General features: G+C 41.4%; 1 protein-coding gene across 1 annotated transcript; it reads left to right on the top strand.

Moving 5' to 3' along the window:
* Window positions 1-21,283: 21,283 nt before the first annotated feature.
* LOC122690012 (cytochrome b-245 heavy chain) lies at window positions 21,284-55,221 on the top strand. The gene is made up of 13 exons (XM_043896920.1): window positions 21,284-21,437; window positions 23,610-23,705; window positions 25,078-25,188; window positions 32,586-32,670; window positions 33,836-33,981; window positions 36,394-36,584; window positions 39,358-39,487; window positions 41,912-42,004; window positions 44,677-44,930; window positions 46,225-46,387; window positions 48,281-48,427; window positions 51,114-51,238; window positions 52,675-55,221. The coding sequence occupies exons 1-13, from the start codon at window positions 21,393-21,395 to the stop codon at window positions 52,799-52,801; spliced, it is 1,713 nt and encodes a 570-aa protein (XP_043752855.1). The 5' UTR covers window positions 21,284-21,392; the 3' UTR covers window positions 52,802-55,221.
* The last annotated feature ends 4,284 nt before the right edge of the window (window positions 55,222-59,505 follow it).

Here is a 59,505-nt window from a genome sequence, read left to right as displayed (position 1 = left end):
ATTAAAAAGAGAGGTAATCATTACATAACATCAGGCAAATGGTTACCCCAGAGACAAGGGGGTTTGATGATGATCGGGAAGGGACACCAGGCAGGGAAACCAGAGGCCTGACTGTGTTGTTTCTTAACCCTGCTGGTGCTTACCTTGGAATCCACTTTAACATTATTCATTAAATTCTATGTTTATGTTATATGCATTTCTAGGTACTCATCTTTCATAGTTTAAAACAAGATCGTAAAAGTATAGAGATGAAATTTTACCTTTCAATCTACATGTTTATTAGTTTCTAGTTTTATGACTTTCTGGAAAACATCTTGACAGTGAAAGGAAGTAATTATGAAGTAAAGTATGCTGGGGCCTGTTCATTCTAGACCAGCACTGGACAATAGACATTTCAGTGATGATGAGAGTGCTGTGCTTCTATGCTATCCAGTGCCGAATCTACTAGCACATGTGGCTGTTGAGCACTTGAGACAAGGCTAGTGTAACTGAGAAATTTCAAATTGTATTTAAATTTAAATAATGAAATCTAAAAAGCTACATGTGACTAGTAGCTACCATATTGTACAATACTGGTCCAGACCCACTTGCTTGGTGTAATCAAATGTAATAATGCTTTTCAGATCAACCTAAATTTGAATCCTACCTCTGTTCCTACCACCATAAGAATTTAGGTGGAATACTTGGTTTTTCTAATCCTTACAACACTCATCTGTAGAATGGGGATAAAAAGAAACACATCTTAATCTTGATATGAGGACTGTATTAAATTCATGAATGCAGACCACCTATCACAGACCCTGCCAGGGGTTGATGTCAAGAAAGGTTGATTTCCTTCCCATACCTGTGTGGCCATCTTAAAATCAAGTGATCTTCAAGTAAGGCCTGGATGAGTCAATTCAGATGACTTAGTGCTGTCTACACTGCATTTTTATCATCCGTTCCAGGGATCTATCTACAAGGCAGCAGCACCATCATTTGCAGATTGTTAGTCCCTGACCAGGGATGGAACCTGGGCCCTTGGCAGTGAAAATGTGGAGTCCTAACCACTGGACCACCAGGGAGCGACTGAGCTCACACACAAACATAGTTGATTTACAATGTTGTGTTAGTTTCTTGTGTATAACAAAGTTATTTAGTTGTATATGTTGTTGTTTAGTCGCTAAGTCATGTCTGACTCTTTTGCGACCCCATGGACTATAGCCCACCAGTCTCCTCTGTCCATGGGATTTTCCAGGCAAGCATACTGGAGTGAGTTGCCATTTCCTTCTCCAGGGGATCTTCCCGGCCCAGGGATTGAACCCGTGTCTCCTGCATCTTCTGCACTGGAAGGCGGATTCCTTAGTGCTGACCCACCAGGGAAGCTCATATAAATATATAATATAAACATATATATTCTTTTTCATGCTATCTTCCATTATGTTTTACTACAGGATATTGAATATACCAATAGTTTCCTGTGCTGTATAGTAGGACCTTGTTGTTCCTCTGTTTTATACATAATAGTGTATATCTGCTAATCCCAAGTTCTAATTTATCCATCCCTCACGCCCTTTCCCCTTTGGCAACCACAAGTCTATTCTCTATGTCTGTGAGTCTGTTTGTTTTGCAGATAAGTTCATTTGTGTCATATTTTAGATTCCATATATAAGTGATAGCATATATTTGTCTTTCTCTTTCTTACTTCTCTTAGTATGTGTAATCTCTAGGTCCATCCATGTTACTGCAAATGGCATTGTTTTATTCTTTTTAATGGTTGAGTAATATTCAATTGTATATATGTACCACATCTTCTTTATCCATTCATCAGTGGACGTTAGGTTGTTTCCATGTCTTGGCTATTGTAGACAGTGCTACTGTGAGGGTAGGGCTGCATGTATCTTTTGGAATTAGAACTTTGTCTGGGTATATGGCCAGGAATGGAATTGCATCACACCAGCCAGATATTTTTTATCAGCTACATCAACTCAGTTGCTGTAGTTTACATTAAGATGTGCTCTGAGTCAAAGTTGATTGCACACTTCTGTGTGAGCCAATAATGTGAGGCAAGTCTTTGAAAGGGTAGCATATTCGGTTTAGGATTACACCATAGATATACTTATATCTCCAAAACAGTGGAAGTCAGGATCCCCCTTCCCTCTTGACCAGTCTGACCACACCTAGAACATTTTCCTCTTCTTTGGACCACATTTTGAAAGGGAGGTAACTCACACATCATGCAGTCACCACACGTCGAGCACTGTGCTATATGCATCATGTACCTTCATCTTCCCACCAACCCAATGAGGTATTAATGCCTCTCTTCCATTATACAAATAAGGAAACTGAGACTAAGAGAGGCTAAGTGGATTGCCAAAAATCATATATCTGGTAATAGGAAGGTCAGAATTTAAACAAATTCTATGTAATTTCAATAAACCCCTTTGTAATGAGCAGAGGGCCTTCCTTCTGGTAACTCCTCTGGATCCAGAACCTTGCCTCACTCTTCCTTTGCCTTCTCATCCAGAAACCTTGCCCCCTCCATTTCAGCCACCCACGCCCCCAGGCCCCAATCTGGAGCCCATCACCTCTCAGAAGTGCATCATGTTTAAAATCTCCATTGCAGACATGGCCCCTCAGAACAACACCTCCTCTCTGTCCCTCATTCATTTGCTCCCAGACAACGGTCCTTCAGCCTCATCTGGACCTTTGGTTTCTTCCCTACTCTTTGGCTCTGTTTCCCTCTAGTGTTCCCATCCTGGTGCTATGCCTGTCTTAGATGCCACCATCTGTCACCTGCATGTTCTCTTGCACGTGTCCTGAGCCCCCTCACACTGTCCTCCTGTGCCCTCTGCCAGCACAACCCAGGCCCAGTCGCTTGCACTGCCTGCTTCCACTACACGTGCACATGGATTGGTAAGGAGAGCCAGGACCATTACCCACTGTTCAGACCGCTATCGGCTTATGATCTCCAACCTCACTGGGCTCTTAGGTCTCTGCAATCATTTTGGCATCTGCAGTCAAGCCCCACTTTGGAACAGCAGACACGGAACCTGAAAATTTTCATCATCATCCTGAAACATCCATCTACCACTGCATTTTCAACAGAAGACCTTCTCTGCTCTTTCACAAAAGAAAATGGAAACCACGAAGAGGAAGTCCTGGGCCTCCTGCCCCCAGCCCTGCAGACGCTCCTGCCTGTGCGCTCCTGTCCCTCCTCCTACAAAGGAGGCCCCTCCCAACCAAAGCTGCTCCCATCTCCCTCCTGAGCTGTGCCCAGAAACCTGGCGCCATCAAAGAGCCTCCGTGTAGCTCCTCCCTGTGTCCTGCCTGGCTCCTTCTCCACCGAGTGTACAGGCTCCTATTTGAAAGCAAAATGGAACCAGATCCGTGTGGTGTCCACATGTCTTCTCCATTCCAGCCACAGCTCTCTTCCCCTCACAGGCGGTATTTTGAGGTGGTGCCACTCCGCACCCCGACCTGTTAATATCTAGGGCCCTCCTTGCTGTCCGCTGAGACCACGTCTGAGGTCACTCACGGCATCCTCACTGCTGAATCTGGGTCCCTTGTCAGTCTGCATCACACTTATACCCTCGCATCAGATGCCAGGTACCTGGGACTCGGTGTTTGCGAGACCCCTGTTGCAGGGGCAGCCTCAGCCTCTCCTCTCTGCCTGCCTTTCTTCGTCTGCATCTCAGTCTCCTCCTCTTCTGCTCTTCTCAGAACCCAGGTCTCCAAGGAGCCCACGTCATGGGACCCCCTCCTTCTCTCTCACTGCTGCCCTCTCCTGTGACCTTTCGTAGCTTCCTGCCCTACCTTCCGCTGACGACGCCCACACCTGTGTCTCCCGGCAGACAGCGGTCCTGAGCTCCACACTTGCTCATCTGACTGAGCAGCCAGCGCCCCACTCCGAGATCTCGTCTCTTCTCCCCCGCACTTACACTCAGTCCTGTGGGAAACCGGATTCCTTACCTTCTCCATGAGTGGAGAAGTGTTCTTCCTCCCGCTTTTCTCCAGGGGATGGCGGCACCCCGGGGTCAGCCTCTACTCCTTCCTGTCCCTCAGCCTCCTACAGTTCACCCCGCAGGTGGCAAATCCTGGCGGTGTGACTTCCAAGTCCTCCCGCTGCTCGTCCATGCTGTCCTGTCTAGTCTGGTCTCACTCACATCACCCCACCTCTCACAGTGGTGGAGTGATGTCTGGCTGCTGTACTGATGGAGAAGATTCAATTCTGCGTGAAAGACAAGAAAACGCCACCAGTTAGGTGTAGATAAGTGTCTCAGCAGCTCAGGCTGCATTAACCACATACCATAGGCCAGGGGTTTAGTCGGCAGAAATTGGTTTTCTCATAGCTCTGCAGACTGGCCATGCCAGGGCAGCCGAGTTCTTGTCAGGCCTGTCTTCTGGTTTGTAGACAGCCATCTTTCTGCTGTGTCCTCACCTGGCCTTTCCTCTGTGTGTTTGTATCGAGAAAGACAGATCTCTCTCTCTCTCTCACTCTTCTTATAACGAGACCAGTCCTATCAGACTAGACACCCCACCTTTATGATCTTATTTAACCTTCATTTTCTCCTAAAAGCCCTGTCTCCTCATACGCTCCCATTGGGAGTTAGAGCTTCAGCATATGAATGAGGAGGGAGGGGATGTAATTCACTCCATAGCAGTAAATTATTAACCTGAAAAACATGAGATAAGTAAAGTGAGTAGTGCATATTTGTGTAAATATAGATAAAACAGGATGGAAGGACAAATACACACTACTATGTATAAAATAGATAACTAATGAGAACCTGCTGTATAGCACAGGGAACTCCACTCCATGCTCTGTGGTGGAAGGAAATGGGAAGGAAATCCAGAAAAGAAGGGATATATGTATACATATAACTGATTCACTCTGCTGTACGGCAGAAACTAACAGCATTATAAAGCAACTATACTCCAACAAAATAATAAAAATAAATAAACCTGCCAAATACACACATGCAGACATGCACGCACAACAAAAAGGATAGAAGGAGGAAGGAAACACTATTACTCTGGGTTTATAAGATAAATAAACATAAGGTCCATGTTCAGTTCAGTTCAGTTCAGTCGCTCAGTTGTGTCCGACTCTTTGCGACCCCATGAATCGCAGCATGTCAGGCCTCCCTGTCCATCACCAACTCCCGGAGTCTACCCAAACTCATGTCCATCGAGTCGATGATGCCATCCAACCATCTCATCCTCTGTCGTCCCCTTCTCCTCCTGCCCCCAATCCCTCCCAGCATTAGGGTCTTTTCCAATGAGTCAACTCTTCACATGAGGTGGCCAAAGTATTGGAGTTTCAGCTTCAACATCAGTCCTTCCAATGAACACCCAGGACTGATCTCCTTTAGGATGGACTGGTTGGATCTCCTTGCAGTCCAAGGGACTCTCAAGAGTCTTCTCCAGCACCACAGTTCAAAAGCATCAATTCTTTGGCGCTCAGCTTTCTTCACCATCCAACTCACATCCATACATGACCACTGGAAGAACCATAGCCTTGACTAGACGGACCTTTGTTGGCAAAGTAATTGTCTCTGCTTTTAAATATGCTATCTAGGAGAAGGAAATGGCAACCCACTCCAGTATTCTTGCCTGGAACAGTCCATGGACAGGGGAGCCTGGCGGGCTGCAGTCCATGGGGTTACATGACTGAGCATGTGTGCACGAGGGTGGAGGGAGATGGGTTGGTAGCAATAAAGTGGGAGAACTAAAAAAAATATATATGCTATCTAGGTTGGCCATAACTTTCCTTCAAGGAGTAAGCGTCTTTTGATTTCATGGCTGCAATCACAATCTGCAGTGATTTTGGAGCCCCAAAAAATAAAGTCTGACACTGTTTTCACTGTTTCCCCATCTATTTCCCATGAAGTGATGGGACCAGATGCCATGATCTTAGTTGAGTCAGACTATTTTTATATCAGGATTATGCAACAATACACACAGAATCTTAACTCAGTCACCCATTGGTGACACTGATCCTGGCCCCTCCCTAAGAAATACGAATAAACCCTTTAGCTGTCCAGCAGACTTATTGACAGGTGACAGCTGTGGCCAGGTGTGCTTGTCTCTGCATTTCTCAGAGAAGGTATGTGTCCTTGGTCCCAGGCCCCTTATGTCTGTGGACCCCTGGCTCCAATCTCAACGCTGGTGCTTGTAAGCGCACCACTGGCAGGGAAGGCTGATGCAGCAGGGACAGAGAGAGACCAGATGTGTGCCTACTGTGTGTCCCAGGATTCAGGAAGCACAGTACTTCTGCTTGTTTTCCCCCTGTATTCAGTGTCCTCATCTCTTTTCACTTGCTATTTGCTGTGTGTTCTAAAGTTTACTGATGAATTCTGTGATTCAAGCTTTTTCATATGGTCAGCAGGTCTTTCTTTGCTGTGCCTTCTTATATAACTTGCCTGGTGGTGTACTTGGAGGCCACCCTGACATCATGATGGATAGAATCGAACGTGACAGGGAAGACGCTTTAATGGCCTCAACTCTTCACCCCTCCCTATATGCACAGCCTTTGTCATGTGACTTTTCAGCTCCCCCCATCAAGGGATGGCATGTATTTCCTCCCCTTTGAAACTGAGCTCAGCCATGTGCTGTGCTTTGCTCCATGGGATGTTAGCAGAGGCTTGAAACAGAGCCTATCTGTTTGGGCTTGCTCTCCTGCACCACTTCCATCCATATAAGAAGGATGTGTCCAGGTTTGCCCACTGTTCCTAGGAGGAGGATGAAAAACACAGGGTGTGGAACCATGGCCAGCCAAGCCCATTCTAGATCAGCTGACTCCTAACTTGCCCAGCCTAGATTAGTCATCTATCAGTTCAGTTCAGTTCAGTTCAGTCGCTCAGTCATGTCCGACATTTTGCAGCCCCATGAACTGCAGCACGCCAGGCCTCCCTGTCCATCACCAACTCCCAGAACCTACCCAGACTCATGTCCATTGAGTTGGTGATGCCATCCAACTATCTCATCTTCTGTTGTCCCCTTCTCCTCCTGCCCTCAATCTTTCCCAGCATCAGGGTCTTTTCAAATGAGTCAGTTCTTTGCATCAGGTGGCCAAACTATTGGAGTTTCAGCTTCAACATCAGTCCTTCCAATGAATATTCAGTACTGATTTCCTTTAGGATGGACTGGTTGGATGTCCCTGCAGTCCAAGGGACTCTCAAGAGTCTTCTCCAACTGATCCACAAATTCACTGAAATAATGTTGCATGTTATTTTAAGCCACTGGGTTTGGGGCGTTTTATTAAACAGTAGTAGCCAATTTATTATATTCATCTAGACAAATTCTGTGGCCTCCTCACTTTTATTCCTGCCTACAGTGGTCCCTTCCAGTCCATTTCCTCCTAAGGTCATAGTACTCTTATAACACATAAATCTGCTCATCTTACCCATCTTCTTTAACCATTCAATGAATCTTTTCTCTACCTTTAGGATAAATTACAAACTCCTGAATAATCTGGCCCCTACTTGTTTATCTAGCCAGCCTCATTTCTTGGCATGACCTGCCTCTCTCTCTAAACTTTAAATACACTGAACTCTTCGCAGGTGCCTGACCAAGTCATTCTCTCTTGCCTCCAGGCCTTGGAACATGTTGTTTTCTCTACAGGGAGCATGTGTGAATTTCCTAGGACTGCCTGAACAGAGTACCACGAAGTGAGTGGCTTAAAACCGCGAAAATTTATTGTCTCCTGGTTCTGGAAGTGAGAATTCCTAAATCAAGTTACCAGCAGATTCATGTGCCCTCTGAAACCAGGAGGGGAGACTCCTTCCTCACCCCTTCTTAGTCCTTGGTAGTTGCCAGCCACTCTTGGCATCCCTAGGCTGGCAGTGGCTGCAATTCAATTTCTGCCTCCGTCATCACATAATTTTCTTCCCTTGTGTCTTCACCTCCTTTTCTTTTTTAAAAATTTGTATTGTTTATGAATAATGAAGTCCTGGGTCTTCATTACTCTGTATGGTCTTCTCTAGTTATGACACACGTGCTTAGTTACAGCATGTGGGATCTAGTTCCCTGACCAGAGTTCGAACCCGGGCTCCCTGCATTGGGAGTGTGGAGTCTTAGCCATTGGACCACCAGGGAAGTCCCACATCCTTTTCTTACAAAGACACTAGTTGTATTGAATTGAGGACCCATTCTACCCCAGGATGATCATATCTTTTTATTCCCCCATGTTTATTGGGATATAATTGACAATGATGTATAAGTTTAAGATTAGTTATCTTCAATAAGGTTAGTTATCACCTCTGTCACCACACATAATTAACATTTAATTATTGTAATGAGAATGTTGGAGATCTACTCTTAACAACTTTCCAGTATATGATACAGTGTTGCTAGTTATAGTCTCCATGCTGTACATTAGATCCTCAGAACTGATTCATATAACTGGGCATTTGTACCCTTTGACCACCAACTCATACTGATCTAAGGTGGCATCATCTTGCAGCAGCTTGAAGCAGGTCTTGGGTTTTCAACCACAGATTGAGGTTGGGTTGCGGTGCTGAGAGCCCCGAATCCTAGCTACTAGACCAGTGGTCAGTGACAAGGCCCTGGCCCTTCGGTTGTGCAGAAAAGGATTCCCACAAAGATGGAAAGTAGGGAAACAAGTGAAGTATTTATGGGAGGGGGTGGGAATAGAGTACAGTGCGTGTGGTTAAACACACAGGCAGGCTCAGAGAGAGTCGCTGAGTCGCACCCTTGTGGCAGTTTAAATCTCTTTTATGGGCATTTCTTCCGGGTTTCCTTTGACCAATCATCTTGCTTTGTCTGGTCCTGAGTCTGTATTTGGTTTGTCTCAGGGTCCTCCCGTGTGTGTGTGTGTGTGTGTGTGTGTGCGCGTGCCCACATCTCTCAGCCAAGATGGATTCCAGCAAAGAGGCTTATGGGTAGTTGATTCATTTACTTTGAGGTGACAACACCCTCTCCCTTTTGACCTCCAAGGAGCCTTTCTGTGTATATGTAGTCAGGGAGGTCTCCTTGACTTCAAGAATGAGAAATATGTTGTCTTTTATCTCTTATCTTGGCAGGGTCCAGAATCCTCCATCATCCTGCTTTTAAGGAGTTTCTGCTGTTATGGAATTTCTGTGCACAGAGGAGAAATTATTCAGCCTGGGGCCCATCTATCTCCTACCTCAATACATATAGCTCACATCTTCTTTATCCATTCACCTGAGTCATACTTTCTTGTTTCTTTGCATGCCTGTAATATTTTGTTGAAAACTGGACATTTTGAATCTTATCCTGTACTAATTTAGATTATTTGCCTCACTTCCAGGATTTGTTGTTGCTTGCCTTGGGTTTTAGTTGTTTGTTTACTGACTTCTCTAAACTACTTTCGTGAAGACTGAATTCTTTACAATGAATGCTATATGAGGTCTCTGTTCCATCAGCTCAGTGGTCAGCTAGTCATTGAACAGAGATTTCCTTAAATGCCTTGAGTCAAATTTTTAAAAATAGAAAGAAAAATATACTCTCCAGGTCCTTGAAGAATGGCTCCCTCTTGGGATAATCCTTTATAGTCAGTCATACCATTTACAATTCTGCCTAAACTTTCACTTCCTACTTACTTGGAGCATAAAGATCAGCTTTATGTAGAAGTGTATGGTTTTCTCAGGTCTTTTTTGAGCGTGCATCCTTCCCTGGACATGAGTGTGGCCTTCTAGTTTCCCCAGTCTACAAGGCAGCTTGTCAAAACTTTTATTCCCCAAAGAATGTCCTACCCAGCTTTTCCTGCCAGGCTGTCAGTGTTTCTGTCATTTGCCCCAGTGGTTATGTTTTGCCCCAGGTCACAGTGGCTTTCATTTCAATGCTTTTGAGGGAGGATCTTTGCATGGCCCCTCCTCCACTCTGAGAGAGTTCTGATTTAGAGGAAACAAAATCAAGCACTTGTGCCAGTCTTTCATGGAACCCCTAGACCAATCAAAACAGACAAATGCTGTTCCTTGGGATTAAGGTCTGCCCTGGTCCCTCTACAACCAGGTACCCACAATGGGAATGCAGGCTGCTGTCTTCAAAGTCACTGCCATCCTGCAGAGGGGGAAGGGACTAAGGTAAATTAAAATGCCACAAAGCTCTCCTACTGTGTTCTCATGGCCTTTCTCTTAGTTAAGTATTCACTTGTTGCTGTAAACATTTCATTATCGTCCAGTGTTCTGATGAGGTTTCTGCTGACAGTTTTTCCCCAGGTTTTTCAATGATTCTGGGCATGGACAACCTCCTGGATTTCCTTCTTCTGCCTTCTACTCAGGCTGCTAAAAGAAAATACCACAGACTGTGTGGCTTCAATAAGTGAAATTTTTTTTGCACAGTTCAGGGGCTAGAAGTCTTAAGGTGCCATCAGGGTTGGTTTCTGGTGATGCTTCTCTTGCTGCTTCCTCACTGTATCCTGCATGGACTCTTCTCTTGCACACAGAGGAGAAGAAAGAGCTCTCTGGTGTCAGTCTTCTTATGAGGATACCAGTCCAATCAGATTAGGGCCCCATCCTGTGGTCTCATGTAACCTTAATTACCTCCTAAAGTCCCTGAGTCCAAATACAGTCACAATAGGGGTTAGGGATATAAAAGATAAGCTTTATTTTTTATTTATTTTTAAAAATTTTATTATTGGGTTATGGTGCCTTACAATGTTGTGTTAATTTCTGCTGTATAACACCATGAATCAGCTGTTTGTATAACAATTCCCTCCTTCTTAAGCCTCCCTCCCACCCCACCCCCCCCCACAGATTTTAGAGGGACCCAATTCAGTCCATAAAACCACCATTGTCACTGACATCATCCTTGACTTCATTATTATTACAGTTTTTTTCAAATAAAAGGAAAATTTTTTCCTGTAATGTTTTATCTTCCATGCTCCTGGAAGATATTTTTGTTTTTTGGCCATGCTGAGTTTTCATCGCTGTGCACTAGCTTTTCTCCAGTTGCAGTCAGCAGGGCTACTCTTCATTGCGGTGTGTGGGCTTCTCATTGCGGTGGCTTCTCTTGCTGAGGAGCACAGGCTCTAGGTACATGGGCTCAGTAGTTGTGGCACACAGGCTTAGTTACTGCACGGGCAGGTGGACTCTTCCTGGACCAGGGATCGAACCCCTGTCCCTTGCTTTAGCACATGAATTCCTAACCACTAGACCACTAAGGAAGTCCTGGAAGCTTGTATTTTACAGTCTACTTGGGAGGAAGTTTGGGAGCTTCCAGAGACGTTGTATTTGTTTTTATTTCTGTTCTTGTTTTCATTCTCTATATTGGGAGACAGTGGAGGAGAAGGGAGTTAAGAAAATCTTGAGAGTAATGAAAACAGTGCGTGCTGTGCTGGTATTTAACAGGCTAACCCATCCTGGGGAAATGGATTGAGTTAGAGAGTACCTCATTTTGACTCTGAGCTTGCATTGGTCATGGTGCCTCTTTGATTTCTGCTATTTCATTATTGCCTGCAATGCAGGAAACCTGGGTTCAAATCCCTGGGCTGGGAAGATCACCTGGAGAAAAGAACGGCTATCCATTCCAGTATTCTTGCCTGGAGAATTCCATGGACAGGGAAGCCTGGCAGGCTATAGTCCATGGGATCACAAAGAATTGGACATGACTGAGCGACTAACACTTTCACTTCATTTCATTAATAATTGCAATTTTATACAGTCACTTAAGACTCAAACATTGTTCATCATTGCACCATATTGCTAGATATTTTATGAGAGTTTTAGCATCTAGAGCCACATATTTCCATGGACAGTATCAGCTTTGATGGGCATGTGTTATTTTTAAGCCCAATCAGTGCTTTTAAAACTGAATCACACTCTCAGGACTGATATTTATCCAATTATATGTGTATAGATATAGACATTTAAATTTCTAAGGCAACTGAATAGATGTTAAATATCATCCAGAGTCATCAAATCATTTTTTTAAATTGTGGTTTCATTTCCACAAAAATGTTTGCCTTTGTTCAAAATCATGAGTCCATTGAGTCCAGGGAAGTTTAATAAGGGAAATAGATGTGATCTCTGAATTATATAACAGTCTGAGTTGTGTCTGAATATCTTCACTTCCTTGAACTGACAACTGTATTTCACATTTTTAGCCTGTAGTTTCAAGTTTAGTGTGTGCAGATGTCTTCTCACATCAGTGAGAAAATAAAACCTCTTGGTTCATTTGAACTCTTGTTGTAGAGCTTCTTAGACTTTTTAAATTCCTGAGATCTCAGTGTCAAGAAAGCAGTGCAGTAAATCTCACAAGTAACCACAAATTAATAATCTCACTGTGCTAAAATCAAATAAATAGTCATTACCTGTCTTCTTATTTTTACACATGGTCCCTAAATTAGCAAAGCTTGAAAGTCCACACAGAGGAATATTCTCATTCTTGATCCACCTCATATGCAAGGGATGACTTTGCATAACAAAATCATTATTCTCCTGATGCTTGTTGTAGTAGAAGGTAGGCACACCAACTCTTCCTTTGGACTTGAATAAACCACTCAGCTATATTTTTTTAACCATTTATTGTACATGACCCACATGTGGCCAATGAACTCTACTTTCCTATATATGCTTATGTTCTCTGGAGTTCTGCAATCTTCTTCTCCTTAACAGTCAAATCACTGCAATTCAAACACCAGAGTATGCCTGGAAGTCCAGTGTCTTTTCCCAAATATTTCCAGGAATTTTTCAGACTGTTGGTATCCTCCTGATTGTCTCCTGCTCTTCCTTTCACGTCTGATCATCTCATCATTTTTTTTCCTCCTTGCTGCCTCGGGCCCTCCTAGTCAATTTCACCACATGGCCAACTTCCACTTTATCCCTCAAGATGACCATTAATTCAAGGCTGATGCTATGGCATGCTGGTTTATCAGCTGTAGTGAAGACAGAGGAACAACATAAAGGAATGACACTATAGAAAAGGGAAAACCAACAATCATTATCGCGTGGCCCCGTTCCTGCAGATTATTACCGTGAACAGGAAAGTCCCTTATTGCCCATGTTCTCTTTTTCTTTTTTTAAAATTAGATGACTTCCCCACCCCCCACCCCCACCGGCCATGCCACAAGGCATATAGGATCTTAGTTCCCTGACGAGGTATCAAACTGGTGCCTCCTACATTGGAAGCAGGAAGTCCTAACCACTAGGGCTACCTGCCCGTGTCCTCTCTTGGGCCAGATACTCTGTTCTGTTCTTGGGCCTGTTACTCATCTCTGTGAGAAACACTTCTGTCCTCCAGGACACTCTATTTCACCGTCTCCAGTGCAAGCCTCATATCAAGGTAACACTATAAGTTTCTCCATTCAAGGACATCATCCTTTCGTTGTATTATGCTAAGCAGCTTAGCTTTTTTTTCTCTGACTCTACCTCTAACCCCTTGACCAAGCAATGCCTTTGAATCACCAACAAGCCCGTTGAAGTGCCTTCCCTCACAAAAAGCAGCACCCCCCCAAACCAATGCTGCCCTCCCAGTGCCAGAGCAATCTGTACATACTGAAGACAGCTTCTAATGTGTCAGATTTTTAAGCTGCTTTATTTAAAAATGATGTCAAGCCTGCAGTAGAGTTATCAGAACAGGACAAAGAAACCCAGTGTGCTGTTCACCCAGATTTATCAGCTATTATCATTTTGTCAGATTTCCACGATCATGGTTATTGTTTTTGAACCATTTGAAAATAAATGGCCTACATTTACTCTTAAAGATTTCTCTGTGTGTTACCTAAGAGAAAGGTCATCATCAGCAATGTGACAGACTGACATCATGTGCTTCTCTGATGTGATGCTCTGACAAGGACACTTGCCATTTCTAGCATATTCCCACCCAAAAGGCGTAAGTTGAGTCTAGTCATAAACAAATGCAGTACATCAAAGGAGGGACATTCTATGCAATAACCAGCCTATATTCTTCAAAAATGCCACAATCAGGAAAAATCAATAAATCAAAACTCAGGAACTGGTCCAGATTAAAGGAGCCCCAGAGGTACATGACAACTGTATTCCATATGTGATCTTAGACTAGATTCCAGAGCACAAAAACAAATCACAAAAAGGGCAGTTGGTAAACTCCATGAACTGTAGATTACACAATAATATTGTATTTGTGTTGTATCTCCTAATTTTGACAACTGTACTGTGATTATATATCTTAATAGATGTTTGCATGTGGCTACAAGTATTGACGTGAAATATCTTCAGTTTCTCCTTAGCAAGCAGTCAGACCCTATTATTAATAGTTTTGTTAGGCTAGACATTATTTGGTGAAACTGTCAAGGGAACTAGACCTCAGGCTCACGTGAAATGAAGATGCCTTTTCTCTTGGAGAGAATCCTATTTCAATTCCAGTGGTCCTACAAGAACTGACACTTGCCTCTCACATGTGGCTGACACTTGTGATGACAATGATGATGTTTAGTTGCTCAGTCGTGCCTAACTCTTTGCGACCCTATGGACTGTAGCCCGCCAGGCTCCTCTGTCCATGGGATTCTCCAGGCAAGGATCTTCCCGACCCAGAGATTGAACCGCATCTCCTGCATCTCCTGCATTGGCAGGCAGGTTCTCTACACTCTGAGCCACCTGGGAAGCCCGGCTAACACTGAAGTGACTGATTAACATCTTCTCCAGAATGAACCCTTGCTAACTGCTGCAAGTGGGGCTGTGAGAGCTCAGATACCTCCTAGGGCAAGGAAAAGTGATAGTGGAAACACAGAGAGAGTTTTCCTGCTTCGGGTCAAGGTGAAATACGCAGAAACTGGTTGTACGGAGTCACCCTTGTGGCTCTAACAGACTCCTTCAGGCTTCTTGGGTGGAGCCAGTCCTGCATGCCAATGGTTACTGCAGGAAACCATCAGCCACATCTAGACTGTCAGAGGGAGGCTGGAAATCAAGGGCAATTCTGGTCAGTCCTAGGTGGGAGAGCTATGTGTTGCAAACTAACAGCAGGATAGCAGAGTTCAATCCAGGGATCTTGGGACAGAGGCTGATCCAGGGATCTTGGGACAGAGGCTGATGCTCCAAAATAAATGACTTTATTATTGACAAGGAAGCCCTAGCTTTACAAAATGATTCTGGCAGCATGAATAAGCAGTGATGCATCAGACTGCCCACAGCATTCAAATCTCAGCTCCAGCATCAAGCAGCCGTGTGATTCTGGGCAAGCTACTTTATCTCCTCACGGCTCTTATCTCTGGTCTTTAAAGAGGGATATGAGTCTTCTATTGCTGCTGTAACAAATTTCCACAAACGACTGGCTTAAATCAGCACAAACTTACTTTCTTGCAGTTCTGGAGGTCAGAGGTCTGGAATCCATTTCATGGGGTTAAAATCAAGGTGTCAGCAGGCCTTCATTCCTTCTGGAGGCTCCAGAAGAAAATCTGTTTCCTTGCCTCTTAGAGATCCTAGAGCTGTGTTCCTTCCATTCCTTTGTTCGAGGCTTCTTCCTCCATCTTCGAAGTCAGCCACATAGCATCTTCTCTGCTCTCTGAATTCTGCTTCATCCCTCATATCCTCTCTCAATGCATCTGAACCTCCTGCCTCCTTCAAATAAGGGCCCTTGGGATTACATTGGCCTACTCAGAGTAATCCCTGATAATCTCGCCATCTCAAAATTTTTAACTCAATCATGTCTTCAAAGTAAAGTTAAAGTTACTTTAACCATGTAAAGTAACATATTCATAGGTTCTGGGAATCAGTACCTAGACATTTTGGCTGAGGCGGTGGGTGGGGGTGCAATACCTTCCCTGGTGGCTCAGATTGTAAAGAACTCGCCTGCAATGCAGGAGACCTCAGTTTGATCCTGGGTCGGGAAGATGCCCTGGAGAAGGAAATGGCAACCCAATCCAGTATACTTGCCTGGAGAATTCCATGGACAAAGGAGCCTGGAGGGCTACAGTCCATGGGGTCTCATAGAGTCGGATGCAACTGAGTGACTAACACACAATATTCATCCTACTTCAAATGGATATGATAGGTCTGCACACTTTGTAATGTGACTGTGAAAAGTGAATGAGATAAAGCATGTCAGGCACTTGGCATGTGTAAAATGCTTTACAAATGTTAGCCATTGTTAGGACCTAGCTAAAGCCTGTAAAAATAGATTTTTTTCAAGAAAAAACAAATTATTTACACAGGAAGTATCCTTGAAAGTTTTAAATTCAAATCAATGATTAGTGAGAAAAAATAGGTAAGCTTTCCTCATTTTCTTCCTTATTCTTGTGAATAAATGTATGCAAATCACAATCTAAAGAGTTAAATTTTAAATCCTCATACCAGACATTTTCACTTTCTAATAAATAAAATATCAGGTAAAACCATGTGCTTAATGCCTACATCAGTAAATTACCCCTTCCTCCCTGACTGTCTCCTCTTTTACTCTATTTTCTCCTTCAAACAAGAAATAGAATATCTGGATCCCATTCCAGCAGCCTTATTCAACTTTCACTAAACCTTTGAGACTGTGGTTATGGAATAAAACGTGGTTTCCATTGCAACATGCTTTAGTAGGAACCCTTCTAGGTATAAGTGGTAGAAAGCCAACTCAAACTGTTTTTTCTTCCCCTTAAAAATAGGAATTTATGGCTTGTGTAACTGGGTATTATACTATAATGTGGCAACTTCAAAAGTGAAAGACTTACTCCCCTGCTGTCGACACGTCCAGGGAGTGTCTTAGTGAAGAGCACCGTCTTGCCCAAGATCATGCATTCATCCCAGCTTCACATCTCCCCACAGGGTTGCTGAGGCCTTCTTATGACCACATGATAATTCAGCTTCTCCTTCTGCCCACTGCTGTTTTCTTGTTTCCTCCCTTTATGCGGGCGTGTGCCTCCAAAGACACTCTCAGATCCAACTCCTGAGACCTCGTCTCCAACTTGGAATGTACTTCCAGGGAACCCAATCTGTAAGAATAACTGAGATATCCAAGTGTCTCAGGTAGATCAGACCCGGAAAGCAAATGCTGTTATATTTGTCTCCAGACCTCTCGCTGCTTCCCCAACTACTGATCTGATTTTGTGTTGGCATGATTCTTACGCAGCTTCTTGGCACGAAGTAGTAGAGATGGTCAGTGGCAGCCGCATACATGCATATTCACAAACAAAGAAAAAAGCTTCACTCTCTCGCCTCCACAGACCCTAAAAACTCCCTCCTTGTGCAAAAAGAACTCTCATTGGCCTCATTTGGGTCAAATACCCATCCCTGAGTTACTATTTCCAGGAGGATGAAGTCCTCTCATTAATCATCCTTAAGCAAGGGAAGTGGGGCCATGTAACTCATGGATGCATAGAGAGTGGGAACATAGCTTGCACAGTAGAAATAATAAGAATAGAAATCCATTTTTCTTCATTACCATGAATGAAATTTCTCAGGAATCTTGGTGCAGTAACATACCTGCCTTTCTTCACCATTCCATACGTCCTTCTGGAAATAACTTTAGTATACTTTTTTTTTTTTTTTTTTAATTTGACAAAGCTTCCCTGGTGGTTCATTCGGCAAAGAATCTGCCTGCAGTGCAGGAGACCCAAGTTCGATCCCTGGGTCAGAAAGATGCCCTGGAGAAGAGAATGGCTACCCACTTCAGTATTCTTGTCTGGAGAATTCCATGGACAGAGGAGCCTGATGGGCTACAGTCCATGGGATTGCAAGGAGTCAAACATGACTGAGCAACTTTCACTTTCACATACTTTTTTATTTTGACAAATTGGGAAAGAATTATACTCAGATTGCAAAATCTAGGGATCTCCTGGAGACATGGGTCTGCTTCTCTCTTTTTTCCCTCTGCAAGGGGGCTCTAGGATTTCAATCACAAGCTGATGGTGTTGGTCATTGTCATTACTGCCTGCTAGAAGGGTTGAACACTTTCTTGCATTCATCACAGTCTAACTTGACACTAACAGCTTAGGAGGCAATGGAAGCCCAAGTGACCGGGAGAAGATAAACTGTTAGCTGATGCATAGAGGTTCAATTTTCTTCATTCTCCATGTCCAGTCAATACCAGTCAACCAATACCTGTTGCTCCTTTATCAAACTTTCTGCTTGTCTTTTCAAGAGCAGAGCACATTGAAATTAACTTGAACAGTGTTCTCAAAAGGGAAGTTACTTGCTATAAAAGAAAGATTTTACTCTTCATTGCAACTGAGCTCTCTTCCTCCAGCTGTGAAACTGATCGAGGTTAAGTCTCTCAAGACATCTCTACTCACAGCCCTGTGATTACTTTTATAAAGGAGAAAAAAGAAGCCATAGGAAGGAATGGTTGATCACCCATAAAAATATTCTTTTTTGAATTTTCTTCTCAAACTGTGGAGGGAGGGGAAAGGAGTTAGGAAATGTTCAAGGAGCATTCTTTCCTAGTATATGAGTAACTATGGTCCCCTTGTAATTGCTGCCCCAGCAGAGCACGGTCCTTGGGAGGTAGATGACAAAATGTGGGAGAGACTTGAAGTTTAAGATAGGTAGGGCAAAGGGATGATCAGCCAGTAGGTTAGGAAAGAGAGAAGCGGGGAGGGGTGGAGAGGGGAAGACTTTGGCAAGTGTTGTTTTGTTTTTGTTTTTAATTGGGGTATAGTTGCTATACAATGTAGTGTAGGTTTCTGCTGTACAATGAAGTGAATCAGCTTTATGTTTATATATATATATATATATATCCTCTCTCTCTCGGACCTCCCTCACACACACACCCCCACCCCACCCCTCTAGGTCACCACGGACCACCAAGCTGAGCTCCCTGTGCTATATGGCAGGTTCCCACTAGCTGTCTGTTTTACACATGGTAATGTATATATGTCAGTCCTAATCTCCCAATTCATCCCATCCCCCCACCATGTCCACTCGTCCGATCTCTACATCTGCATCTCTATTCCTGCCCTGCAAATAGATTCATCTGAACCATTTTTCTAGATTCCACATATATGTGTTAATACATGATATTTGTTTTTCTCTTTCTGACTTACTTCAGTCTATACGACAGGCTCTAGGTCCATCCACGTCTCTATAAATGACCCCATTTCTTTCCTTTTTTATGGCTGAGTAATATGCTTCCCTGGTGGCTCAGATGGTAAAGAATCTGCCTGCAGTGGAGGAAACCTGGCTTTGATCCCTGGGTTGGGAAGACCCCCTGAAGTAGAGCATGGCAATCCACTCCAGTATTCTTGCCTGGAGAATCCCATGGACTGTACAGCCTGGTGGGCTACAGTCCATAGGGTCACAAAGATTCGGACACAGCTGAGCAACTAAGCATAGCACAATATTCCATTGTATTTGTGTAGCACATCTTCTTCATCCTTTCATCTGTCGATGGACTACTTGGGTAAGTTTCAAAGACCCTGATGGAGCAGGAATCATCCCCGTGGAAGAGTTTGAGAGTGGCAGGAAGAGAGAGCGCAGATTTTAAGGTGTTTTATTCCTCGTTAGGCATACATGCCTCACTTCTTTAATTCCATGAGAAAATGAGTACAGGTCTGAATTACTTTCTGTATCAGGCAAAGTCAAGTCAGAAAAACAGAAACCACCCTGTTTCAACAGAGGGAATTTCATACCAGGGATTTGTTACATGGATGACATGAAAGTGGAGAATCCCAATGTGGGTGTAGAGGCAACAAAAAGATTACCAGCTACAGGAAGTGGTGACTGCCCTCTGGATTGGAGGGAGCCTGGGAGGAGTTGGTGTAACTCAAGCCCAGAAGCGAGGGCCATCTGATAGGAGCTGGACCTATAGTGGTGATGGCCAACAGGAGCTCAGGCCACAGGGAGAAAGGCTGACTGGTGGGAGCTGGGGTTTCTGGTTAAAAGCAAGCACTTCTGAGACACCTCTTGAAGCTGCAAGCCAGGGGAAGAAGCACTGTGACTCCTCGCCTGCTCCTCATCCTCCAGTTTGACTGACCATCCCAGAAGCCAGAGGGCCAAGGAGCCTGGCAAATACAACTCTCTCTAAAACAGAACAGAACAAAGAAAGGGTGAGGAATAGGTCCCAGAGCAGAGAGGCAAATTACTGACACATAACTTGATTGTCTGTGTTTCTTTGATTATCTCTGTGTGTAACTGAACCATGAAGCTGACTGTCCTTGATGTGGGTTACGCATGATTCAAGAGCCATGCAGAAAGTCACAGTTGAGTACCTTTCCTTAAATATTAAAAGGTGAAAAAGAATTACTTTACTCATGGTCACAATTCTGCAGGTTGTCTCAAGTGCCTCAGCAGACACCACCCCAAATAGTTCAGGCCTCTCTTTCTCTTTTTTCTTCTATTTTTCCCGTTTGCTCCTCCAGTTTCTTCTTTTATCTCTCTGTCTGCTCTAGCTGTTGTACAACCACCTTGATGCAATTAGTCAACTTTGAACTCACAGTGGCATTACCACCCTACCATTCTGTCTCTTTCATTTCCTGAAGACTGGGTGGGAGTCAGGGGGGAAAAAATGCTAAATCAGACTTTTGACGTCCACCACCTAGAACATACCTTTGTTCTGACCCTGTTTACCTATCCTGCCTAAAAAAACGGCCTGTCAACCTGGGACTACTACAGCCATCCAAACATTTTGGCCTGTTTGTTGTTTTCTTTTCCCATAGTTGTTTTGGAAGTGATTTGGGACGGGGTTGCCACTGTCAGGCTTTTTTATTTTGGTATCATGGTAAAAGTATGGCCAAATTATTTAGGTTTCAAATCCCAACTCCACAGTTTCCTAATTGCATGACCTTGGCCAAGTAACTTAACTGCTCTGGGTCTCAGTTTCCTCCTCTGTAAATGTAATCATAATAATAGAAACTACTTTATAAGGTGGAATATTAGAATCAAATTAATTTATTTACATACTGAATTTATATATGTGTGTATATGGGTGCCTTTGTGTGTAGACACACACATAGATGTGTATCAACTTTTATATATGTATGTGTGTGTGTGTGTGTGTACATACACATACACACATATGTATCTTAGAAAATTGGCATAATGTAAGCATGGTATAAATATCAGCCATCACTATTGTTATTTTTCTCAGTAAGATTATAAATGCTTCTCCAGCCTATCAAAAAAGATCACATCTATCTAATTATTTTTTTTTTACCTAACACGAAGTCATGGCTAGTTGGGTGACTTTTTAAAAATTGCCATTTGCTAACCAGTCAGTCCAGAAATTAAATCACTGTGTAATTCACCATGAATTACACTGTTATTTGTCTCTCCATTGTAGAAATTAGTTTCATTTCTCATTATGTTTAATTGTGATTGGATCATTGTAGACTTTTTTTCTGTCTTTTTTTTTGTGGTTTGAAGATTTAAATTTGTTATGGAAACAAGCTTTTCAGTTGACCAATGATTAGCTAATTTCTGATAATAGAAAAGGAAACAGATTGCCCCAAGGCTGCTGTTTTCATTTCCTCATGGGAAGAAGAAGCATAGCAGAGAAGAAAGGCAAACTCAAGGCATTGAACCTCTGCTACCATGGGGAACTGGGCTGTGAATGAGGGCATCTCCATCTTTGTCATTGTAAGTACCAATAAGAAAGAAATTACAAATTCTCTAACTTGTCTACGTTCTCTTGAAAATGAAAATAGAGCAAAGCTTTATTTCTTTCGTTTGAGAAATTGTGTTGAAACTTATTTATGTGAGCATGCATCCATCTGATGGATACAGAATGAGTCCATTCTTCCAAATTTACTCATGGAAGGAATGCATCTAGGGGCTCACTTCGCCTAGTTTATTTCTGGAATTTTTTAGAAGTACTAAATTAGCCAGCATTTCACAGTGGGAGTAGAAGACATTTCATGATAACGATCCCTGAATATGAATTGGTTACAATGTTAACTCAGAAGCAAATTTTTCTATTTTTCTATGTACTTAGACCACCTAAAAATGGGCAATTGAAACTTTATACAGTTTTCCAAATAATAAACACAAGATTGGCTGATGTACGGGAAATTGGCCTGTATGTTCAGTAATTACACCAAAAATAATTGAATTTCTCAATTTTCTCTTTTAAAGAAGTATCTTCTTTCTTCTGAGGTAAACTTTAGTTATTTGTGAAGTTTTTTTAAAAAAGTCAAGGAAAAGAAATTGAAGTAAACTAGATATATGTGTATAATGTTTGTATGATATATATTACACATAGTTACATGTAAATTAATATAATGTGTCATGAGAAACAACTTTTAAGTAAAGTTATGGTGATTTTTCTAATAGACATGTTGATTTCTTTAGTTTTTGACATAACAAATATCAACTATTATTTTAAGGTGGTGGTCTCAGCAAAGCAATCACAGATGGTTGGGATGATAGAAATATGATTTATAAGTAGCTTTTCCAGTAGTCAATAAAAGCATTATTCAGATTTTTAAAAAGGACACCTATGAATGAAATTTTTGAAAGACTTTGTCATGAAGTAAATATGACTATTTTAACTGGAGAGGTAGAAACAAGTGGCACAAGTAAAATAAAAGCCACAATATCTTTTTCATTTAAAAAAATCAAGCCAAATTAACACTAATGAAATACAGAATTGTTCTGAGGACTCAAAGTTCTTAAGTTGATTGCTCATTTCTGTTTTAAGAACAGATGACTCCTATAGAAACTAAGTTCAAATTATACTTTTAGCCCTTACCACAGTTTTCCCAGGGAAATGACCTCTATCTAAATTATGCATTCATATACTTGAAAGTGAAGACACAGCTTGGAAATCGAGAATAAACATGACAAAGTTAGAAAATGGAGAAGTGGTTTTAGCACCTTCTTTTTTATAAGGAGAGACTGTTCTCCAGCATTGAAGGACATTAAATAAGCTGAAAGCACTGTTAAGAAAAGATAGCCACTGGGGACCTGAAGGTAGAGCACCAGGCAGAGTCACTGTTGAATGCAGTCAGTGCTTGAGATGAAATGGACACTCACAGTCTAGAAGGATCTCCTTTTAATAATAATAATAATAATAAATCCCATGCCTCTCATCCCCTTGGGCTTCCCAGGTGGCTCTATTGGTAAAGAACCTGCCTGCCAATGAAGGAGACACAAGAGATGCAGGTTCATTCCCAGGGCTGGGAAGATCCCCTGGACGAGGGCATAGCAACCCACTCCAGTACTCTTGCCTGGAGAATCCCATGGACAGAAGAGCCTGGCAGGCTACAGTCCATAGGGTCACAAAGAGCCAGACATGACTGAAGCAGCTTAGCATGCAGTCATCCCCTCATTGATGCTCCTTGAAGCAAAATTCATCAAGTAGAATTAAAGACTGAGGAGAGTCCCACTAACTGGGGCAAGATGATGTGTGACTGAGGGAGATCTTCCACCTGTGAGAATTGAGAATCAAACCCAGAGTCCTCCTGGTGTGAGAAACAGCATAGTAACAGATTCCTTTCCCTTTGAGTCACTTGCTATCATCTATCAACCTAAGAGGAGGAGAAAGAAACAAGAAGAGATAGATAATGACAGCATAGTGGCCAAGTAGTAGAACAGTCACAGGGGACAAGACAGAGTGGAAAGGTTACTACCAAAGTGCAGAGACACCTTGGCAGGAAAGAGCTGGTTCGAAGCTGGTTCCACCCAGCTTTGTAACCACCTTTACTGAGGCCTGTCCATGGGGTAAGTCCTGACCCTGGTCTGACTCCAACTTGGTGTGAAATTTGCTTGTTGAAACTTGAAAACTTCACGCAACCATTTCTATTTGTGCAGCTGGTATGGCTGGGGATGAACGTCTTCCTCTTTGTCTGGTACTACCGGGTTTATGATATTCCAGATAAGTTCTTTTACACTCGAAAACTTCTTGGGGTAAGTATAAGTTCCATTTCCCATGGTATTGGCTGGCTCCCATGTCTCATCAGAGATTCTTGTCCCTATTCCTCTTAACATTTTAAAGAAATATTCTGACCAACCCAACAGCACCATCGGCCTCAGTCCCTCCATTGCAACCCCCTGAGCAAGAGTCTTTAGGTCCTCCAGTATGGGACAAACAGAAGGCTGGCAGAAGGTCCCAGCAGCAACCTTCCCCTCCCAAGAACTACTGTGTACCTGTTTAGCTTAAAGGAGAAATCTAATACTGACTCTGGAATGGATGGCCAGCTTGAAGAGATCCATCCAGGGTGATACAGGTAGCACAAGTGGGACTGTCTGTATTCTCTAAATCATCAATTCCTACTACTTTTTTGCATGAAAAGCCCTAGTGACATGTTATGAAATAATCTTCAGGAAATAAACCTCTCCCTACGTATGGAGCCTTTGAGGAACTTGCCCAAAGGTCACATCTGTTGACTAGACTGGCGGAGCAAAGGCCCCTGCCTTTCCTTGGGTCTATTAGCATTCTCAGTTTCCTTGAACTGCCAGAGTTCTTCTTCATCATAAATGAAATAATTACAATTAGGGTTGCCTCAGAGGATGTCATTTGTTACATCATGCTGAAACCACAAATTGATTACTTAATGATGCTAATTATAATATGTATTATGCATCATATGCATAAATACTTATAGCATATAATTATACTATGTTATTATAATTGTTGTTAATTTATTCAGGTTGATGCTGAAAAGGATGATTTCCTTTTGCATTTCCCCCCCCCATATTTAATTGCATATATGCAGTTTCTTTAGGCATTACAAGGAACAGTTTTAATGCCAAAGCATTATGCCATACCAACTTAGTTACTGTTGAGGTTAGTCTAAGTGCTAAGAAAATCTTCTTTACAAAGCCCCAGTTTCTATACTGAACTCTATTTAATGATATGCATACTGAGGTATTTAGGAGGAAGTGAACTAATGTCTGCAACTTGGAAATGCATCAAAAATAGATGCATTGATGGATGGATGGATACAGAGGTAGGCAGATGAATGGATAGATTAATAGACATTTGCTAAAGCAAGCTTCATAAAATGTAAAAGGGAGATGAATAAACAGGTATTCATTGTGAAATTATTTCAGATTCTCTTTGTGTTTGAAAATGTTCATAATAAAAATGTTGGGGTGGGGAGCAAGGCCTTAAAAATAAGTCCTTGGCTCTGAAGAACCTTCGTTCCCAGATAACTTGATGTCTCTGGAGTATGGTCCTCATGCTTGCTGGGAAGCCTGGAGGTTGGGGGGCCGGAGTGAGATGGGGGAGTGTTCTGGGCCCACAAGAGTCACCTGCTTTTCATCCTGCCCTTTTCAGTCAGCGCTGGCCCTGGCCAGAGCCCCTGCAGCCTGCCTGAATTTCAACTGCATGCTGATTCTGCTGCCTGTCTGTCGAAATCTGCTCTCCTTCCTCAGGGGTTCCAGTGCGGTAAGAACCAACGTTTACAAAGTTTGAGTTCCTCAAAATTTCGAAGGCCATCAAGCTCAACGCCCTTTTATAGGAAAAGCAAACCAAGGGTTTATAAGAATTCCAACCACTGTACAATATTCATTATACAATCAAGCCATGCTTGATTCTCTATTTTTATATTATCTGTCAATGGAGCTCCCTGAGACAACCTTTTAACCTGGAACAGACATTGAAAACAAAACAAAACCCCCCAAAAAACAAAACAACCAATCTACCTATACCTCCACAATAGCAATAAAGTACATGTACACACACACACAGACAGATATACATAATATGACATATCTGTATATATACATACATATAGAAATTTATGAGACTGATGTGAAATTTGGGGATTAATCTCATAGTGTCATGTTTTTCAAAATGTTTAAGTCAGAGAAACTCTCTTTGGTGGGTAATATCCCAAGAAGATGGGAACAATGAGCCATGAGTCACTATACAATGAATGTGACAGGTGTTTGGTCCATGGAATTGAGGAGTTCAGAGCTTTCTAAATGCCCCAGGCTCTTTCACCCTCACTTCAACAGTCTACTAAACCCCTAATATACTATGCTGGAAGAAAAAAAGATTATGTAGGAAGAACTTTTGTAATCTGTAAAATGGTATACGAATTTCTTATTGTTATACAAAGGTGAGAAGCAAGGAACTTGGAATCTACATACATACTCAAATATGATACAAAGCAAAATGTGATGGGTTCCACAAAATGTTACAAAGAAGGAGCTACAGGGAATCAAGCAAAGGCAAAGGAAATTATATCAGGTGGTGCAGGGGATGAAAAAAGAATTCTTAGAGAAGGTGGCATCAGGTATGGGCATAAAGGATAAAAATAAGCCTGTAGGAGATATAAAGCACAGGAAATGGTGAAGAAATCATATTCTTGAAAGTCCTGTTTGATCATGACTTGTGGCTTCTCTTTGGCTGTGTTGGCCATTCCTGACCACACCACAGAGGGTAGCTCTTCCAGACTTAGGGACTGATGCCTGGGGGGACCCATTCCACTGCTCATTAGTGACTAATTGCCTCTGTTTGGAGGCTTCCCTGCCGGCTCAGTGGTAAAGAACCTGCCTGCAATGCAGGAGACCCAGGTTCAATCCCTGAGTCAGGAAGATTCCCTGGATTAGGAAATGGCAACCCACTCCAGTATTCTTGCCTGGAAAATCCCACGGACAGAGGAACCTGGTGAGCTACAGTTCATGGGGTTGCAAAGAGTTGGACATGACTTAGCATGCATGCAGCCTCTGTTTTTCCTTTTAATAAAATGCTCCTTTTATATTAACTAGCTTTTTAAAAAATGACCTATTAAATAGAAGTCATTTATAGTGGAGAGAAGCAAGCAATCTACTTTGATGAGAGTGTAAGGATTTTAAATGGTAGATACCTGAGGTCAAGTTGGAGCTTTGCTAGTAAACTTGGACCTGAAATGTATAGCTTAGGTGTTAATCTTAATTGGTAATCAATGACTCCGTGGGGGACGGAAAGTGATCTAAACTGTCAATAACAATTAGAACTTGCCTTGAACTCTACCTCGCTTTTCCCTAGTCTTACTAAATTCACATTGATCCTAAGGAGATTTTTTTTTCTTTAAGAACTATACAACACTTGATTTACAAATATAGGGTTAACAAGCCATAACTAACACATTGATCACAAGGATTTCCAAAATAATCTTAACCTAAGAAACCACAGAGGTAGAACTCCATTTGATGGAAAAGTTTTCTTTTTTATTGAAGTATAATTGATTTACAGTGTTAATCTACAGTGTATACCAAAGTGACTAAGTTATACATATATATACATTCTCCTTTATATTCTCTTCCATTATAGTTTATCACAGGGCATTGAATATAGTTCCCTGCTCTATACAGTAGGACCTTGTTGTTCATCCATTCTAAATGTAATAATTTATATCTGCTAATACCAAACTCCATCCCTCCCCCACACTCCTCCCTTTTGGCAACCGCATGTCTGTTCTCTATTTCTGTGATTCCATTTCTGTTTTGTAGATAGGTTCATTTGTGTCGTATTTTAGATTCCACATATAAATATCATATGGGATTTTTCTTTCTCTTTCTGACTTTTTTCACTTAGTATGATGATCTCTAGGTGCATCTATGTTGCTGTAAATGGCATTATTTTGTTCTTTTTTTATGGCTGAGTAATATTTCATTGTATATATGTACCACATCTTCTTTATGCATTCATCTGCTGATGAACATTTATTTAGGTTGTTTCCATGTCTCAGCTACTGTAAACAGTGCTGCTATGAACATAGGGGTGCATATATAGTTTTGTCTGGATATATGCCAAGGAGTGGAATTGCTGGATCATATGGCAATTGAAAAGTTTTCTTGAAGGGCGACCTGTAAAGTACAACATCTGGACATTTTCTAAATGAAATTCAGGGACTGTAGCTGTTTTATTCTCTCCCAATACCTCCTGTTCAAATAGTTTCTATTTAGAGGAAGTAAACCCTGAGAAACAGGCAGTGTTTTCACCAGGACAGCCTGTTAAGAAATCCTTGTTACTCCACAGGCTCAAATTGCACTGCCATTTCATGGCTATTATCAGCACATGTTGTAATGGCCGCTTTTAGGCTTCCTGTGACCTAAAGGGAGTGAAGATTCTCATGAGGGTCTCTAAAGACAAGGGTGAAATGAGGCTATTCTTCAAATTGCAGAGAAGTTCAGCTCTCTAGCTAGAGAGACCTGAACATCAAAGAATGCGTTTTTCAAAAAGGAGGAGCAAGTAACATTCTTTTATAGATGGGGTGTGTCCTTCCTTGCAGATTTCCCAACCTGAAATGTGAACTTGGCAAAGAACCTTCTTTTCTGGTTGGGATTAAAATGAGTGGACGTACTGTGACTCATTGGAAATGGTAACAGCTGCAACTTACTGAGTCTTCATAAACCTTACCTGCATGAAATCTGCATGTCAGGCCAGTGAGGTGGGGATGAAATTCAATGAGAGTGTTGAGGTTCCAACCCAGGCATTTGTGCCCCCACAGCCTGTCCACTTTCCCACTTGCCACCTAAACTCAAAACTCTTGTGGTCTTAGGAAGTCCATCAAATATATGAATGTTTGGGCAGGCTGAATAAACTAACCTAGAAGTGGCAAGGATGTTGTAGATTCAAGGATTTATTAGTTGGCCTTTATGAAAACTAAACAGTCACAGAACTTCAGTGTCTAATGGTCTTAATCCTTTAGAATTGGCTTTATAATCCTTCTGGTTAGCTGGAGAAAGAAAGCCCCAGGGTTGGCCTTTCCCAGGGAAGATAGGGGTAAACACTCTGAGCCTGCTCTGTTGAGGGAAATGGGGAATGGTGGGACTCAGCAGACAGAAGTCCCTAAAGAAACCTTAACAACCTCAGCTTGGATGGAAGTTCTAGTCTGAAGATCAGAAAGAAACAGCAACGTGAGAGAGTGAGCTCTTTTCTATAACCTTATATAGCCTGTGAGTCAGAGGCTCTCAATGTAGCCCTCTATCTAACATGTGGTCCAGGGCAAGGCTCTTAGACTTCCTGTCTTGTAGCTGTTTCTTTTTTTCTTCTATTTGTTGTTGTTTTTAGCTTAAAAGCAAATGAAATTATGCGAATGTAAGAACAGATATGAATGCTATTCTAAAAGTGTATTAATTGACTTAGTCTGTCAACTAGTGAGTTGTCAGTGAACAAATATTTGTTGAGTGCCAACTATGTGCTAAGCACAGGGACACATAGTGAGTAGAGGGTAAGACATGGATGAGCCACGAGCTCAGAGAGCTTAGAGTTTTATGGAAGAGATAGAAGATAAACATGGAATTTTAAAATTATAGACAGTGCTACACCAATCCAGTGGTGATCTTCATATTTATCGCATATTCTAATGCTTCCAGGTTTCTGTCAGCTTCTTTGCCTGAGTTCTGTAGAGTCAAGGCTGGCTTTGCAATTTCTCTCAAATTGCATATAAATATCTAATTCAGATTCATTTATGGCATTTGTGGTGAGACCAGGTGTACATAAAATAGAACTTTAAAGTTTCCGTAACACTCATGTTACAGAAGCTAATGTTATGCTCCATTAAATATGTAGTTCTGTAGTTTGTAGTTCTGTTTCTCGATTTTTTTTTTTAATCTTTTCACTTCTTGTTTTATTTTTAAACATAACTAACTCTCCAGGCCTTTTTATTGCAAAAGTATCTCCATGACTTTATTATAAATGTTATTCTTAATAGATAATCAGTATTTGAACCTCTCTTTTGTGGGAAAATCAGTAAGTAGCATTTGAGAGGGTTGTAGTTACAATTAAGTTAAGTTATACCTTTTAAAAAATTAACAGATATATATTATTTTCTAGAGCAGTTTTAGGTTTTTTTTTTTTTTTTTTTTTTGGGTCTCCTGCATTGCAGGCGAATTCTTTTTTTTTTTTTTTTTAATTTTTTTATTAGTTGGAGGCTAATTGCTTCACAACATTTCAGTGGGTTTTGTCATACATTGATATGAATCAGCCATAGATTTACACTTATTCCCCATCCCGATTCCCCCTCCCATCTCCCTCTCCACCCGATTCCTCTGGGTCTTCCCAGTGCACCAGGCCGGAGCACTTGTCTCATGCATCCCACCTGGGCTGGTGATCTGTTTCACCATAGATAGTATACATGCTGTTCTTTTGAAACATCCCACCCTCACCTTCTCCCACAGAGTTCAAAAGTCTGTTCTGTATTTCTGTGTCTCTTTTTCTGTTTTGCATATAGGGTTATCGTTACCATCTTTCTAAATTCCATATATATGTGTTAGTATGCTGTAATGTTCTTTATCTTTCTGGCTTACTTCACTCTGTATAAGGGGTTCCAGTTTCATCCATCTCATTAGGACTGGTTCAAATGAATTCTTTTTGACGGCTGAGTAATATTCCATGGTGTATATGTACCACAGCTTCCTTATCCATTCATCTGCTGATGGGCATCTAGGTTGCTTCCATGTCCTGGCTATTTTTTTTACTCTTGCAGTTTGAATCAAGCATAGAAATCTGCCAAGGTGACTGAGTAATCTCCCTTGCACTTGAATGTTAGCTTATTGAGATTGAGCAAGGCTCTAGCTGACAGTAACAGAGGACCTCCCCATTATAAGTCAATGGAGTGGAAGTTCCCTGATGGTCCTGTGGCTAAGGCTCCATGCTCCCAATACAGAGGCCCAGGGTTCAATCCCTGATTGGGGAACTAGATCCTGCGTACCTCTACTGAGGATCCTTCATGCCACAACTAAGACCCAGCACAGCCAAATAGATAAATATTTTTCTAAAAAAAAGAAGTCACTGGTCATTCAGTGAAGAAGCTATGGTACATGATGGCAGCTTGGGTCATTAGTAGGTGGCTGGTAGTAATTCACAAGTGACTCAAAAGCATAAAAATTGTATCTGCATGGTAGTGAGGAAGAATAAAGCCCTGGGCAATCAAAGGCAGCAAAGCCCTCCCTTCCCAACCAACCATCTCACCCCCCCCCCCCACCCCTTGTCAGGAAACCATGAGAAAATTGTATCTGGAAGCCTGGTATAATCATGATGTATGGCTTCTCTTTGGATGTGTTTGCCATTCCTGACCACATTATAGAGGGTGACTAGGAAAAAAATGAGGGATTGGTGCCCTAGTAGGACCCCATTCTACTAACTCATTAGTGACTACAAGTCTCTGTTTTTCCTTTTAATAAAATGTATATATATGGTGGTGGTTTAGTCACTAAGTCATGTCTGACTCTTACAACCCCATGGACTGTAGCCCACCAGGCTCCTCTGTCCATGTGGGTTCTCCAGGCAAGCAAGAATACTGGAGTGGGTTGCCATTCCCTTCTCCAGGGCATCTTTCCTACCCAGGGATCGAGCCCGGGTCTCCTGCTTGGCAGGCAGATTTTTTACCACTGAGCCATCTGGGAAGCTTCAGTTTTGTTATCTGTAAAATGAAAATAGTAATATTTATCTGGTTATATTAAATGGTGTAGTGATTATGGATAAGCTGCCTGGCTCATAGAAGGCACTCAACAAAGCCTAATTGTTTTTTTCCCTTTTTCTGGAATCATGTGTCTTCCTTACTAGTATTTCTGCAGTTTCAGCAATCTGCTTTCATGGTCCGTTTGGCCTACCCTCCCTAAATGTAACTAACTCCAAGATAGTGGAGTAAGCAGTTTTCCATGTAATTCTATTTTTTCTGTAAAACCAGAATATTTTATTAAAAATAAGTAAGTCAAATATTTAATGCCCCTGTATTGAAATTGAATATGTTTAGAACCAGTTATTTATAATACCTAAGTTTTTTGTTTTGTTTTGGGGTTTTTTCACTTTGGTCTCCTTAAAAGTTTTCTGAATCTTTATGCCAGTACATCTACCCTTGGAAACAAAGCAGCCAGAGCAAGCACTTGACTCCTTTTCAGGAAAACAAGGTTCGGATTCAACCAAAAAGCAGGGTTTTTTCTCTATTTTGGGCGATGTCCTGAATCCAGATTGAAGCATTGAAACCCACAGCCTCTAACATATGTTCGTAAGAAAATTACACTAACCAATTGGCCATAATTCCATTGTAATGCCAAGGTAATCATAAAAGGTATGAAATATCAGATTGTTGATATCTCTAGCATCAGGGAACTGGGGTTTAGACCCCAGCCAATTCTGTCACTTATTGACTATGAAACCTAGGGGAAGGTAACCTCTCTATGCCTGTCATGTGGTGATAACAATGGTACCTCCCACATAGAATTAATGTAAGAATGAAATGAGCCAATGCATGTAAAACACTTCTGCACAAGCTCTTTGTAAATACCCTTGGCTATTATTATTTTTGCTGTGATTGTTTTAATGATTTCCCTTGTTTTGTTGTCTCTATCAGCATGTGCAGGTGGACACTTTTCTACCTCTCATAGTGTGTATTTCCTAGAAGGGTGCTATTCTAAAACTATTCACTTGTTGTAGAACTGTTCATTTGTCTGTGTCCCCACTGGACCTTTGGATCTTTGAGGGCACCCCTGTCCTTATAAAATTTCTATATCCTCTCTTTATTGAATAAATTAATCTGAACTAGAAGCTACATAGTTAGATGCTTTCTGTCCAAATTCATATTTTATACCATTAAGCAATGAATTCCATGCGAGGCTTTTTATGTTAATAGTATGAGAACCTAAAACATTGCTTAAGCCAACCATGCTACTCATTGGCTGTTTGACCTATCTGAGCCTCAGTTTTCTTATCTGTCAAATGGGTAGGATGATATAGCTTTGTTTTTTTTTAGAGAATTGGTTGTAATAATTAAATGAGAAAATATGTGTCTAATATCTGACACAGAGAAAACTTTCTTGTTAACAATTACTATTTTTCCCTTTAATCCAAAGTGCTGCTCAACAAGAATTCGGAGACAACTGGACAGGAACCTCACCTTTCATAAAATGGTGGCATGGATGATTGCACTTCACACTGGTAAGTTCATTCAGATATTTGAGATTGCAAAGAAAACTCGAAACCAGAGTATTCCCTCTAAGATACTTTCAAAATAAGAGATCAGCCTTTGCAGGTAGGTTGAGATATTTTTTTGAACGAGTTCTGTTAGAAAAATATTCAACACTCTTTCTGCCATCCCAACATTAGGATTTATTCCTTCAGGTCTTAAAACGTTATTCCCTAAGGCTCTTCTGATAAAATCCCAGTGCACTCCCCCTTTTCCACACTTTTTAATGTGAAAACTGTTAGTTCACATATAAGAACTTTTGTTCATTCATTTTAAAAAAAATACTTGGTTGACACGATTGAGCGACTGAACTGAAGCAATAACAGTCTAGATCAAGAAATGGAACATTATCAGGCTGCAGCTCATTCTCTGGGCTCCTAAGTCACCCCCATCACAAAGAATCACCATCCTGATGACTAACTCCCTTGAATAGCTACTCTTACTTTCAGCTTTATATAAATCAAATTATGCTGTATATGATTAGACAGAGGTTTCCTCCATTCACTATCAGCTTCTGAGACCTGTCCATGTAGTTCATTCATTCTCATTGTTGATTCATTGAGCACTGTTTGAACATACTATGATTTATTTATTTATTCTTTTATTGATGAATATTTGTCATAACAGCTGCCTAGTTATTAAAATAGTGCTTTCATTAAAAAAAATACTTGGTTGCACATATAGATCCATGGATTTCTTGCAGTAACCCTACAAGGACCATAGCCCATAAATTGAGAATCAAAGATAGACATTATGAGCTAAAGATTTTATTTTTATTATTGTTTATATATGTATATATAATAGTATTCATGTATTTATATGTGTTAAATATTTTGTTTTATTACTATAATTATTAAGAAAGTGGTGTTGGTATAAGAAGGGATCCTTATCAAATCTTCACTACTTTATCATAGAGTCAGGAAATGGCAACCCACTCCAGTATTCTTCCTGGAAAATTCCATGGACAGAGAAGGCTGGCAGGCTACAGTCCATGGGATCACAATGAATCAGACATGACTGAGCGACAGAGCACCACACAGACACACATACACACAGGGACTGTAGCCAGAAACTCGGCTCCAAATAAAATTATGTACACCACTCACCCTCTTTGTTTCTCTTCTCTGCCCTCTTTAGCAATTCACACCATTGCACATCTATTTAATGTGGAGTGGTGTGTGAATGCCCGAGTCAACAATTCTGATCCTTATTCAATAGCACTCTCTGACATTGGAGATAAGCCCGGTGAAACTTACCTCAATTTTGTTCGACAGAGAATCAAGGTAAGCCTCTAACTTCCTAATTCAGATGTTCTCTAGACTGTTAAAACTGAGGATTAGATTTCAGTGAGTGAACAATTTTACTTGGTCAGAACAGCAACAAGGACAAAAGTAGACTAACTATATCAGAGGGCCAGGTCTGTAGGTTCTAAGAATGTGGCCACATAGAAAATGCCTCCCATACTCCTGATGCTAAATGTGGAAGGTCATGAGATGTTTTCCAGTTTCTTAAACTCGCCTGTAAGAGCGAGTATACATGAAGCCTGGAGCAACTCAGGCTTATCCTTGACAAGGCCCAGCAGTCAAAGAAAGCCAGGAACATCGTCTAGTCAAACAAACTTGGGTTTATTACTTACTGCAGCAAAGAAACCTCACACTCTGAGGAAATCTGGGGTTTCTCAGGAGGATGTTGAGAAAGGCTTGTTGTGGGATTTGTGTCAGATGATTTGGGAGGGGTTTCAGAAAACAAGCATTTGCTCTGGGTCAGATTCAGTCCGGAATTGGGGATAGTTCCAGCATTAGGTATCTTAATAATTTTTTTTTTTTCTAGGAGGCAGAAGAATGGGGCTAAGTCTGTAATGGGCTAAGAAGCAGCAGTCATACGTGTGTTTGTCTTGACTGCTCTTGAATGACAAGGTCACAGAATGACCTTGTCTGATGTTGGTGTTCTATGAAACTGTTTATGTGAGATAGGGAAGCTTCTGGCTGAGGTGTTAATACCAGATCAGCCACCAGCTGACACCCATCAGCAATGCTTTTCCTCTTTCTTGCTTACAACATCTGATAGGTGGCCTCTGTCTGCTAATTGCTCCAGCAGCAGCCATATAGGCAATCCACAGGCAAGGACTTCTTCCCTTCCAGTAGTTGTTACAGCCTTCTATGCTCAGAGGGAGAAGGTCGAAATCATCTTCATGTGCCCAGTGGTTGGGTAGGATAGTTGAATCAAATCACTCACTATACACTGAATTCTAAACACATTTTCTTGTCCATTTAGATTACCAAAAAGTCCTTTAATTTTGCAGAAATCATTATCCTCAGGCTGATATTTCAAAATGTGATCTATTTAGGGACAGAATTAAACAGCATCAAATAAAATAGGAATTCTTTTTCTATAATGTCTTGGATGACTTTTCTTTTATTTATACAATGATACATAGAGGCGACACTGCGAACATATCAAGTGAGCTGACTCTGCAGTGCTGGGCTCAGATCACTCTTCTGATCTCTGTTCCCCCGCCCTTCTGTGTGCTTTCATTTTCAATTGCCTGTATTTGTGTTTCTTCCTCAGAGGATTGCCCTGGGGCTACTGGAGGCCCTTTGCCCACAAGCTCCAAGATCTGAAAGGGCCTAGGTAACTATCTCTCTGAGCTGGTCTTAACCAATAACTGATGGGTTCGGGCCATAAAAACCCAGCTTCTTTGCCTCTAGTCAGGATAAACCCTGAGGTGTGTTTGACCCTCAGCAGTTTCCCTGCAGCATCAGGCTGAAGATTTGGCCTAAGATCACCCTCTCGGAAAGGACCCTGATGCAGGGAAAGATTGAAGACAAAAGAAAAGGGGGCAGCAGAGGATGAGATGGTTAGATAGCATCACCGACTCAATGGACATGAATCTGAGCAAACTCTGGGAGCTAGTGGAGGACAGAGGAGCCTGGTGGTCTGCAGTCCATGGAACACAACTAAGCCACTGAACAACACCCTCTTATTTGACTTGACATGTTCCTCTTTCCTGTTCTCTTACCAGTTTCTTCAGGAGCACATTCTTTCAAAATCACTTACCCATGAATCCTCATCTCAGGATCTGGTCAGGAGGAACATAGCCTAAGATGTGGTATGCCCAGAATACTTTTACAAGCTAAGCATTATAACACTTTGCAAATCAAAGCGAGAAAAGAGCTTCTGACCCTTTTAGGACATAGAGTTGACAAATGTCCTTTTTTCTGATACTGAGAACTACTTCTGTATATCAATTGATATTTCCGATGACACCTCAACCATGTAAGACTTTTAATTTGGAACCATCCATTCTAAGTCTACATGGGCTTCCCTGATGGCTCAGTGGTAAAGAATCCGCCTGCCAGTACAGGAGACGTGGCTTCTATCCCTGGGTCAGGAAGATCCCCTGGAGAAGGAAATGGCAACCCACTCCAGTACTCTTGTCTGGAGAAGTCCATGGACAGAGGAGCCTAGTGGGCTACAGTCCATGGAGTTGCAAGAGAGTCAGTCACAACTGAGAGACTAAACAACAACAATTCAAAGTCTGTACCACCCTGTTGAGGGATGGTTAGGATTATCTAAAGAGGGAAAGAACATACCTATTGCCCTATTCATTGGACACTCTATAGATGGGGAGTCCTGCATCTGAGAGCATACAAATAATGTGTGTGTGTTTGTGTCTGTGTCTGTGTATTTTACAGAATCCTGAAGGAGGCCTGTATGTGGCTGTGACTCGGTTGGCAGGCATCACCGGAGTCGTCATTACACTGTGCCTGATATTAATTATCACATCCTCCACCAAAACCATCCGGAGGTCTTATTTTGAAGTGTTTTGGTACACACACCATCTCTTTGTGATCTTCTTCATTGGTCTCGCCATCCATGGAGCTGAGTGAGTATTTAAACTCCAAGGCCAAGTACTTTATGCCCCTCAGTTCCCAGACGTGGTGCTCTGTTAAGAGGCACAGTGACCCTGTCTTGGTGTGATCAGCCTGTCTGTTGAGAGAATAAGAGGTGAAAACAGAAGTCACTTTGATAAAAACCACTCAGTACCACTTTAGTTTCTGGTACGCAACTCATAACTATTCATAGTGCAGTTATTTATAACAAGCTTGAAAAATACACCAAAGTTTTGAATATCTTTGCAAGCATATATGAAGCATTCTGAGAGTGCTGGTAGAGTCTTGGATGTCCACAATGATGTTTCCCATGGCTTAATCCCTCATAAATTAGACAAATTCCCAAACAAGGGAGGGTAATGATTCATCAGGTGAAAGGGTCTGCTCTAGTTCAATGAGTTTTGATTCAAGCCAATCATTCACTGATTACCTACTGTGTATGAGGGCCAATCTCAGACACAGTTGGGAATACTAGAACGACAAACACATGGTTATTGCCTTCAAGCATCCTAACATAATAAAGGGAAGACCTAAGCTTCTATTGAGCATCTGTGACAGACATGTTTCTTTTAACCTGTAAAAGGAAGACATGCTCTTACTGTCCTCATTTCCTGGGGAAATGATAGACAAGGAAACAGACTTTAAAAAGGTAAGTACAGGGTTGGCCAGAAAGTTAATTTGGCTTTTTCTGTACCATCCTATGTACAAACCCAAATGAACTTTTTGGCCAACCCAGTATGTAGCCAAGCCACCACCAGTTTATCAGTGGTTTAGATGGGATTGGAGCTCAGAGGGGCTAAGGCAGGCAGTGATGAATCTGTCCTAGAGACACTCAGTGCCTGGATGTGCGGTTGAGAGAGTTTGCCTTATTGGGACCCCTGTTTCATACCAGGCTTCCTTTTTCTACTGTTTCACACTAGCTGATTCTCCCACCTGCACGCAAAAGCAGGCCTGGGAAGTTCCCCAGTGGGTATGGGGCTGCAGATAACTAAGAGTAGAGGAAGTAGGTGCTCAAGGCTCAGTGACTCTGCTCTGAGTCAAGTCAGCCTAGAAGGGGCTGAGACTTGAGTATGAAAAGGGGAAGAGTGGGGGAAAGAAGCCTGTGGCAACTCCTCATGTGGATTCTTTTTAAAAAATGTTTTATTGAAATACAGTTGAGGTACCATGTCATGTAAGTTTCAGGTGTACATCAAAATAACTCACACATTCTTTTTCATCTTCTTTTCCATTATGGTTTATTACCAAATATTGAATATAGTTCCCTCTCCTCGTGTGCATTCTTGATCAACTTGCAGACCCTGACCCCTGGTCATCCCTTTCTAAGCACTGAAATATCTGTATAGACAAAGACTCTTTCAGTTCAGTTCAGTCACTCAGTTGTGTCCTGCTCTTTGTAACCCCATGGATTGCAGGATGCCAGGCTTCCGTATCCATCACCAACTCCCAGAGCTTACTCACACTCATGTCCATAGAGTTGATGATGCCATCCAACCATCTCATCCTCTGTTGTCCCCTTCTCCTCCTGCCTTCAATCTTTCCCAGCATCAGGGTCTTTTCAAATGAGTCAGCTCTTCTTCGTATCAGGTGGCCAAACTATTGGAGTTTCAGCTTCAGCATCAGTCCTTCCAGTGAATATTCAGGACTGATTTCCTTTAGGATGGACTAGTTGGATCTCCTTGCAGTCCAAGGGACTCTCAAGAGTCCTCTCCAGCACCACAGTTCAAAGGCATCAATTCGTTGACGCTCAGCCTTCTTTATAGTCCAACTCTCACATCCATACATGACTACTGGAAAACCCTCTTAAACCAATGAGTATCTTTAAATGGGACTCAGTCATCATCCAGTTGTTTCAGAGAATCCTAGAGAAAAAAAATTAATCTCTTTCCCCCTCTAGCTGAGTAATTCCACCACTTTACATTTGTATAGATTCATAAATTTGTATCTTTTTTTTTTTTTTGGCCACGGATCATGTGGTATCCTAGTTCCCAGCCAGGGATTGAAACTGTGCCCCCTACATTTGAAGTGCAGAGACTTAATCACTGGACTGCCAAGGAAGTCCCTCCTAGATATGTATCTTACTGTGGAGCAGGCAGAGGACAGATATGTTCCCTGTTCTCCATCTGAGGAGAATCTGCCACTTACACTGGTTGACTGATTACTTAGTCTCATAGCTAGGTAGCAGCTGAACTGGGATTAAAATGCAAGTTTTCTGACTTCCGGTCGTGGCACTGAGAAGAGAAGAAAGTCAGATTTTTTTTTTCTATCACTCCCCATGTGATCTTGAGCACTAAGAACTCTAATAGCTACCATTTGTTTTGTTTTGTTTTGTTTTTCAAAAATATGTATGGATGATCCAAAACTTACCCTGTAGATGTAATGTTACATATAAATATCCTTTGTGCCACCATACATGGTTTTCCTTTTTATTCTTTTCCTCTTTTTTTGGCTATGCTGCACAGCATGTGGGATGTGGGATGTGAGATCTTAGTTCCCAGACCAGGGATCAAACCCACATCCCCTGCAATGGAAGTTTGGAATCTCAACCACTGGATTTCCAGGGAAGTCCCCATATAATTTTTTTTCTATTGCTAAAGATCATGCATTTTTTCCCTTCCTCTAATCTACTTGGAGGGGGCAATGAGATATTGCTTTTAAATGAAAAGTATAAGACCCATATTAGAATACTAAAAACATGTTCAGAATCTCAAAAAATTAAGAACTTAATGTCTCATTTCTAAATGATCAGGACTTACATTTCCTCCTCAGGCGGATTGTACGTGGGCAGACTAACGAGAGTTTGTTGAAACACCAACCAAGAAACTGTTATCAAAACATCTCACAGTGGGGAAAAATAAAGAACTGCCCAATCCCGGAGTTCTCTGGGAACCCTCCTATGGTACGTACAACCCATTGTTGCTATTATAGTTTCATTACCTGCAATCTTCAAACTGCGTCTAAGAAATACATACAAATGTCATAGAGTTGTCCATTATGAATGTCATAGAACTGCTAGGATAAGTATCCAGTGTTTTTCTGCTATGCTGATTGTCTAGAATTAGTTCTTGAAAAGTAACCTAAAGGTTACTTTTTACATTAGTGTGTTAGGAGCATCCTGATATAAAACTTGGAAAAGTATTGTTTTTTTAAAGTGCATTTGGATTCAAGAACTTCTATCTCTTCTGGATAAGATGGCCACGATAATATCAGTTAATGATTTTCAGAGGGATTCCATCCTGAGCTGAATTGGGAAGCTCAGATAATGATTTATAATATAAGGAGCCAGGGACTCTTCAGATACCAGGAAATAAGATTTTCTATCCAGCTTTCAGAGCTGGGTGGAAATTTGTAAGATGGTACATAGGGCTGCCATTAGGTATCAGGAGGTCCTGTCTGTGAATAAAGGAGACTGGAGAGCTAGGTTCATGCCAACACCCAATGGCACTTCATGGTAGAGCAGGAGTGTGGCAAGGGTGACCAAGGGAAAGGATGCTAAAATATTTCCCTTTTGTTGGGAACTCTCAAGAACTCCATTTGGTTTATTCTCAATATCTCTGTTTCATAGAGTGAGAAGTGAACCCCGTGATTTTCATACCTTTTCCCCCATTGGCAAGCAATACACGTTATCAATTATTATCTTAGCTATTGGTATAAAACTAAGCAAAAATCAACGTTTGTACAGGTCTTCTGAAAAGGATCATTAATTGTGTCCTTAAACACAGTATAATATAAAGGCAAATTTCCCATCCCATTTCTCCTTCCTTTTTCCCTACTCTCCTAATATAGGGGTACTCTTCCTCTAGAAACAGCATGCTGTCTGAGGACTTAACATCTTTCAGCATCCTTACTCATTAATGAAAGTAACCAGACACGTCACTGAACTACCCTCACTACATAGAGACATCAGTTGTTGTTGTTGTTGTTGATGTTGTTGTTGTTTTAGTCACCCAATCTCATCCGACTCTTCGCGGCGCCATGGACTGTAGCCCACCAGGCTCCTCTCTCCATGGGATTCTCCAGGCAAGAATACTGGAGTGGGTTGCCATTTCCTTCTCCCGAGGATCTTCCCAACCCAGGGACTGAACCCACATCTCCTGCATGGCAGGTGGATTCTTTACCACTGAGCCACCAGGGAAGTCCAGAGACATCAAGAGAAAGGATTAAAAGGGAACTGTATTGCAGGTCCTCTTATGAGTTGGGGAAGGCACATTTCCTTGAAGACAGCTGGAGTCAGAATGCTACTACCTTAACAGACACCTCAGAAATGCTCCTGGGTTTCTGGGAAGATTAGAGGCGATGTCCAACACCTGGCTCCATTCAATGTGGCCCCAGGTGGCCCCCAGGAAATAGATGGATAAAGTTGGATGGTTTGAAAAACCCGTCCCATGAAAACGAAGGCCAGTAGCAGAGAATTTATGACCTCCGGGCAGATATTTTTCAACTTTGACTGGAGATAGGTCTATTTGGGTGCTCTCAACTTCCAAAAATAAGTTTCTTAAAAATTTTCATAGAAAGCTCATAAGTGAGAGTCCGGAAAGTCCTCTGGGGTTTCTTCCCCTCTTGGAATCCCTTCTGGAATGTCATATTTTAGATGGTATCACCTTCTAAAATTCTTTGCTACTTCAGATATTCAACTAGGAACCTAACTGACTGAATCCCAGGATGGATCTGTTTGGTCTAAATATTTTTGGACAGCCAACAATGCCACAGAGTAATTCCAGTGATCTGAAACATTGCAGATTCTGACAAGAGGGGACTTTAGAAAAAGCTGAAAATCTCTGGATCTGTCCCTATTCAGCAAGTGCATTGCTTAGCTCTGAGAACTTGCCAGAATATTGGAGAAACAGCTAAATTCTTATATGAAATTTCTCATCTTGTGACGAATTAAGCTTTGACTGCGTGACTGAGAGAAAGTAATTGCAATGTTACATTAAAAATATGATGTTGTTGAAATGCTATCCTTTAGAGAAATGTTAATTCCGAAACCAACTTTACTCTGCTGTAGGATTATTGCAACTACTATTGCAACAATAGGAGGAAATCCCATTCTTGTGGGCAGTTCCTCTTGGGAGAGTTTCATACTGTAGATATAGTTCCCCAATGTGACCAAAGAAAATGTTTATTTTTACTGGCTCAGAAATTTATTTTAACTTTAGGTATTTTCATGCATTCTCTTATAGAAGAAATTTACTAATATAATATCAAATATTTAAACAAGCCCACAAATGTTAATTGCATTTCTGAAATGTTTTGTCCCTGTGAATCTTTTATTAACTACCACCCCTTAACACACGCTTTTTTTCATTGTTTGTTCTGATTACAGACTTGGAAATGGATAGTGGGTCCCATGTTCCTGTATCTCTGTGAGAGGTTGGTACGGTTTTGGCGATCTCAACAGAAGGTGGTCATCACCAAGGTAGGCACTGACTTAGGAATGACTGTCTAACTATATCATGGACAAGTCTACCCAAGTTCTTGACAACACTGTCAGAGCTGTCTTTTACTTGGTTTCTTTTGATTAAACTTAGGGCAGAGAGATGACCTATGGTTTGTTTCAATGCCCCTAGCCTGATAATCAAATGATTGGATCTTTTCATTGGGGAAACTAGAATTTAACATTTTCTGTTGAAAAATGAACACAAATGTTTCGTGTAAATGAATTTGTGTTGTGTGTGTGTGTGTGTGTGTGTGTGTGTGTGTTAAGGGGAGAGGCATGAGGGATGATGTAATTAGTTAAGAGTAAAGAAGCAAAAGAGATGAGTTCAAAAAGTCACAAAGGTCATTTATTGAGCCTTAAAATGTTCAGTTGCCGAAAGAATCCAGGAACCAGGGCAGGTCTTACTGAGATAGAGATCATTTCCCAGGTCCTCTTTGCCTCCTTCTCTGTGCTTTGTATGTAGTAACAGAATATCAGAGGTAATGTCTTCAAAGTCTTCAGTAAGCTAACTAAACTTCATTGAGAGTTGAGTCTGGTAACTTCAAATATATAGCAGTTTATTCCCCTCATGTCAATGCCACTTCTTATCACTAAATAAATAAATAGAAATAAAATCACCTTATTATAGTTTCAGGAAACATCAGACAAGACTATTTTTATCAAATAAAGTTGAATTCAATTCAGTTCAGAAAGTAGTTACCAAAGTTTACCATGGGTTGCTTTTGCAAAACACACAAAACCTTCCTGTCCACCTACCTCTTCTTTCTGGACCTCTATGGAAGGTCATAGGAACGTAGTCCAGCTGGCAATGGAGATCTTGAAATATAGGAAGCCACAACAGTTCTCCTTTTATGATATTTATATTGTATGAGAAAAAGCCCACAGATCAGCAAAAAGAGCCACCACAAAATTTCCCTTACTCGACTAAAATGAACTAACCAGACAAGTATTTCTGCTTGGCCTATTTCTAAGGCAAACTTGTTTTCCTGTGAATAAAATGAATATCCATTTTCTTCTCATGTCAACACATGTAAGGAACGAAGTACTATCCAAAAGTATTTTGTGACTGTATTGTCCACTAGGACATTTTACTCCCTCCTGTCCCAGTGTTGCCTGAGGTGGCGACATTGCAATATGGTAAAAATCATGTTCACCACACAAAATTGCAATGTGAGCAGCGTAATTTTCAAAATCATTTTCATCAATCTTTATTTTCTGCTTTCAAAATGAAGCTTTACACCTCCTTAATTCAATGATGAAGGGACATGGGTTGCAGCCTTGTCATTTAAGTTACATTTGGATCACAAATTTTGGAAACATTTGACAATTTTTCTTCAAAGGATTTCCCATTCTCCTACTCCTCACTCATGAAAAGAAAAGCTCAGCAGTATCAGTCAACATTGTGCTCAGTCCCTTTAGTCATGTCTGACTCTTTGCAGCCCCATGGACTGTAGCCTGTCAGACCCCTCTGTCCATGGGATTTTCCAGGCAAGAATACTGGAGTGGGTTGCCATGCCTTCCTCCAGGGGATCTTTCCAACCAAGGGATTGAACCAGTGTCTCCTATGTCTCTTGCATCGCGGGTGGATTCCTTACCACCGAGCTACCAGAGAAGCCCCTCAGTCAACATTAGGAGACTGCTATTTTGTTTCTATTGATTTTCCTTTCCTTTGATGTCCCTTGGTTTGTTTTCTGTTGTACATATAAAGTCCTTCTAAGATCTCAGGAATCATCACAGAAACAGCATATTACAGTGAAAGCATTTTGTTGTGTTCTATTTTTATTTTTATTTACCGACTCACCAGTTGATGGGCATTTGGACTGTTTCCAAGTTTTTTTTGCTATTGTAAACAAAGCTATTATGAACATTCAGGTACATGGAGAACGAACAACGGGTGGGTGGGGCTTGGCTTTGGGAGAGATGGATGGTGTACTCCCCAAGTAGAGAGAAACAGAAACAGTGCATGAAATCAGGCAGGCTCAAGGTGGGACTTGGGACAAAGACAGACCAGCACCTTAGGCTTGGTTTGGGGGACGTTGCTATACAACTAGTCAATGGGCTCGCCTTCTGCCTCTGTCCAGCTGCTGAGGCTCTTGATCATCCCCTGGGGAAACAGGAAGGCTGAGTAGAAAACCATCTCTTCTTCCTGTCTCTAGCCACTGCCTTGATTTCTTAGAGGAAAAGAAAAAAATCACAATAAGCTGGAGTCTTAGGGTGAATTCCCCAGCCAAGACTCAGAGACAGAGAACTGCATGCAGAAGACTTACTGAGGCGGGTTCTCAGGAGATGAACTTGTAAAAGAAAAAAGGCAGGACTGAGGGAAGGAAATGGGTGGCTGTCAAAGTGGTTGCAACTGCAGCCTCAGCGGATCCTACAGGAAGTGCTGGAGCTGGGATGGCCCCCGGGAGTTGTCCCAAAGTGAGGACAAGGACCAGGCCTTTGGGTCCCTGCATCAGAGCTCATTGTGGGCCACTGGCTACAGCTGAGGGCTCTTCCCAGTAAGAGATTCATTTGCTAGAAGAACTACTCTGTTGGCCCTGAAGAAGGGACATGGGTGAGGCCTCTTAGCTCAGCCTCTTACCCATACAGACACTGACAGGACAAGTACTGGGAGAAAGGGGCATTTCCAGAGACATGTTTTATTTCCATAGGTGGTCACTCACCCTTTCAAAACCATTGAGCTCCAGATGAAGAAGAAGGGATTCAAGATGGAGGTGGGCCAATACATTTTTGTCAAGTGTCCCATGGTGTCCAAGCTGGAGTGGCACCCTTTCACCCTGACCTCTGCCCCTGAGGAAGACTTCTTTAGCATCCATATCCGCATCGTGGGGGACTGGACAGAGGGACTCTTCAAAGCTTGTGGCTGTGATAAGCAGGAGTTTCAAGATGCCTGGAAACTACCAAAGTGAGTACAGAGTGCCTGTTACAAAGGTGCATGAGTTCAGGAAAAATGTCACTACGTAGCTTTGCTTCTCACATCTCTTACTCCAGTAGCCCCTGAGTCTTGACAAAATACTCGGATTCTACAAACAGAAGTAACGATCTCTGTGTTCCCCATCTTACATGTGGTGAAGTGTTAGTCTTTCAGTCGTGTCCAACTCTTTGAGACCCCATGCACTGTAGCCCACCAGGCTCCTCTGTCCATGGAATTCTTCAGGCAAGAATACTGGAGTGGGTTGCCATTTCCTTCTCCAGGGGATCTTCCCGACCCAGGGATCGAACCCAGGTCTCCTGTGTCTTCTGCATTGCAGGCGGATTCTTTACCATCTGAGCCACCAGGGAAGCTGTTTATGCATATCTGTATAAATCTTATGTAAAATATAAAATATTTGAATCATATGTTAATCACGGATATTCCCCAATGCCTTTACATTTATAAGGGTCAAGGTCAAGGTATATTAACTTTCAATCAAAGCTATACTTAAAATTTAATTGCTGTACATTATTTGAGGGGAAATGCCAGGTGGCACTAGTGGTAAAGAACCCACCTGCCAATGCAGGAGACATAAGACACTCTGGTTCGATCCCTGGGTCGGGAAGATTCCCTGGAGGAGGGCATACCAACCCACTCCAGTATTCTTGCCTGGAGAATCCCATGGACAGGTGAGCCTGGCGGGCCACAGTCCATAGGGTTGCAAAGAGTCAGACATGACTGAAGTGACTTAGCATGCATGCATGCCAGATATTACTCAGTGGGCCTCCTTCTTCCCACATGCCTAACATGGCGTCAGGTACTTAGTAGATGCTGAAGAAAAGTTGGTCAAATAACTCAATGACTAGACAAATGGAAAGTGGAGATAATAAATTTATTAGATATTATAGTATGGAAAATTCTCACTTTAATGTGCAAGAATTTCAAGTGTGGGCTGCCCTGGCAAAACACAGACATGTGTGTGTGAGTGTGTATGTGAGTGCGTGTGTGTGTGTGTTTGATGTGTGAAGGGAGGTACAGGAAAAAATAACCCTGAGAGTTACCTCATGTTTTCAGTTAGCTAAAAATTCCTCTTCTTACTTCCAATCCCAATGTTCACACTGAGTTGGTTACTTGAAAGCCATCTCACAGAAGAAAGTGCCACATCATCAATACATTGTCCCGGTTTGAAGTGACGTATTGCACACCCCCAGTGATAATGTGTGCCCCCTCCACCTCTGAAGAGCAAGACATCTGTGTAACCATCTCCCCCCATGCTTCCCTCCAGGATAGCTGTTGATGGGCCCTTTGGCACCGCAAGTGAGGACGTGTTCAGTTACGAAGTGGTGATGTTAGTGGGAGCAGGGATTGGGGTCACGCCCTTTGCATCCATCCTCAAGTCGGTCTGGTACAAATATTGCAATAAAGCCCCAAATCTGAGGCTCCAAAAGGTAGGTTCTTTCTTTTTCTCAAAGAGCTTGGACTGGTCATCACACTCTGCCAAGTGAAGCCTCAAAGAGCCATCAGGGCAGTGGCTGGCAGAGATCAGGCGAAGTGAAGACAAGTTCTGGGTGGTTTCAGAGAGGCAGGCTTCTCCCAAGAGGGCTATTTGATAAATTAAAGGTGTCTCTGGGACTTACCTGGTGTTCCGGTGGTTAGGACTCAGCACTTGCACTGCCAAGGGTTTTGGGTTCGATGCCTGGTCAGGGAGCTAAGATCCCTCAAGCCTCGCAGCACCACCAAAGAAACAAACAAATAATAGAATCAGGCCTATTATTGAAAGTAATATACCGTATTTGCGTAGTATTACTAGAAATTCAGAAGAGAGAGCTAAAGTTTTCACAATCCCAATCCAGTAATTCTCCTTTTGGTAAATTCTCTTCCAACATTTTTCCACTTGTTTATACATTTTTAGAAAGCTGCATGTATGGAGTATGTACAATTTCATGTCCCACTCTTTTGAAAACATATAGTGTTTTTCAGTGTTGTCACAAGCTTGCTAATAATCATTTTTGATGAGTCCTTCATGTTCCATTGAGAGGATATAGAATAATTTTTCTGTCATCTTCTATTAGATATTGAGGTGGATTCCATTTCCAGTCACCCTCCCCCACATTTATTCGCAGGGGGAGGGCAGGAGACATGTCCTTTTGTGACACTTTTCCTTTTTTACTTTCTATGGCTGTCTCCTCAGAGTAAAATCCCAGGGGAATTTTTGGTCCCATGTAAATTGGGTTTCATTGCCTGAGAAACGACTTCTTTAATAAAGCTTGAGTCACTCTAATAACTGTTGTTATTTAGTCACTAAGTCGTGTCCAAGTCTTTGCGACCCCATAGACTGTAGCCCAGCAGGCTCCTCTGTCCATGGGATTTCCCAGGCAAGAATACTGGAGTGGGTTGCCATTTCTTTCTCCAGGGGATCTTCCTGAGAGATAACCTCTAACAGGCATATGGAGCTTACTTTGACTTTCATTCTCCCTTCCCCTCTTTTCGATGTTGAGGAGGTGTGGGTATAACTACTTTTTCCCCTAGAGCTCAGAGGTGTCTGGTGTAGCAGGAAGGGAAGTTGCATGGTGGCAACCATGGCTCATCTACATCCTACTGATCTTTCTGAAAGGAGAATCCAAGGAAGTGAGGAATTCTGGGAGGCAAGAGCAGCCCCAGGGGGCAAGTGGTGGGCTCATGTTTTCTTCTTAAGCTACAGATTTCTGAGAACAAGCTGTTTATTTACTATCCTGCCATGTAAAGGCCAGAGCAGGTTCATGTGAGCTAGTTTGTCAAATATCTAGAGTTTTCTGAAAACCTATGTTTCTAGACATTCTGAGCAACAGGGAAAAGTGGAAGGTGGGAGGGTAGAAATCCATATGTCAAAGCTGATAGGTCTCTATTTAAATATAATCAACTCAATTCACAGATATAGAGAACTAACTAGTGGTTACCGGTGGGGAGAAGGGACAGGGAAGGGCAACATAGGGGCAGAGGATCAAGAGATACAAACTATTAGAAATAAAATAAGCTACAAAGATATACAGCATGGGGAATATAGCCAATGATTTATAATAATTGTAAATGGGATATAACCTTTGAAATTGTTGATCACTCTATTATACACTTGTAATTTATATAATACTATACATCAATTATACTTCAATTTAAAAATAAAATATATATATAATGGTTGGATGGCATCATCAACTCAATGCACATGAGTTTGAGCAAAATCCGGAAGTTGTTGAAGGACTGTGATGCCTGGCATGCTACAGTCCATGGGGTTGTGAAGAGTTGGACATGACTGAATGACTGAACAGCAAATAATCTGCTTCACGGTCTGTCCCCCACCTCAGATCTACTTCTACTGGCTGTGCCGGGACACACATGCCTTTGAGTGGTTTGCGGACCTGCTGCAGCTGCTAGAAACCCAGATGCAGGAGAAGAACAACTCGGGCTTCCTCAGCTACAACATCTACCTCACTGGCTGGGATGAGTCTCAGGTAAGGACAAGATCCCCAATCTAAGTTCTCTCCCATAGCACCCAGGGCTTACCGACTTCCCCTTGGCTATTGGAGTGTCTTGTTTTAAGACTAGTCAGTGGGTTCAGGTGATCCACCGCATTCACTCTGACTCAGTATGCCCATATGTTCAGACTGTTGAGACTAAATTCAAAGTTGGTGTCTGTGGGACAGGTCAAAGCTAGGGAGCCTGCAAAGAAGTCAGAGCCATGACTGTGACCTGGTTAGAGCAATGCTCCACCAGGGGTATTGAAGCAGGTGGATAAGATGATCCACTGGGTTATGGGAAGAAAAGAAAACATTAGCTTTATCTCACTCTCCTTCTGTACTCTCCTTCTGTGTGTGTATATACATATATATACATGCATATGTATGTTGCTGTTGTTTAGTCACTAAGTTGTGTCCAACTCTTTTGTGACCCCGTGGACTGTAACCCGCCAGGCTCCTCTGTCCCTCGGATTTCCCAGGCAAGAATACTGGAGTGGGGTTGCTATTTCCTACTCCAGGGGATCTTCCAGACCCAGGGATCAAACCCATGTCTCCTGCATTGGCAGGCAGATTCTTTACCACTGAGCCCCCTGGGAAGCCCATAAATATGTATACACATGCATAGATATGGGTATATATTCCTTTAATTTGTATTATGTATGTTTTATAATATACATAATACATTTAATAAGGAGTCATAATAACTGGTAATAGTTCTTAAGCATATGCTTGTGCCAAGTATTCTTCTTAGTGTTTATATAGATTGTCTAATTAAATCCTCACAACAACCTTATAAGTAGCTATTATCCTTATCCATATTTTACAGATAGGGAAGCCAAGGCCCAGAACAGCTTAGGTCATTTGTCCAAGGGCATCCAAGTAATAAATATGCCAGGACCTGCCACTTCCAGTAGTTCATGATAATCATTTGTAAATAAATCAATATATATCTAATGAAGGTGATATATGTGTGTATATATGTATACATGTGTGTAGTATACATATGTATATATACTCCCTCCTGAGACATTTAGCAATGAACTTGTGAATTTTCAATGGATAAAACAATTACAGCTACAAGTATTGATAAGATAACAATTCACGAGACAACCCCCCACCACAAAGAACTGCTGCTGCTGCTAAGTCGCTTCAGTCGTGTCCGACTCTGTGTAACCCCAAAGACGACAGCCCACCAGGCTCCCCCATCCCTGGGATTCTCCAGGCAAGAACACTGGAGTGGGTTGCCATTTCCTTCTCCAACGTGTGAAAGTGAAAAGTGAAAGTGAAGTCGTTCAGTCGTGTCCGACTCCTAGCGAACCCATGGACTGCAGCCTACCAGGTTCCCCCGTCCCTGGGATTCTCCAGGCAAGAGTACTGGAGTGGGTTGCCATTTCCTTCTCTGCCAGGAAGAACTATCTGGCCTCAAATGTCTAAAGTGATGAGACTGAGAAACTTAGAAACAAGTTAATGACTCCTAGCAGGTAACATGTTTCTAAATAAGCAAACGTTAATGACTTGGCCCAGAAGCAGCCTAACTGTCCTCCTGAGTGAGGAGCTAAGGCAAGACTTTCTGGTCACTGGCTCAGCTGGCCACACCCACACACTGGCTCCTCATCAGAGACATTTTTCACATGTACCTTGTACCTGTGAAAACTAACTTCTTCTCATTCAGGTTTTGGCATATTGCCTATCATAAATTCTCCAAGTCTTCGGAAAGTCTTGTAGGTCCCGTAGGTCCCACAAACATAGGTCCCGGGCCACATGACCATGAAAATTGCTGCTCTAGAAAAGTGGTTTTAAGATGTCACTTCTGCAATTTAAAGACATAACAACAACAAAATTTGATAAAAATGAAACCCAGGGGCAAAAATGTATAATATATAAATTGCTCTGCAGTTCTGTTTTTTTTTTAAATGGGAAATTTTTTGCATTGAAAAATAATTCTTTTGCTTTGCAAAACTTTGTGTCTACAGGATTATTAAACCAGAGAAACCACCCTTCTTAACCTCTTCCATCCCCATTATCCATCTCCTGTCCAGTGAATTTAAAATCTGATTTAATTGTTAAATTTAATTAACCATTTTTACTAAAAAATACCTGTGGTTCAAACTGAGGCTCCCTGGAATGGTAACAGAAAGCAACCCCTCCCCACCCCACCCCCACACAGACTATTAATAGCTTTAGGCTTGGTTTGATGTCTCATTACATTAGCAAAATATGAGTGCATTTTAATCTATGATTGTCTTAATTTTTAGTGATTCTCTCAAAACAGTGGGAGTATATTTGGGACAGACTGCTAGATGTACTGCAGAGAGAAAAACAGTGAAACAGAATTTAAATCGTACCCACACTTTAAAGTCTGGCTCAAATGCTGCCAGCCTGAGACCTTCTCATATCCTCCACTTGTCCTCCCTTCTTTGTTATGGAGATATTTGTGCCTCCTCTATGGCATTCATGGTACCTTAGTCTACAAACAGGATTGCCCACCTTTTTACTTCAAGGTCTCCCTTTCTAGACTATAAATGGCTTGAAATCAGTGTATTCAGTGTTATTGACCTTCTAGCTTCTGGCATAATGCCTTGCTTCAAATATGTACATTTAGAATGGGTAGTTAGAGCTTGGTTTGTGTGTGTTTATAGAGCATGCCTCTTTTTTTCTGATTTCATGTCCTTTCCTGCAGGCCAGTCACTTTGCTGTGCATCATGACGAGGAGAAAGATGTAATCACAGGCCTGAAACAGAAGACCTTGTATGGACGACCCAACTGGGATAACGAGTTCAAGACCATTGGAAGTCAACACCCCAAGTAAGGAGTTCCCCCAACAGAGTGTTCTTGAGGCTTACCGTCTATGTAAAGGAGCAGCTCCCAAACACTGCTAGATTTATATATTCTGGAAACTAAAATATCTAGATAACTATATTCACACTCATAAAAGGTTCTAAATATCTCTCACTTTAAGAAGAAGTCTTTAAATCACACCCAGAATTGACTGGTGAGTTCCAAACAAAGATTCCCAGGCCCCACCTCAGACTTTCTGAACCCTGCTGCCCCCAAGTAGGACTGTAACTCAATTCTTTGCTTTTATCTCCTAAATTTCACTCATGTATCTGCTTCTATTAATTCAACAAGATTTATATTGTTTACTAAGGAGACACTGGCCCCATTTTCATGTATAGCTTTTGGGTCCTAGATCATAAGTTGACAGATACCCCAGGTCTTTCCTGCCCTAACTAAAGCTTTAGTCATTATGAAGCTTTGAGGAGATCTTTTATCTTGTTAGAACACATGACAAACTCAAGAAATCACCATAAATACACTATGTCATTGCTTCTTACACTTTAATGAACATGTAAATTGGAGGAGCTTTTTTAAAATGCTGATTTAGTATATGTGGGATGGGGCCCAAGAATCTGCATTCTTGGCTTTGAATGGCTTTTTGAGTTTTCTTGAAATCTTAACATGAACAAGGAATTGGAAATACAGTCACATCAAAGAACAAATCATCACAGCTTTGACATTTAAGCCAAATAGATATTTTAGGGCAGATTTGAAAAAAGTGTGAAGTCATAACAATTTAAAAACACAGCTGACCTACTTCAATAATATGTATTCTTGAAAAGCTGACACCAGGGCTACTGGTCTGAAACCACAGCTAGAGGAACAAGGCTTTAGAATCTAAAAAGTTGAAGGACGAAGCCGCACCAAGTTTTTAGCAGAGTTGCCGTTCCTAAGGCGGGTTTGTTCCTGATTTTAAGACACTGGAGGGACTTCCCTGGTCATCCAATGGTTACAAGTCCGCGCTTCAAGTACAGGAGGGTGTGGTTCGATCCTGGGTCACGGAACTAAGCTCTCACATGTCCCATGGTGTGGTCAAAATAATTTTTTTTTTAAAATGATGCTGGAGCGTTTGAGAACACAGAGCCCTGAAAGGAAGTAGACCCACAGACTCACAATTTCACCACCATTTTCTCTGTGGTAGAAGTTTCTATAAACCTTGATTGAATGTCATTTTTTTTTCAATAAAGTCAGCTGCCTTTTGAAGTAGCCAGCTGCCCCCGTGAACAGGACCAAGCCACCCTCCTGAGGGTCACCTGAACTCTGTCATTTGTGGAAAGACAAAGGAGCTGAGGAGACTCTGCTCTGAGGCCTAAAATCAATAGGAAATCTCCCCATGTGCTTTGTAATTGATCCCATCCCAAAGCCTAAAACTGTCTTTTTCTTTCTCTTTTTCTCCCCAAAAGTACCAGAATAGGAGTCTTCCTCTGCGGACCGGAAGCCTTGGCTGACACCCTTAATAAGCAGTGCATCTCCAACTCCGACTCTGGCCCCAGGGGAGTGCATTTCATTTTCAACAAGGAAAACTTCTAACTGGTCCCTTCCATGAGGAAATAAGTGTGGGTTGTACCACTGAATAACCAAGTAATGCTAGTGGATAATATAAGTTCCTTCCTTAAAAAAAAGAAAAGAAAAAGGAACTATGAAGTGATGACTTTCCCTGAAAGGAATGTCAAAGATTTTTAATGGTGATAAATTTGCATTTGTATTGAGCTTTGTGGTTTTCAGAGCAATTATATAAACTTTTTTTTTTCCATTTTTTTTTTCCCTTCACAGTAATGCCAGAGAAAGGTAGGGCGAAGATTCTCAGACTCAGTTTTCAGGGTGAAAAAAAAAAAGGTTCAAAATGGTGAAGTAACCTCCCTAAGATTAAAGCTGAGACTGGCTCTAGGCCATCTGACTCTAGGTTTGGTGATCTTTCAGCAATAGCAGGTTGCCTGGAAATTGGTTGGTATACTCCCCCAAAGAAGAAGCAAACCAGGGAATAATTATTCATATTCCCTTTTGTGTCATCTTTGTTATCATTACTGTCCTATTGAAGGAAATTTTCCAAGTAGGAGGTAATTTATGCTGAGAGTGATTCATCACTTAATAGTGACAACATCCTCCAGTTTACCAATAGAGCAGCCTAACTGGGTCAGAGATTTCTCCTAAAAAAGAATATTACACTGACTGGATGTATGTATGACCTACCATTTACACTGGTGCTTGACAAAGAGTGGATACTCATTGAAAGTTAACTGAATGAATGAATGAAAAAACATTTAGAACCATACAGTGCCAAGGTAGAATCAACTGAAAGCCTTAAACAGTATTATCTGAGGAAATCACTTCCGATACTCTAGTTGACCAAACGAGCCTGATTCTCTTAAGGGTACAGAACAGGCTAAGGTTAGTAACCAATAGTTTGTCCTGTCCAAACACTCTTATTTGAAGCATTGCACCAAAGGGAGATGAAGGCAGAGAAATGAACGCCTCTCATAACTCTGGCTGGCTCCTTTAGTCCTGCTCCTGATGCTATGAGAGAAATGCAAACTAATTTATTGCCCAAAACAGTCCTCTCAGCCGGCACTTGTGAATTTGAAATTAAGAATTGTGACAAATATGTATCTGACATCTGCTTTAAATAGCATCCACCCTTTGTTTTACTTAAATACACGTGCAAAATTGATCTTGCTGGTGTAACTAATGATTTATCCTTCTATCATCATGATCATGATAAAATTTACATCCCAGAAACTAAAATCCCTAGCTTACTATGTAGCTTTTGAATTCAGATCCAATAGCATATTCTGGATATTCATGAGTCCAAGAATCTCTAAATCACGGTTAATGTAACTGCTCCTATTTCTGGGAACTAAAAACAGCTTTATTTGTTATATTCTCTGGGGCCACAGATATTTAGAAGTAGTCAACTTTAATAATGAGAAAGAAGGAGAAAGGAGCAGAGGGGAAGGGCAGAAGACCAGGTTAGGAGGAAAGGGGAGGGAAGGAGGGAGAGAATAGAAGGAAAGTGAGAGAAAGCCAAAAAAAAAAAAAAAATGGGACAAGGGAAGGGTAGGGGAAGGGGGTCACTTTCTACCCCAGATTTCTTAAAGTCTTGTATATATTGAATGTAATTGCAGGAGCCATACACGTATTCATTTTATTTTGATCACATAAGGTATTGAATCTGAAATTCTGGCCACAAATTTGATGCTGAGTGGGCCTATTCAGGGGACTGAGCTGAACTAGAAAGAACTCAGTTGTTCCATTGGGTCCCCAGGATGCCCAGGGCACTGAGGGCATCAAGTCAGGCTTGCTTTGGGAAGGTCATTTCCCCACAATGTCCAGGACTGTTTCTTCAAAGAGAAACTTAGGTCCACCCCATTCACACTGCACCTGAGGTATCAGTTCATTCATTCAACAAATTTGTATTGTGCTATTGCTATGACTCAGGATCCATATTTGTGGTTTCATTTCTTTATGACAAAGTGTGAGCCAGAAGGGGGACCAGGGTTACAGGGAGTCTGAGAATCTGGGCCCTTGCTCCCTATGTGGCATAAGTAAAACCAACTTCATTTGTTGCTCTGAAAATATTTCTCCAGGGTTTTCTGTTTTTGACACCCAGAGAGTTACGCCCTGTGTTATCCTGGTTATAAGATGGAAAATGAGTGTAAACATGCTTGTCATTATAAGAGCTTCCTTCCTGCTCCCCAGCCGCCAGCTGCCCATGCAGCATTTTTAGCATTTAGTATTTAGTAACAGTTACTGAGAAAACGATTAAGCATTATTTTTAATCTCAAAGCTATGAAGGCATTTCTTATTTCTTTTGCTTTTGCAACATTGTGTTTATTAAATTTGAATATTTGTAGATGTTGTGTGTGAGTAGTTTGGGAGAGGGGGGCCCTGGGAGATAATTCTTGGGAAGAACTATCAAAATTGCACTCAATTATTAAAATGAATGAGCTCTGTGTCTGTGTTATTCATCTTCATATTCAAGGATGGACTTAGAGGGCATAGATTTTCTCTGCCCTAGTGGGATTGAGATACTCTGTGTTTTCATAGATGACATGTCAGTTCAGTTCAGTTGCTCAGTCGTGTCCGACTGTTTGCAACCCCATGAACCTCAGCACACCAGGCCTCCCTGTCCATCACCAACTCCTGGAGTCCACCCAAACCCATGTCCATTGAGTCGGTGATGCCATCCAACCGTCTCATCCTCTGTCGTCCTCTTCTCCGCCTGCCCTAAATCTTTCCCAGCATCAGGGTCTTTTCAAATGAGTCAGCTCTTCTTAGTATCAGGTGGCCAAAGTATTGGAGTTTCAGCTTCAGCATCAGTCCTTCCAATGAACACCCAGGACTGATCTCCTTTAGGATGGACTGGTTGGATCTCCTTGCAGTCCAAGGGACTCTCAAGAGTCTCCTCCAACTCCACAGTTCAAAAGCATCAATTCTTCTGCGCTGAGCTTTCTTTATAGTCCAACTCTCACATCCATACATGACCACTGGAAAAATCATAGCCTTGACTAGACAGACCTTTGTTGGCAAAGTAATGTCTCTGCTTTTTATTTTTTTATTTTATTTATTTATTTTTTAATTATGTTGAAATACAGTGGCAATATTAAAATTTTTTATTATTTTTTTTCATTTATTTTTATTAGTTGGAGGCTAATTACTTTACAATATTGTAGTGGTTTTTGTCATACATTGACATGAATCAGCCATGGATTTACATGTACTCCCCATCCTGATCCCCCCTCCCACCTCCCTCTCTACCCGATCCCTCTGGGTCTTCCCAGTGCACCAGGCCCGAGCACTTGTCTCATGCATCATGTCTCTGCTTTTTAATATGCTGTCTAGGATGGTCATAACTTTCCTTCCAAGGAGTAAGCATCTTTTAATTTCATGGCTGCAGTCACCATCTGCAGTGATTTTGGAGCCCAGAAAAATAAAGTCAGCCACTGTTTCCACTGTTTCCCCATCTATTTGCCATGAAGTGATGGAACTGGATGCCATGATCTTAGTTTTCTGAATGTTGAGCTTTAAGCCAACTTTGTCACTCTCCTCTTTCACCTTCATCAAGAGGCTCTTTAGTTCTTCTTCACTTTCTGCCATAAGGGTGGTGTCATCTGCATATTTGAGGTTATTGATATTTCTCCCGGCAATCTTGATTCCAGTCTGTGCTTCCCCCAACCCAGCGTTTCTCATGATGTACTCTGCATATAAGTTAAATAAGCAGGGTGACAATATACAGCTCTGACGTACTCCTTTGCCTATTTGGAACCAGTCTGTTGTTCCATGTCCAGTTCTAACTGTTGCTTCCTGACCTGTATACAGGTTTCTCAAGAGGCAGGTCAGGTGGTCTGGTATTCCCATCTCTTTCAGAATTTTCCACAGTTTATTGTGATCCACACAGTCAAATGCTTTGGCATAGTCAATAAAGCAGAAATAGATGTTTTTCTGGACCCCTCTTGCTTTTTCGATAATCCAGCGGATGTTGGCAATTTGATCTCTGGTTCCTCTGCCTTTTCTAAAACCAGCTTGAACATCTGGAAGTTCATGGTTCATGTATTGCTGAAGCCTGGCTTGGAGAATTTTGAGCATTACTTACTAGCCTGTGAGATGAGTGCAATTGTGCAGTAGTTTGAGCATTCTTTGGGATTGGAATGAAAACGGACCTTTTCCAGTCCTGTGGCCACTGCTGAGTTTTCTAAATTTGCTAGCATATTGAGTGCAGCACTTTCAAAGCATCATCTTTCAGGATTTGAAATAGCTCAACTGGAATTCCATCACCTCCACTAGCTTTGTTCATAGTGATGCTTCCTAAGGCCCACTTGACTTCACATTCCAGGATGTCTGGCTCTGGGTGAGTGATCACACCATCATGATTATCTGGGTCATGAAGATCTTTTTTGTACAGTTCTTCTGTGTATTCTTGCCACCTGTATTTAATATCTTCTGCTTCTGTTAGGTCCCTACCATTCCAAACCCGGCACAATTTCTGGGTTGAGTAAGGAAAACTAAGTACTGAGTTCTGTACTGATATCCGGGTGACACTCACAACACTGGTACGAGGAAATGGACAAGAGAGTATCACCTGATATTGTAGATAGAATTTCAAAGGCAAAGAAGCCCTAGTATAGCAACCTTTTTTTTTTTTTTTTCATTTCTACTCATCTTTTAGGTTCTATCTTTGCAATTAGGTTCCATCAAATCAGGTTGTGAATAGATATACACTCACGGTTCTTTGTCGGTCATTGTTCTAAATGAGTCAACCAATTATGATCCCCCCCATCTAGGAAAGCGATAGAGATGTGGGCATATGTTCTTGCGGGGGTTAGCAAATGCTGCCATGGAGGGAAAGGTCATTAACTGAAACAAACATCAGCAACATCAATAGCTAATCTTTAATAAACACTTTCTACTATGTCAAATGTTTTAATCCCTCAGGATTTTGCAAGGCAGTTGTGTGCGTACGTGATAAGTTGCTTCAGTTGTGTCTGACTCTGCAACCCTATGGACTATAGCCTGCCAGGCTCCTCTGTCCATGGGATTTTCCAGGCAAAAATACTGGAGTGAGTTGCCATGCTCTCCTCCAGGGGATCTTCCCAACCCAGGAGCTGAACCCCCATCTCTTAGCAAGGTAGCTATTTTATCTCAGTTTTGTTGATTAAAAAAAGAAAACTGAAGTTGATAGAGGATAACTGATAGGCTCAAACTATCCCACAACTACTGGGCAACTGTAATCAAAATTAAGTCCGTATAGTTCTAGCTAAAAATTTCATGTTCTTTATGCCATGCTAGCAGATTAGACAAGCTATAAGTAACCAAGGATTTTTTTTAAAGCTATTGTGCTAGGTACAGATAATGCACTAAGAATAGCTGGGTAAGAGTGGTGTCTAAACCTTTGGTTTATACTATCTAAGTATCTTGGTAACTTAATTTCGAATTATTGGTTAACCAGATTCATGCTAATTTTTACTTTATTTTAATGTTTTCGGCTTTGTTGAGGTATAGTTGACAAATAAAATTGTAAGATATTTAAAGCGAACAACATGATGATTCACTGAATGTTTTTCCAAAGAACAACTTTCAGTTATATAACCACAATGCAATGAATCAATCCAAGAAATTTAACACCAATACAGAACTATCATTTACTATATAGTCTATGTATAGGTGACATTGTATCCTTAGTGCATTGCATTGGTTGGTAGGTATTATCAGTTTGTCCTGTTATTAGTGGTATTAAGTTTGACCACCAGATTTTTCTGTTATAAATGTAAAGGTATTATTTTACTTTTGTAATTAACATTTGGGGAATACTTCTGATGATATCAATATCATTTTCTCTGATAGTCTTTCACCCAGTCATTTTAGGATACATTGATGAAATCACATTGAATTGATTTTTGTAATGATGGTTACAAAACATCTAGATTCTTAATAAAACTAGCTATTTTATAAATATCTTAAACCTCAGTAACCTACCAATTTCTTTCCCCTCCTCAGATTTATTGAGATATAATTGACATGGAACATTGTGTAAGTTTAAGATGTACAACATGTTGATTCAATACATTTATATATTGCAAAATGATTACCACTATAACCTTAGCTAACACTTCCATCCTGTCACATAATTACAATTGCTTTATCATGGTAAGAATATTTAAGATATATTCTTTGCAGTATCCCAGACATTTTGACATGTTGCACTTTTCATTTCCATTTGTTTTGAGACATTTCTTGATTTACTTTGATTTCTTCTTTGACCCATTGGTTGTTCAGGAACATGTTTAATTTCCATATATTTGTGAATTTTCCAGTTTCCTCCTGTTACTGGTTTCTGTCTTCATACCATTGTGGTCAGAAAATATACTCATGGTTTCAATCTTTTTAAATTTACTAAAACTTGTGTGAGACCTATCCTTTACTCTATCCTAGAGTATGTTCTGTGTGTGCTTGAGAAGAATGTGTATTCTTTGTTGTTTGATGAAATGTTTTATATATGCCTGTTAGTTCTATTGGTCTGAAGTATGTTTCAGATTCATTTCCCTGTTGATTTCCTGTCTGAATAACCTATCCATTGTTGAAAGTGGGGTATTGAAGTCCTCTACGATTATTGGATACTTGTCTATTTCTCCCTTCAGATCTGTTAGTATTTGCTTAAAGCATTTAGGTGCTCTGATGTTGGGTGTATATATATTTATGATAATTATATCTTCTTGACTAATTGCCCCCCTTATCATTAT

Source organism: Cervus elaphus, chromosome X (assembly GCF_910594005.1).
Source record: "Cervus elaphus chromosome X, mCerEla1.1, whole genome shotgun sequence".
Classification (NCBI taxonomy): Eukaryota; Metazoa; Chordata; class Mammalia; order Artiodactyla; family Cervidae; genus Cervus; species Cervus elaphus.
Note: the sequence above shows the minus strand (reverse complement) of the source record. Positions and strands in the feature narration are given on the sequence as shown.

Bases quoted from the DNA above. Each gene is read 5' to 3' on its own strand.
- LOC122690012 (XM_043896920.1), top strand. From the start codon at position 21,393: ATGGGGAACTGGGCTGTGAATGAGGGCATCTCCATCTTTGTCATT. The intron at 21,438-23,609 runs GTAAGTACCAAT...CTATTTGTGCAG, and splicing joins GCATCTCCATCTTTGTCATT to CTGGTATGGCTGGGGATGAA. The intron at 46,388-48,280 runs GTAGGTTCTTTC...CCCCCACCTCAG, and splicing joins CAAATCTGAGGCTCCAAAAG to ATCTACTTCTACTGGCTGTG.